The sequence below is a fragment of the Elephantulus edwardii genome, unplaced genomic scaffold, assembly GCF_000299155.1.
Source record: "Elephantulus edwardii isolate Elephantulus edwardi_28Jun2011 unplaced genomic scaffold, EleEdw1.0 scaffold00094, whole genome shotgun sequence".
Taxonomy (NCBI): Eukaryota; Metazoa; Chordata; class Mammalia; order Macroscelidea; family Macroscelididae; genus Elephantulus; species Elephantulus edwardii.
Genome location: NW_006399844.1, coordinates 7,208,666 through 7,271,917, shown reverse-complemented (window position 1 = coordinate 7,271,917; position 63,252 = coordinate 7,208,666). Strand labels below are relative to the sequence as shown.

General features: G+C 45.5%; 7 protein-coding genes across 8 annotated transcripts in view; 3 read left to right on the top strand and 4 right to left on the bottom strand.

Annotated features, from left to right (window-relative positions):
- Positions 1 to 5,480, bottom strand: part of SARM1 (sterile alpha and TIR motif containing 1) — a 28,849-nt gene extending 23,369 nt beyond the window's left edge. The window contains exon 1 of the mRNA XM_006890951.1: positions 5,011 to 5,480. Coding sequence (XP_006891013.1) covers positions 5,011 to 5,480 — 470 coding nt within the window. The remainder of the gene's footprint in view (positions 1 to 5,010) is intronic.
- A 10,696-nt stretch (positions 5,481 to 16,176) lies between these two features.
- VTN (vitronectin) lies at positions 16,177 to 18,822 on the top strand. Its single transcript, XM_006891073.1, has 8 exons — positions 16,177 to 16,240; positions 16,334 to 16,453; positions 16,525 to 16,857; positions 16,937 to 17,076; positions 17,335 to 17,491; positions 17,629 to 17,781; positions 18,198 to 18,536; positions 18,710 to 18,822. Exons 1-8 carry the CDS (start codon positions 16,177 to 16,179, stop codon positions 18,820 to 18,822), a joined length of 1,419 nt encoding a protein of 472 aa, XP_006891135.1.
- A 6,091-nt stretch (positions 18,823 to 24,913) lies between these two features.
- TMEM199 (transmembrane protein 199) lies at positions 24,914 to 29,143 on the bottom strand. Its single transcript, XM_006890952.1, has 6 exons — positions 28,933 to 29,143; positions 27,281 to 27,354; positions 26,938 to 27,027; positions 26,484 to 26,526; positions 25,425 to 25,537; positions 24,914 to 25,123 (listed from the first exon to the last, which is right to left on the bottom strand). Exons 1-6 carry the CDS (start codon positions 29,141 to 29,143, stop codon positions 25,028 to 25,030), a joined length of 627 nt encoding a protein of 208 aa, XP_006891014.1. The 3' UTR covers positions 24,914 to 25,027.
- A 76-nt stretch (positions 29,144 to 29,219) lies between these two features.
- POLDIP2 (polymerase (DNA-directed), delta interacting protein 2) lies at positions 29,220 to 40,055 on the top strand. 2 transcript variants are annotated; one of them, XM_006890949.1, is made up of 11 exons: positions 29,220 to 29,513; positions 30,734 to 30,815; positions 31,532 to 31,629; positions 32,291 to 32,387; positions 32,543 to 32,618; positions 32,855 to 32,962; positions 33,399 to 33,535; positions 38,651 to 38,677; positions 38,903 to 39,028; positions 39,439 to 39,518; positions 39,941 to 40,055. In XM_006890949.1, exons 1-11 carry the CDS (start codon positions 29,353 to 29,355, stop codon positions 40,053 to 40,055), a joined length of 1,107 nt encoding a protein of 368 aa, XP_006891011.1. In that variant the 5' UTR covers positions 29,220 to 29,352. The 2 variants fall into 2 exon arrangements, with proteins under 2 accessions (XP_006891011.1, XP_006891012.1); XM_006890950.1 differs by having other exon boundaries at positions 29,344 to 29,513; positions 31,586 to 31,629.
- A 5,750-nt stretch (positions 40,056 to 45,805) lies between these two features.
- On the bottom strand, positions 45,806 to 50,683 carry TNFAIP1 (tumor necrosis factor, alpha-induced protein 1 (endothelial)). Its single transcript, XM_006890948.1, has 6 exons — positions 50,371 to 50,683; positions 49,202 to 49,371; positions 48,804 to 48,893; positions 48,671 to 48,723; positions 47,721 to 47,916; positions 45,806 to 46,042 (listed from the first exon to the last, which is right to left on the bottom strand). Exons 1-6 carry the CDS (start codon positions 50,573 to 50,575, stop codon positions 45,806 to 45,808), a joined length of 951 nt encoding a protein of 316 aa, XP_006891010.1. The 5' UTR covers positions 50,576 to 50,683.
- Positions 50,684 to 54,712: 4,029 nt separating this feature from the next.
- IFT20 (intraflagellar transport 20 homolog (Chlamydomonas)) lies at positions 54,713 to 59,148 on the top strand. The gene is made up of 5 exons (XM_006890947.1): positions 54,713 to 54,743; positions 56,331 to 56,459; positions 57,688 to 57,773; positions 58,437 to 58,540; positions 59,067 to 59,148. The coding sequence occupies exons 2-5, from the start codon at positions 56,333 to 56,335 to the stop codon at positions 59,146 to 59,148; spliced, it is 399 nt and encodes a 132-aa protein (XP_006891009.1). The 5' UTR covers positions 54,713 to 54,743; positions 56,331 to 56,332.
- Positions 59,149 to 60,795: 1,647 nt separating this feature from the next.
- The window catches only part of TMEM97 (transmembrane protein 97), a 16,331-nt gene continuing 13,874 nt past the window's right edge, over positions 60,796 to 63,252 (bottom strand). Inside the window, exons 2-3 of the mRNA XM_006890946.1 lie at positions 62,205 to 62,349; positions 60,796 to 61,055 (exon numbers count right to left, since the gene is read on the bottom strand). Of these exons, the coding sequence (XP_006891008.1) occupies positions 60,796 to 61,055; positions 62,205 to 62,349 (405 nt within the window). The remainder of the gene's footprint in view (positions 61,056 to 62,204; positions 62,350 to 63,252) is intronic.

Genomic DNA, 63,252 nt, shown 5'->3' with positions numbered 1-63,252 from the left:
CTCTCCTCTCCTCTCCTCTCCTCTCCTCTCCTCCCCGCCCCTTCTCTCCTTCTCTCTATCTCTCTTCAGAACTGACCCATAGCTGACCCTCCAGCAGGTTTTCAGAGACTGTAAATCACACAGGAAATTGCCTGTCTTTCTCTCAAGGAGTGGCTGGTGGAGTTGAACCAGCTGCTTTTGGGCTGGTAGCACAACTCCTTAGCCATCAAATCAGCAGAGCCTCCTAAGAGCTAGGAAATGAGATTCTTTTATTTATATCCCAAAGAGATTTTCATACAGATTCACAAGGGGGTTAGATACACATTTTCACCTTTTTCACCTATGATAGGGAGACAACCTGAGAGATTGGACAGGTGACATAGTCGGGTGCTCACCCTGAGAATTACAGCACAGCTATAAGTAACCGAATCGACGATAATGCAACCACATGAAGGACCTTAAAAACAACCCTGGGTGGGGAAAAAAGTGAGAAACATAATGTGCTGTCTAATACAGTGCCATTTATCCAAAATAGAAGCCCACACAAAACAAAGATTTTGAAAAAACACAGATTTAAAAGGAGCACATTAATACACTAGAATGGTTGCCTATTGGGCTAGTCAATAAAGATGGTGAAGGTATAAGTTAGAAAGAGAAGGGGAGATGTCACCCCAGGCATCTCAAACTCATTGTCATCGAGTTGGGCATGACTCATAACTGAGTCTCTTGGGTTTCCAAGGTTGTAAATCACACAAGGGGAGACTGCTCATCTTTCTCCCACAGAGCAGCTAATAGACTTGAACTGCCAGAGAGATGAGACCTTTGGGCTAGCTCCCAAACTCCCCACAGATTACATCACCAGAACTCCAGGCATAGAGGCATGCAAAAGCCTAGAGGTGTCTGAGAGCTGGTGATCTTGGGAAGTGCCCTCACTTTAGTGCAGCTGAGGTGGAGGGCTCACAAGGAGAGTGGGGAAAGGGAGGTCAGCTTTGGAGGCCTTCTGAGTCATTTCAAGGCATTACTCAATCTTGATGGCAAATGGGCTATAATGGAAAGGTTTTGGGAAGATGAGTGGTTTTTTGGACACACACTATGACTATTGGAGGAGGAGGGGAGGACAGGCATTCAAAGCATGGAGCTTAGATGCCAACAGAGCCAAACTCTAAGCGCAGTGAAGATTTACTGCCTTCCTGACCTCCACAAATGACGCCCTTCACAGAAGCTACCCCCCGGATTTGGAAGCCCAGGCTGGTTATAGAGTCCTCACCCAGTTGGCACTTCAGTGGCCACAGTGTGTGTGGCTTTGGGTCTACTACAGGATCCAGTTTATCACAGAACATTCCACAAGAGCAAGGCTGATTTACTGACATGATCACTAACCTGCTCTGTAGCCCATCTCCAAAGGAACAAATGTGTACTAATTATCCACTCATCCAGCCAGAAGAGCTTACAACTTGTCTGGAGTCGCATAGCTGGCAGGTGGCACAAGTGTGATTCAAACCCAGGTCTCTCAAGCCCAAGACCTTTCCTCTGTATCTGATTATTCTAAAACAATATGGCTACACAAATACCTAGAATACCAGAACCTGGACGTGCTTAATAAACCAGTTAATCCAACACCCTCATTTTCAGAAACCTTAAAAGTAAAGCCTATTGAAAGGAAGGACTTGCTCAGGAATATCAGGACTTTCTCCTGAGTGTCTTGCTTTTCTCCCCTAAGCCCCTCTTTTCTCTATATACCTGGTATCTCTAGAGATGAACCCTGCCCTTGCTCTGAGCACTATTACTCAGCTTTCAATTCTAAAGCCTGACAGGCTACGGGCCTGCTGAAAGTTTGTGGAATATATATATAGTATTTAAATCAATTGCTGTAAGTTAATTCCAACTCATAATGACTCCATGTGTGTTTGTAATCTTTTAGGAACAAATCACCAGGTCTTCCTTCTGAAGCATTTCTAGGTAGGTTTTGTTTGGTTGTTTTTTGGTTTTGGGTGTTTTTTTTATTTTTATTGCTTTGTGTGTGTACCATCAAATCGCATCTGACTGGTACAGGAGGAGATTACCCCTCCTTCTCCAGCAGAGCATCTGGTAGATTTGAACCACATACTTCTGGGATTGCAGTGCAGCTTCTCTTGCCACTAGGCCACCAGAACTCCTATCTAGGTAGTTGTTTGTTTGTTTGTTTGTCTGTTTGTTTGTTTTCTGTCTAGGTAGTTTTGAACTTCTAACTTTTTGGTTAGTAACTGCACACTTAATCATTTGTGCTACCCAAGGATTTCTTAAAGATGTATATGCATGTATCAAATACCAAGCCACAACCAACCCCACTGCCATCAAGTCAGTGCTAACTCACAGTGACCTTACGGGACCTTACAGGAGTAGCACTGCCCCTAAGGGTTTCCTAGGCTGTAAACCTTTACAGCTGCACATAACCTTATCTTTCTCCTATGGAGCTGCTGCTGGGTTCCAACAGCCAGTCTTTTGCTTAGAAGCCCCAAACATAACCTACAGCACCACCAGGTTCCTTATATCACATATATACAAATGCTTGTATGTGCAGAGAAAGATAGGGCGGGGGGAAATCACAACATAGTTAGCTCGCCTTCTGTGAAAGGGAAAAATAATTTTCCACAGTATTATCTTTTTGTACTTATGGACAATAGTTTCCTGGTATTTTTAAGCTTGCCTCCCTTATTCACTCTCATCAAATTAAAACCATATAACTTCTCTGAGGATCTGTTCATTAGAGTCCCCTCATAGGATGGACTACTAATTTGTATAGCTAGTAGTCATGCAGAGCCTTAATTGGGAATTCTGGGGCTAAACTCTGAATACCTATTGGGTTTCTCCTCGCATTTGGGAGTCAGGATAGCTGTGATCTAGGCTCCTGGGCTAGAAATGCAGCAGCACCCGTAGAAGAAGAAAAATGGCAAAATGTGGGGGGAAATTAAGGAGTCTATTCCTTAAGATAAGGGAAAAGGTTTCATAAGTTGTCAGTGTGTCCACACACACTCCTTCCCACCTACAACTCCTTTTCCAGCTCCTTTGAGACAGAGGTACAAAGACAATGACTTTCCTTGGAAGTAGTTTGATCCCAGGTAGCGTGTGCTCTGTCCTTGGTCCTGAAGTCATGCAACACTAGCACCTTATTTCTTGAGACAAAGACCTACTGCCATTGAGCCAACACTGGATTAGGTTAGGACTGTTACTTTCTACTTTGAAAAATGTCAGTTCTGTGTGCATCTTGTAACGTTTCTTTCCTCTAGCGGACTGCGCCCACCCCAGAACACAGCCTGGGCCTTGAACTACATCCACTCCACTCTATCTGCTCATTGCTGTCAAACCAGAACCAACTCATAGCTGACCCATAAGTGAATTTTCAGAAGCTATAAATTGTGTGAGAGAAGATTTATCCATCTTTTTCCCACAGAAAAACTGGCAGATTTGAACAGAGCAACCCCCTATACCAACCAGGTCATAAAAACTCCCTCTAAATTCATGGCACAGAATGTTAATGATTCCCGGCTATCTTGACCTCCCAATCTAAACTGTTTTATTAATTCATTTTTTTATTCATTCACTTTTAACTTGCATTATTTCTACCAATCACAAGGACATTTTTTCATTTTGAAGATGGCAAGGAATAGTGTCCCTACTCCACGCTAGCCTCATCATGCAGAAAGAAGTCTTCTGACCCAAAGTGTGAAGAACTCATTGTGGGGATGGTATGTCACAGCCTGGTCTACCCTGACATCAAAGGGAGGGACAATGAGCCCTCTGGGGACTCCGGGGGAGACACACTGCTGCTGACCAAAAAAGCTGGAGGTGGGAGTCCACCAAGGGTGCCTCTGAAGAAAGGCCTGGTGATCTACTGAAAAAACATCCATTGAAAGCCCCATGGAATCAGCAACACACAATAAGGTGTGCTTAGACATTGTAATAAGTTATTAATATCTTTGAATAACTGTCTGGAAAAAAATCTTTAAAACCCAAAACTCCATAAAAACCAAAACTTTTAAAAAGCAGTTCAAAGGGAGCTCTAGTGGCCTAGGGGCAAGAAGATGCACTGCAATCCTAGAGGTGTGCCGTCTGAATCCACCAGAAGCTCTGCTGGAGAAGGAGGGACAATGTCCTCCTGTACCAGTCAGATCCGATTTGATGGTACACACATAATAATAATAATAATAATAATAATAATAATAATAATAATGTAATTCAGTATATATTTCATTCTTTACAAAAGTTTCTATAATGCCTGCTTTGCATATTATGTGCTGACACTCATGGGGTTGCAACGAGTTGGGATCAACTCAGTGGAAATTCTTTACTCTAGTTGGTGAAAGGGGAGAAAAATGCGCTGTTTGTTGAGCCTGGTCGTCCCTCGGTTTCCTCTTCCCCCATCCTTTCATCCCAGCAGAAAACCTTCTGTTTCCTATCAGCAGCCAAAGAATGAGATCATGTCTGGTCTGTTACGTGTTCTAAAATGAAGGAGGAAGCAGGAGAGGGACTGGGGCGATATGACCAAAGTATTAAGTCTGTGTTCATTTCAGCCTGGGAAGAGGGCAGAGAGGAGTCTACTCTCCTATTGGAGCATCGTGTTTCCTTCTCTTCCCAGCAGAGTTGCTCCTGGGGGGCGGGGGGCGGTGGAGAAAGGCACATAAGGGCACCCAGGTCCGTGGGGAGGAGGGAAGGTGGGTTGAGAGGGGCTTGGGCACTGAAATGTCTTCTCTCACAATAGTACTTGGATGGTTAAGGAGCTTCCTCCTCCATTCCTCAGTTCCCAGTTTACTAGCCCGTGGACTGAACCCTAGCCGCACTATTCACTCTGGGATACTGAGCAAAAGAAATCATTAAACTTTTTCGAGTCTAAGTTTTCTCATTTATAAAATGGGCACGCTGATCTATAAGGGATAGAGCTGTAGTAAGATCAAGCACGGTGAAAATGCAGTGCGAGGGGAACGGAAGACCCCAGCACCCCGCCTCCTTTGCTGTTCCCACACCCCAGGAGCCGCCCTCGCCCAGCGCCCTCACCGGTTCTCAGCCACCAGGATCTGCTCCAGCAGACGCGCGGCCTGCACGCGCGTTTCCAGCTCTGGCGCCTGCAGCAGCCTCAGTAGCAGGTCTAGGCCACCATCCAGGCGGATGGCGTCGCACAGACCCTGGGCCACCTCGCGACCCACGGCTGGCATCAGCCAGGCCTCCTCCACCAGCTGGAAGACCTCGGCCAGGCCCGCACCCTTGGCCCGCACGCTGCCAGCCTGCTTCAGCGCGGACAGCGCCTGCTGCAACTCGGGCAGCGCACACTCCAGAGCGCTCTGCACCTCGGCGCCCACTCCGGGCGATACCTCGCGGGGCCCGCGGCCGCCTGCAGCCCACCATGGTCCCGTGCCGCCGCCCCCGTCTGGCCCCGGCACCACCAGCCGCTCGGCTCCGGGTCGTGGACCAGACATGGCGAAGAAGCGGCACAGCTTGTAGGCGGAGAAAAGCAACGTCAGGACCATGGGCTTGGGGCTGCCGGGGGCATGCCCGGCCTGGAGGGGGCGGGGGTCGGACAGGGCGACCAGGACTTCGAGAGACGGGAGATCAGAAAGCCATCTATGAAGAAGATGCGGGGAGCGAAGGATGGAGAGAAGGGTACCAGGCAAGGGCGCTGGCCAGAAGTTTGGGGGAGGGGTGAGCGCGGGCTGGGAAGAGAGGCTTGGAGAAGGAGATGCAGACCCAGATGCAGGAGGTGGGTGGGAAGAAGAGGGAGCAAAGAGCGAAGGACGGCGCAGACGCTGGAGCGCAGAGGAAGCTGCGGCTGAAACAAAGCGCCTTTCGGCTCTGGCTCCACTCGGGTGAGACTTGCTCAGCTGCAGCCCCGCCCCCGAGAAGCAGAGCCGAAGCCCCACCTCTCGCAGGGGCTCCTCCTCCTGAGTCTCCAGGCTACAGCCCACTGGCCAGGTCTCCACCCTCTGCTGAAAACACAACGCCCAGGCTGGATGTGAGGAGGGGCTGAGAGGGAACGAACTACGGCTTCTCCTCTACATGGAAAGATGGGACAATTCCATTGAGTTTGCCTCTTCCCTAGTTGTTAGCTGCCCTGGTGTCCTCCCGGACTCAGGACCACTCTACCTGTTACAGAACAGAGGAGGAGCAAGCAGTTTGCAATCAACTGCTAGCTACTCAGATCAATCCAGAGGCTCCGCTGAAGGCCCAGCAACTGCTCAGGTAAGGATTATAGTCAAGAAATTCCTGTGGAGCAAATCTATAATGCATGCATTAGAATACTTGCATCCAATTCCCAGCTAACCTTCCAGGCTATTTGTTGTTAGGTGTCATTGAGTTGACTGCAAATCACTGCCGCCCTATGAACTACAGATCTGAACCTTTTCCTATCTTATTGTCCTCATCATTTTTACCACACTTGAACCCATTGTTAGTCACTGCGTCAACCCATCTTATTGAAGATCTTCCTTTCCTTCATTGATCTTCTACTCTTCCAAGCATGTTGTCCTTTTCCGAGGACTGGTCCCTCCTAGAGACATGACCAAAGTATGTGAGACAAAATTTCACCATCTTCCCCTCTATTAGCACCCTGCTTGCACTCTCCAAGGCATATTTGTTCATTCTCTTCGCAGTCCATGGGATATTCAGTACCATTCCAGCATCATAACTCAAAAGCATCAGTTCTGGGGAGCTCTGGTGGCCTAGTGGCAAGAAGCTGCACTGCAATCCCAGAGGCGCATGGTTCGAATCCACCAGATGCTCTGCTGGGAAAGGAGGGACAATCTCCTCCTGGAGGGACAATCTCCTCCTGTACCAGTCAGATCTGATTTGACGGTACACAGACACACAAAATAATAAAATAAAAAAAATTTTTAAAAAGCATCAGTTCTTCTGTCATCTTTATTCACTGTCCACCTTAGTCTTTAAACTGACATCCTTGCTCTTCAGCACTTTAGAGAGATCTCTGACTGCAGACTTTCCCAATGCAACACATCTACAGTGGATTATGGGGCTGTCAATCTCAGGGAAGAAAACTGCTCATCTTTCTCTGGTGGAGTCACTGAGGGATCCAAACTGGTAGAGGACAGCCTTTGGATCAGCAAAGCAACTCCTTGTGGAGAAGAGTGTCCTCCTTCCCTTAGCAGTGGTTACAAAAAACCAAGCCTTGAGAGGAATCTGATTCATGGAAATCCCATGTGCTCCTTCGGGCCTCTAAGACTGGGATAGTTTATTTATTTTTTTTCCTATAATTATATTTTATTAATTTTCATAAACATTTACAGAGATTTTGGGCTTCCACTCATTCATTGTTGCACTATTCTCTCTACCCTCCTCCCAGTTTGTTCTTGTCCAAATGCCACAGTGCTTGTCAAAGCCAGTTCTGATTAATCTTCTTTGTCAGTGTATCCTTTGCCATTCCCTATCACTCCTCCCTGAGAGAGACTTCACCCTGATTCATAAGGAAAAGGGGATGGCGTATTCTCTTAGCTACTTCCTGCTGAAAAGGGACGCTGTGGGTTTCAGGGTGAAGATCTTCTCTCACTACTCTAAAGGGCCCCTTTGGCAGTAGGAAACACATAGACTATTATGGAGATTGATTTTGGAATTTAGATGCACTCTTATTGATTGTGCTTGGCCATACATGTTCATATCCTTGAAGATGTATCATGGGGGTGTTGCAACCTAGAAGACACAAATTTGACTAACAAGTTATAAGACTGTGATAGTTTAGAAATAGATTGCCAGGCCTTTTCAATTAATTATTGTTGTCAGGCACTGCCAAGTTGAATACGAATCACAGCACTTCTATGAACATCTGATGTGAACCCTGTTTCTGATATACTTAAGCCTATTGCTGCAGTCACTATGTCAATCCATCTCACTGAGGGTCTTCTTCTCTTTCACTGACCCTCCACTTTTCCAAACATGATGTCCCACTTCAAGGTATATCCTCTCCTAGCAACATATCCAAAATCTGTGAGACAAAATGTCACCATCTTTGCCTTCTAAGAGCACTCTGGCAGAACTTTTTAAAAAAAAAAATTTTTTTAACTTCTTTTAAAATTTTATTATTTTTGTGTGAGTGTACCATCAAATCAGATCTGACTGGTACAGGAGGAGATTTTTCCTCCTTCCCCGGCAGAGCATCTGGTGGATTTGAACTGTGGGCCTCTGGGATTGTAGCTCCCCTTAAAAATTTTTTTATTATTAATTTTAATAAAAATTTACAGAGACTTTGGATTTCCATTCATTCATTGTTGTACTTTTCTCTGTGCCCATCCCTCCCCTCCAGTACACTTTTCTTTGAAAAGAAAAAGACAAATTCTTTCATTGTTATGCAATCCCTCCCCCCAGGTCCATTCCACTATGCAGCCTTTGTTCTGGACTCCTGTCAGGACAATAATACCTAATCATATATCCCTTTTAAACAGTTTTCTCCCTCATCTGTTTCAAGTATACATTATTTATCCCATCTTTCTCAGTCTCCCCAGACCCCGATGTCAGTCCTGTTTTACAACAGTGACACTATGCAGTGTTTGTCCCTGTGTGACTGAGATATTTCACTCAGCATAATGTCTTCCAGGGTCACCCATTTTGAATAATATTTCATGAGTTCCTTGTTTTTCAATGCAGTGTAGGATCCCATTGTGTGAATATACCACAGCTTCTCTATCCATCCATTTGTAGATAGGCACTTAGGTTGTTTCTAACTCCTTGCTATTGTGAACAAAGCCCCGATAAACATGGGTGTGAATATATCTGTTTGGGTGACAGTTATGGTCTCTTTGGGGTATATTCCCAGTGGTGGAATTGCTAGGTCAAATGGTATCTCTATTTACAACTTTTTGAGAACGTGCCACACTGCCTTCCACAATGATTGCACCATTTTAAACTTCCACCAACAATGAATAAGGGTTCCAGTTTCTCCACATTTGTTGCTTGCTATTCTGTTAAATTTTGCTATTCTTACTGGGGTGAGATGATATTTCATAATTGTTTTGATTTGCATCTCTCTTAGAACTAGGTATTTTGAACATTTCTTCATGTGTTTTTTTGCCATCTGAATGTCTTCTTTGGTGACATGTCTGTTCATATCCTGTGCCCATATTGCAATTGGATTGTTTACCTTTATATTGTGTGGCAGAACTTTCTCCAAGACACATCTGTTGTCCTTTTGGCAATCCATGAAGTATTTAATATTCTTCTCCAACACCACAGCTCAAAGTCATCGATTTTTCTTCTGTCATTCTTATTTATTATCCAGTTCTCAGATGCATAGCAAGTGATGGAAAAGACCATTAACTGAATCAGGCGAACTTTAGTCTTCAAACTGACATTATTGTTTCTCAATAATTTGGAGAGGTCCCTGACTGCAGACTTGCCCAATGCATTGTCTCCTGACTGCTAGTAACAAGAATGTTGATTGTAGATCCTTGCATGATCAAGTAATTGATAATTTTAACCTTTTCACCATCTATCATGATGTTGCCTATTGGTCCCTATTGGTAAAAATTTTTGTTTTCTTTATATTGAGATGTAATCCATTTTGAAGTCTTGGATCTTCTGCAGCAAGCACTTCAAGTCCTTCTTACTTTGATCAAGCAAGCAATATTGTGTCACCTGCATAGCAAAGTTTACTGATGAATCTTCTTCAAATTATTTGCTCAGCATACAGATTGGATAGGTATGGCAAAAGGGCACAAGACTGACACACACCTTTCTTAATTTTAATCCCTGTAGTGTTCTGTGGTTTGAATGGACTTCTTGGTCTAAGTATGCTGTTGTTTTCAGAGACTATAAATTGCAGGGGAGGAGATTGCCCATCCTTTTAAAAAATACAAATGGTAACTTTACACATGGACTACACCTGATGTACTGCACAGAAATTAAATTGACGACATCTGTGAAAGGAATCATTCAAGAAGGCTCCAATCAGCAGTCAAAATAAGGCCAGGTGCTGACTATGGAATAAACCATCAATTACTCATATGTACGTTCCAGTTGAGACTGAAGAAAATAAAAACATGTGCAAGAGAAACGAAATGTGATTTTAAGTCTATCCAGCATTAATTTTTTTAATTTAAATAGCATTCAGTTTATTATAAATATTTAGTATTGACTTCCCATATTTCCTCCCTTTTGTTTTTATCATAATTATTTTATCATCTAGATGAATCCAGCGTGAATTTAAAAATCATCCCAACAATATGCACATCAGGAGGCTCTGGCATCTGTCTTTATGAAGGAGGCTAGTAAAGTGCTGGTCACAATGTCATCATTATGGAGATGTACTGTACGTTTCTTCTTAACAGCTACTTCCCATGAAGATTGTAGAGCAGTCACTCTTTTTGCTTCTGCACATTGATGGCACCTGGCAGCTCTTGCAGATCATTTAAAAGAGAAATTTCTAGAAAAGGAAGGGTTAACAAGAGAGAACACTGTGGGCTGCTTGTATTAGCTGAATTCTGTAGCTACTTATGGAAGACATGCCTGGACCTTACAATAAACAACTTGTGGCCGGATGCCTTAATCTGCACTATCTTATGGGGGAAATGCTTTTTGTTTTTTATTTGGCATAATCAGGCAAAGAGGATAAGAAAGCAGGAAAGTGTTCAAGCACGGCAAATTTAGCAATTAAAAAAAAGATTTTACCTATCTATTCACTACTTATTGTTGTTGTTGTTGTATGCTGACCCATACCCTGACCTTCCAGTTGGTTTTCAGAGGCTGTAAATCACATGGGAGGAGACTGGACATTTAATTTTTCACAAAGCAGCTGGTGGATTTGAACCTTTAGGATTGCAGGGTAGCTTCTTACCAGTAGGCCACCAGAGCTCCCTCACTTGATTATGAAAACTTTTTGAAGTTGTCTTTGAAAGAATCTATGCACAGGACTTTTTTTTTTAAAAAAAAGATATGGGAATCATGGGCGAAACATGGGAGGTGTGGAGCATGATGGGAGACTGAGGAATGCAAGAGGCGCTCGGATACCCAAAAATCTGGACCATGGGAAGAACTCCCATGAAGGAGATGGGTTTGAATATTTCAGGACCACAAGTTGCCATGCATCCAAAAAACAATGGGATGGGGAGCAGAGTCCAGGAGGAGAGCATAACAGATGGAAGTGTGAGGAATTCTTAGATCATTCAGGCCATATCCACAGTAGTCCGTGTCACGAAAGGTCCAACAATGTCTCTACACTGCCATTTCTGCCTGGGGAACAGCACTCGATCATGTTACCACCAAGAAACTGTCAAGGGGACAAAATTCTGGAAGAAAATTTCAGGTATAATAACTACAAAAGAACTATGATGAGTTTTAAGGAGAGACTAGAGAACACTGTGGAAAGATGCGCACACATTAATGGGAACAGACCTCGACAGAATTGGGGCTTTGGAGAGCTGCTTAGCACCGCCAAGCAAGACCTAGGCCTAGAGGAGCAGTCTCCTAGTTCCTCAAACAGTTTGGAAAATTCTTTGGTCAAAGACTATATCCACTACAATGGAGACTTTCATTCCAAAAGCATTAATGGATGTGTGCCTAGCCCTTCAGACGCTAAAAGCATTAGTAGTGAAGATGACCTAAGGAATCCAGACTCCCCATCTTCAAATGAGTTGATACATTATAGGCCAAGGATGTTCAACGTTGGCGACTTGGTCTGGGGCCAAATCAAAGGACTGACTTCCTGGCCTGGAAAATTAGTAAGAGAAGACGACGTCCACAATTCGTGTCAACAAAGCCCCGAGGATGGGAAGGTATACTAGCCTTTATCCATTGGGAAATACTAACCTTTGTGCAGATATCAGTTAGTGTTTTATGTTATCACCACTTTACATTCTTTGGATTTGTAATTAGAATTCTTCATGGCTCATTGAAGTCTCACAAACTTCTGAGCATAGAATTAAGAGAAAGAGAGAATGGTTGTAGTCCCCAAAATGCCACAGGGTGAGTTGTGAAGCATTTTAGATTATGAGTGAGGGTGACCCTAAACCATGAACCAGTTTCCAGAATTTTGTCAATTTTCCCTTTCTCCTCCCAAACTGAGAAGGAAGGAAAATGACAAACAACTGCGGAAAATTCTGGGAGCTCCTGGAGGTCCAAGACCATGGCAGAGTGAGCCTCCCCACAGCCTACCAGGTGATGAGAAGGGTAGCCCTTGCTGCCAAGGGGCAACTCCTCCATTTGTTTCCATTTGATCTGTGGAGCTGGTGGCGTGAAACCTGGGGCCACTCACAGCTGTTTCTGGCAACATCAGGTATGCCTGAGTTCAGAATGGTGGTTCCTTTCAGGAAAGGGTCTGGGCCCTTAAAACATGTGGAAGTGTTTAACCTCATAGTCTGGTTCTACTTAACACAATTTGATTGTATAAATTAAACTCCTCCATGAAACTACCATTCTACTCAGAAGAAATTAGCAGGACTCTTCTGGGCTTTCCCTCCCTACACACATGGTAGACTTGGCTCACTAGACAAGAAATATGTAGGGTATTTTAAAATATATTGAAAAAATCTCTATCTGATCAGAAAGAAATAATTATGCATGTTACCTGTATATGATAACAAACAATTTATTTGTCCTTAATATTAAAAATTATTTATACAAGCATGCATACACATACATGCATATGTATGTATGTGTATGTGTGTGTGTGTGTATATATATTCTCTTAAAGAGCATATTGTATAAAACCATTTTAACCCTTCTCAAAATTCTACAAGCACTTAGATTTAATGGCAGGAAACCAAAAGCATTTTTGCTAGTACAATAAAGGGATTGTCTTTCTCCAAATGAGTAGGAGGTCCTTAAACCCATTGCTTATAATGGCTAATATATACTTGTCGGAATACGCTCTGGGCATAATGTTTCTATGTTTGATAAGAAAATTAATTCCATACTCTTATTCACGAAACATTTTATTGTCTATACTCTCTGAGACCAGACAAGCTTCCTTTAGGTTGATAAGCCCAAATATTACTGACAGCTTATAAAAAAAATAATTAGAAACAGCAAAAATGGACTTTTATGGTATAAACAGAACTGCTACAAATACAAGATGTGTATATTGAAAAAAAAAAAGATATGGGAAAAACAAGGTACTAACCTAAGGAAGGCTTTTTATAACTATAAGGTTGTCTATGAGTTGTTGTTGTTAAGTGCCATTGAGTCGAGCATGATTCATAGCGACTCTCTGAACACAAGACCTCAAGCCTTCCTATAACTATCATTGTTTCTCCAAGTTCATAGAGTTTCCATAGGCATATTTAGGAAGTGAATGCCACCATGCCACTCCTACTTCCGAGTGTGTCTTAAACTGGGAGATCCACCAAACACTGTCCACCTTGGGCAACTGTTATGGCATTTGACACCCCAATGGCACAAGGTTCAGCATCACAGCAAGTCCAGATTACCTCAATACAGCAGACTGACTTAAGAGTGATGTACAGCTTTGAAGAATGTTCCTCCAAAAGATAACAACATTAGTCTCACTTAGCAATGGCTAAGTGCCATCAAGTTGAATACGACTCATAAAGCGACCCTATGAACAGAAGGCCTGAACCCTGCTCTATAACTAACGTCATTTTTCTATGTTCATAGAGTTTCCAGAGGCATATGGTTTAGGAAGTGGATGCCACTTCTGCTTAGGAAATTTCCCCCCTCCCCCAGCAAGAGGTGTGAGATAAGGTTGGAATTATTATTATGTCAATGAAAATGAGTCCTTGTATTAAGAGATTCATTGTTTTAAAAGGGAGCTCTGTTAGCTCTGGAGGGAGCCACAGTATAATAGCAAAGAAAACAAGAGACTCATTATCAGCCTGGAAGCCCTTATCATCTGAGCCTAGGACAATTTTGAAGAAGATCTTCTTATGAAATTTAGTTTCTTTAACGGCTGAGGTTTCCCTCTGCATGCTGCTGCAATCTACAACTTGGAAAGGTGGACACTGATCATTACAGGAGAGAAAGACCCTTAACAAGATGAATTGGGACAGTGACTGTAACAATGGGCTCGAGTATACTGGAAATGGTGAAGATGGCACAAAATTGGGCCAGGTTCAGAGCCGTCGTTCATAGGGTCAGTACGAGTTACAGTCTACTGAGCGGCACATAACGACAACACACATCCCCACTCCCTTAACCTAGCCTACAAATATCTCCTCAGAACCTTTCCTTACTGAGAGAAATTTGGGAAGCACATGGCCTCTAAGAGAACAAACAGCTTCGCCCTGGAGAGGGTGAAATCAGGCTGCTCCTTGGAGGCAAGGATTCTGAGGCTCTGTTGGGCATACTTTCTGCATGTTGCAAAGGAGGGAACAGTCCTTGGAGAAGGACATTATGCTTGGGAGGGTGGAGAGACAGCACAAGAGAGGAAGACCCTCGATGAGCTGGATTGATTCAGTGACTGGGGTAATGGAGTAGGTGTGTCAGAGACAACAAGGTTGGCACAGGATAGAGCAGGTTTCAGAGCTGTTGTACATAGGGTTGATACGAGTCACAGACGACTTGATGGCACATGACAATAACATGCCCTCTATCACCGATATGCTAACATATGTAATAAAGCTTTTGCTTTTTCCACTCCAACCCCTGTCCCCAGATTGTTCTTCTGACAGAACCGCATTTCTCTGTTAACAGTATTGTTAACTCAAAAGGCATCACCTCTAGTGGTTCAAATCCACCAGCTCCTCCATGAGATAAAGATGGACAACTTCTCATGTGATTTACAGCATTAAAAAATCCACTGGAGGATCAGTTATAGGTTGCTCCTGACTTTCCAGCAATGAGTTTGAGGGTTTTTTTACAGCTCTTGCCTCTGGAAACTATACGAACTTTGATAAATGCCGATAGTTGTAGAGGGGCTTCAGGCCTTTTGTTCATAGGGTTGCTATGAGTTGTGCTCTACTCGAAGGCAATCAACAACAACAACAAAGGAGACTAATGCTTTTAAAACTCTAAGGTCTTGGGCAGATGTTGAAGAAACTTCCTGAAAAGGAAAGATGGTATGTTTTTTAATTCTCAGAGAAAGGCAGAATGCAGGTAAATGGCAGTGCATTTCAGCTAATCATATGTACTGTTTCAAGTTCTGAAGCAGAATCTAGCCTGTATTCGGAGAGTTCATGTTCCCGCTTTACAGTTAAAGCAACTGAGGCCTCATAAAGAAGAGATTACCTAAAAAAATCAGACTCCCCTCTGATTACAGAACAGAGAAAGCCAGTTGGAAACTGAAAATTACAGAAAATATTCAGGAGGAAATATCACTTCCTCCAGGTTGTTGGAGGCTCCCGGGAAGTCTGTGGACCCTCAAAGTTATGTACAAAATTACATTCTATACTAGAAAGAATTGTGGGTATAGGGACTTGACTTCTCGTGTGAATCTGAAAGTGTGCTGATTAGCCTACTCCCACTCTTTACTTATGTGGAGACTGAAGAAAAGGACATGAAATGGCCAGTCCCAGATCTGTAAAGTTGTGGACGTCTCAGGAATCAAACCCAGTTCATAGAGTTATTGTCCACCTAGTATCATGTGCTGGGAAGACCAGCTTGGAAAAATCAATACATCTAGGAGAAGTGGCAAGAAATGAAACTTTGTTGTTTTGCGATTAAAAAATAAAAAATCTCTAGTGTTTACCATCCCTCCTCCCAACCTATCTTCATGGCCCTAAATATACAAACCAGCCACTGGGTGAGTCACCCCGGCAGGGATGCAGCTGATCAAACAAATCAAGGATCAATAACCATTTATAGAGAATGAGTATAGGGCTAACCCAGGTACTGGACATTTTGTCTGCTCTAGTTCATGTGATCTTCTCATGATGCAAGTATTATTAGTTTCATTTTTACTAGAAAGAATAGCTAGGTTTTAGGGAGGTAAAGCAGTTTGATCAAGGTCATGCCGCCAGTGAGTGACAGAGTGGGTTTTCCCGATTCCCTGGGCGCTCATCCTCCTGCGATAACCCTCAGCTGTGCAAGGCTCTCAGCTCTCAGCTCTCCCAGATCCAGGGTTCCAGGAACATGACCCTCTGCAGCAGCCTGGGGGTCATAGTACTGGGGGCTGGGTAAGAGGTTGAGCAAACAGCAGTAGAGAGGGCAGTTATTCTAGTCAGCCACTCCCTCCGGACCTCCTCCTCTTCTCCCTCCCTTTCTCAGCATCAGAGCAGAGACCTGAGGGAGCTCAGAGCACAGCCCCCTAGGCCCGTCGCTGGAGGCCCTGCCATGGCATCTCCCAGACCTCTTCTGATGTTGGCTCTGCTGGCATGGGCAGTTCTGGCTGACCAAGGTACGGGAGGATGTTAGTAGCTTTCTGGACCAAGGATGGGTGGGCAAGGGTGATTCCCGCTTGGCCTTGCCAACAGACAAGCCTCTCCCACAGAGTCGTGCAAGGGTCGCTGCACTGAGGGCTTCAATGCTGATCGGAAGTGTCAGTGCGATGAGCTCTGCTCTTACTACCAGAGTTGCTGTATGGACTATGTGGCCGAGTGCAGGCCCCAAGGTGCGTCCAGAGCCAGGGTGGGAGGCCTGGAGCCCCATGGCTGGAGCTCACACCACACTCTCCCACAACAGTGACTCGAGGGGATGTTTTCACCATGCCCGAGGACGAATATGGAATCCTCGACTATCCTGAGGAGACCAGAGAGAACACTAGCACCCATATACAGCCAGAGGACCCCACCCAGGGCCCTTCCCTGAACAGAAACGAGGAGCTGAATCCTGTTCGGACCCCTGAGGAAAAAGACCCCAAGCCTGAGAGGGTAACCCTAGGGCCTGAGGTGATAACTCAAGGGGTGGATACAAGTGACTCAAGGTTCACACAGACTCCAGCAGAGGACTTGTGTGGTGGTGCCCCTTTTGATGCCTTCACCGACCTCAAGAATGGTTCCCTCTTTGCCTTCCGAGGTGATTATGGGGGCAAATATTGAGGGTGGGGAGCTGCCCCAGGAGTGTCCCCTCTCTCACAGAGCTTCCTCAACTCCAGGGTTGTACTGCTATGAGCTGGATCACACGGCAGTGAAGCCTGGGTACCCCAAGCTCATCCGAGATGTCTGGGGCATCGAGGGTCCCATTGATGCTGCCTTCACTCGCATCAACTGTCAGGGGAAGACCTATCTCTTCAAGGTGCCAAACCCAGGGGTCCAGGGTCAATGTGGAAGGCTTCTGAAAAGGACTGTGCCCAGGACCAGGGAGGGCAGGAAGGCCAGCTGGGCTCAGGTCCTGTGGGTATCTGGGTGGGGTTTTGGAAGGACAGCTCAGTTTGAGGCTCCTGGTCCTGAACAGCAAGTCTGGAGATGGGAATAGCTTCCCTGAGGTGGGGGCTCTGTCCTGGGCCTGGCCAGCTGCCTTTTCATCCCTCTCCACCTTCTCTACCCTATGTAGGGCAGTCAGTACTGGCGCTTTGAGGATGGTGTCCTGGACCCCGATTATCCTCGCAACATCTCTGACGGCTTCAGTGGCATCCCAGACAACTTGGACGCAGCTGTGGCCCTCCCTGCCCATAGCTACAATGGCCGGGAGCGGGTCTACTTCTTCAAGGGTACTCGGGAGTGGGTGGGCATGATCAGGCAGTGGAGCAGTCTTAGTTTCCCTCCCCAGGTTCAGGTCACAGGTCATGCCCAGCTCCACGCTAGATGGTCCAGCCCAGCTCCTGATGCCAGCTGCTCTGTCCTGCAGGGAAGCAATACTGGCAGTATGAGTTCCACAACCAGCCCACCCGGGAGGAATGTGAATACAGCTCCATGTCCACTGTGTTTGAACACTTTGCCTTAATGCAGCGAAGCAGCTGGGAGAACATCTTTGAATTTCTCTTCTGGGGCGGACTGTCTGGTATGGAGGCAGGGCAAGCTTTGTAGTTCCTAAAGAAGATGGGGATCCCCTGGGTGGGAAAGGGCTGAGCTGAAGCGGGGCATGGTCTCAGAGCTATCGATCAGCTGATCAGCTGTTTGTTCAGTCTAGACTTTGCTTCTGTTGACCTTTGGGGGTGGTGGTGTGTGTGGCTTGGCTCAACCTGAACCCCATGCCATGACCTTTGCCTAGCACAGTTGCAAGGGCCTGTGGCTGAGGCGACTAGGCCGGCTGAGGGTGAGGGTGGGAGGGAGGGAAGAGGAAAGAGCACTGGACCTGGACTCCGAGGCCTGGGGGTGGGCTGTGTAGCAGCTGCACACATGATGGTCTTTAAGGGCCCTGCTGGGAGGGGCTGGGCTGGGCCTCCTGGGCCGCTACGAATCCCTTTCCCGCCGCAGGTGGTGCCAGTGAGCCCATGCTCATCAGCCAGGGCTGGCCCGGTGTCCCCGGGCAGGTGGACGCCGCCATGGCTGGCCATATCTACATCTCTGGCTCCGCCCCTGCCTCCTCCTGGACCCCAAAGCGCAAGACCGCACGTCGCAACCGCAAACGCTACCGGTCTCGGTCTCGCAATGGTCGTGGCCGGAGCCAGAAGTCACGCCGGACATCCCGCGCCCTCCTCCTGTCCTTGTTCTCCAGTGAGGAGAGCGGGCTGGGGACCTACAATGACTACGACCTGGACTGGCTGGTGCCTGCCTCCTGTGAGCCCATCCAGAGCGTCTACTTCTTCTCAGGAGGTGGGAGCCCCTGCCACCCCTGCAGCTGCTCGAGCCCCGGGAAAGCCAGGCCCCGGGTGTGCTCCACAGTGGACCTTTAGTCACCACTGCAGGAGAGATGGGGAACTTCTCTCTCAGACGTGGGGTGGGCAGCCCCAGGCCTTACACACCCTCCCGTGTGTCCTCTCTTCCAGCCAAATACTACCGGGTTAACCTCCGCACGCGGCAAGTGGACACTGTGAGCCCGCCTTACCCCCGCTCCATCGCCCAGTACTGGCTGGGCTGCCCAGTTCGCGGCCGCCGGTAGGGGCCTTGGGCCACGCAGCCAGCCCGAACACCCCTTCCCCCCCCAAGCTCAGCTCCCTCTGCCCACCTCATTAAAGGTCGTTTGGTCTGGACTTTAAGACTGTTGTCCTGACTGGGGTGGACAGGTTTGAAGGGAGGGAAGCTGGGTAGGGGCAAAGAAGGTGCTGTGTGTCCAGCGCATCTTGGCTCAGGCCAGCTCATGAGCCCGAAAAGGTGGGCTGGGGAGACCCCTGAGAGCCAGCCCTCTTCCTGTGCTATGCAGCCCCCACCAACTCCACCAGGAGAGCATAACTTCAACCCCTCTGATGACCACCAGGGGTTCAAGATTCCCTGTGCCAGCTCTTTCATTCTTTGAGGTCTCTATCTTGTATGCTGGGCAAGAGACAGTGAGGTTAGAGGGGAAACTCATTGCCATGGAGCCAGAACTGACTCATAGCTAACTCTCTGTTGGGTTTTCAGAGGCTGTAAATCTCAAGGGAGGAGCCTGACCCTCTTACTCCCCTGAAGCAGCTGGATTCAAACTGCAGGTCTTTGGGTTAGGAAAGCAACTCTTTACCCACTAGGCCACCAGAGCTCCCTTAGAGGGTAAGAGGGCATAAAATGAAATCCAGATGTCCCTGTTCTTTTAGAAAGATGGCCCAGGGGAGTCCAAGAAGAGAATGGTGTACAATACCTTTGCCAGAAACTCTAAAGGCACCTGTGGAAAGACTCCAGCTGATCCTTTTTTTAAAAAAAATTTACTATTTTGTGTGTGTGTACTGCCAAATCGGATCCAACTGGTACAGGAGATTGCCCCTCCTTTTCCAGCAGAGCATCTGGTGAATTTGAACTATGTGCCTCTGGGATTGCTGTGCAGCTTCTTTGCCACTAGGCCACCAGAGCTCCTTTCCAGCTGATCTTTTAAGGGGCCAGGGAGAAAGGGTTGGATGCAAAGTGTGATCTCATGGTGGCATCTGTCCCCAGCCCTCCTGGGGCTGGGTGACTCAGGCTTTCTGCTTTTCCCCCATCACTTCCCATCCCAGCCAGCCACATTACCTCAATCTTTTTGTCATAGGCTAAGACAGCTCACCCAAGAAGGCGGCCAGAACCGAGGAACTCAAGGGGATGTGGGGGAGCGGGAGAGACTGCTTTTGTTTTGCAGGAATCTTGGGAAGATTTTCATGAAGTAATTTTGGGTAAAGAGATTTTCAGAACTTGAAGCTGTAAGAGGAAGGATGGTATCGCCTTCTTTTGTGAAGCCCAGAGGGATGGAGGCTGAAAAGCTTTTATCCTTCTCACACCCCCATACTGACCTGCCCTCTTGTACTGTAAGACCCTCTCTCCAGAGGCAGTCCTGGCCCATCCAGAGCAGGCTAAAACCTAAACAGGTGCAGCCAAAGTATGGCCTGATGGCTCTCCTCCATTGACCAATAAAAGGATGCCACCACAGGTAATTGATCTGACAAGAGACGGGACAGCCAGGGTGAGGACGAGGGGAAAGATGTGTTGGGGATGTTGGAGAGGGGTGGGGAGGAGGTGCTTCAGGGTCTGTGAAGGGCTCAGAGTTAGAAATGGGGAGGTGGGAGCAGAAAGCCCCATGCAAGTGACTTTGTGGCCTGACTGCCAGTGGCCTTAGGTCTTGCCTGAGGCCTAGGTCCCCACTGGAGGAAGTGCACCACTTTTGGCAGAGGGCAGCTGCTGGAGCTGGAGTGGGTGTTTACAGCACTGCCCTATCTTGACATCAGATCAGAACCTGGCCCTGGTCACCTGCCTCTCTGGGACCAAGATCCAGGGGAACTGTGACCTCCTCAAACAAGGGGCATCCCTGCACAGTTGGTTTCTGGGCATCAACCATGGTCACTTCTTTCTGGCCATCTCAGCCTTCAGGTTCTACTTTCTCTGTTCCTTGGGGGGGAGGGGGAGGGGAGGGAAATAGAACCCAAGGAATCAGAACAGACTCCTTTTTCTTCCTTAGCAGGTATGGTTCCAGAATCGTTGGGCCAAGAGAATGAAGAAGATGCTACAAGGGCTAAACAGAAGGCCTGAATCCTGTCCAGAGCTTGTGCTCTCTCCAACACCCTCCAGCAGCCCAGGGAGCATCACATACTGGGCCAGCCTTGGCCCTCCAACAGTACACAGCAGTGTGTCCATGTTCCTGCCCAGCTCCTCCTGGCTTGAATCCTAGGCAGGGCTGGGATGGAGCTAACATTGCAGTCCCTTGGGGAATGGCTGGGCCTTCAGGGGCTCACCTTTCTTTAGAACCACCTACTCCCTAGACCTCATTAAGCACTCTGTCTGATCTCATCTGTTATCATTAACCTGAACCACTCCTATCTAGGCTCAGTATTTACAAAACCCTCTAGAGGCACCTTCAACACTCTGGGCCTGTCCTTCCCAGTACAGAGCACAGAAATGTATACTTCAACCCTCCTTTTGTAAGTGGAGAATACCTGACAGACTTTGGGAGTGTATAGTATAGGTGCAGCAGTAATGGGTTTTGGTATTATGGTCATCGGTAATACTAAACTCCAAATATACCCCCAACTCTGTATCTTAATCTGGATTTTTATGTGGAAAAAGAAAAGGGGACCTATCATTTGCTTTTGAAATTATCTCCAGCCTGTAATTCCTAAACAGGGCCAGCCCCCACTGTTCTTGGCTGGAAAGCTATTACCCAGCCTTCTATTGGATTTAGAGGGAAAATGAATTGGTGGATTTAGGGCCCTGGCCAAAACATCTGCTCCCAGGGGCCTCCACTGCAGATACTTGGGAAGTCTTCTAAAACTCCATGAGCCTGAAAAATGAGAATGACACATCTCCTCTCCATTTGGGGAACAAGCTAAGAGAATGTAAAATGTCTCAGAGTTATATGGTACATTGCTAATGTAAATCCTGTTTCCATCCCATTCGCCAGGCCATGAGAAACCAAGCAAGCCCCAAACTTGTTCCTGAACCTCTGCCAAGCACTCCCCGCTCCCCCCACCCCCCGAGAAACCCTCCACCTAGGGTGCAGTTGAGAAAGCAGGACACTGAGAGAAGACAGAGCTCCCTTTTTGGTGATGGAAGACAGGCCATTCAATCTCCTTTCTTTTTAAAGAATTTTAGTACACGTGCTGAGATGGAAGGGTGGAACATTTATTTGTTTCCAAGCCCTGACTTTCCTCCGATGGAATTCCAGCTTTTCGCCCTCTAGCATGGAGTCATCGGCTCAAGCCCATCGGCTTAGCCACACTGACCTGGAAGGGAAGCCCTGCAGGAACTGCTCCTGCAGATTTTTGCATTCTTTTTCATCCTCTTCTGAATTTTCCTCAATCACTTTTTTGTTTAAACTCTCTTCCTTGTGAGGAGTCAGTCTGGCCCCCTTCTTGCAACCATGAGGCAGTGCCCAGTGGGGCCTGTACCACTGCCAGTACTGTGTGCTGTCAATGTACACACAACAGTTCCTCACTGGGGTCACAGTCTGGACTTTCACTGTTGTACACTGTAAACAACATCAGTAAGCTGTTTTTGTTTGGTTTTTTTTTGCAGAGCCCCAGGAGTTCTCTGTTTAGGTGTCTATTGTCCCAGAGATGATGACTGCTCACCACTGGCTGGAAAAAGCACAATTCTCATTTCTGACTTGACTTTTGCAGACAAAAAACATATACTACAGTGAATGGTTTCTTCCACCACACTAAGACTGGATCTTTTAGTTCTCTACTCCTAGAAGCTTGCTGGATGCTTAGCATGTAGAGATCTCATCAAGTGTTCACTGCCACTGATGGCCAGAGGCTTGCAGGTCACAAGTAATCTTACCTTCAACAGTATCAAAGAGGGTTGCAATCAGGTGAGTATACACCCATCCTAATAAAAGATGCAGAAGGAAGGCAGAAATAAAAGGGAAGGCAGAAGCTGGAGGAGGTAGTAGGAGGGGTCGATGGGGGACAACCACACTGTGAGATGATGCCTTGGGCTCCAAAGTGATTTGAGGTCTGTTCTACATCTAAGACTTGAAAGTCTTACAAGGGAAAGCCAGGCCACTGGGGAAAGCTGAGGGATAAATGAGCCACATGGCCCACACAAACCTTAATGTTTAACTCAATGTTTCACGTTATTAGAAACACTGCAAAGTTGACTATCTCCCTTTAACCCTATAGGTTAGGTTGCTTGCTTCCAACACTTTTATTCTTTTTTTCTCCTTTCTCTTACACTTCTTCAGGCTAGAAGAGTCTGTCCAAGAATGCTGCTTCTCACAGCTGATATTTCTTCAAACTATAGAAACTCTAGGATTTCTCAATAAAGTGATCTATGGTAGAATAGAAGGGCAGAGATCTTTAATGCCTCTTACATTTACCTGAGAAGCTCAAAATTACAAAATAGCAGGAAAAACCATCAAGCATTTTAGAGGAAATGTCTAGTGAGCCAATGAGTTTTAATTTAATAAGAAAAGTGCTTTGGGTAAAAAAAACAACAAAATTCACCAAACCTACCACAGGAACTTATACAGCAAACAGGCTTCAGCAGAGCTCCTAGACTAAGGCAGACTAGGAAGAAAGGCCTGGTGATCTACATCTGAAAACTAGCAATGAAAACCTTGTATTACCTGATATAATGCTGGAAGATGAGCTTCCTTGGTTGGGACACAGTCAAAATACAAAGTTGCTACACCAATGGACTCAAGTACATGAAAACCATGGAGATCGCACCAGAATGGGCAAAGTTTCAATTAGGTCACCAGGAGGTAAAGCTGACTCGATGGCTACTTACAACTGCCATTATTAGGAGTGGACTCTGAACAACTTTCAGAATTATGTAGTCTTTGTGTTACTTCTTATAAGCATCTGATAGAGAAAAAAAAGCTGGCTACAATATTTATTGGGTACATTACTAAAGTTGATAGTCTTTTAGATGCCTTATACAGATTCTCTTCACACCAACACAAACTCTTAGAAATGTAACCTTAACAAAGCTTCATGAAAACGAAAGAATTCCTGGTTCCATTTATCAAGGACCACAAATAAACTGTCTGTTCTCTCAGCTTTGTCTTCTGTAAAAGGGGCCCGAATCATTTTCTTTTCCAGCCTTTATTATTACTGTGAAGATTAAAGGCAACCATGTAAAACAGTCAACTGTAAACATGTCATTTTTTGTATTCTCCAAAACGTTTGAGAACCCACCTTCAGTATTCATAAGCCTGCATTAGGTTTAGGAAAACAATTATACAGATTCATATTCACAAACACATACAAATAATTAAATCTGAAAACAGTGCGTATTTATAAAGAATTGCCCTCTTCGGGGAGCTCTGGTGGCCTAGTGGCAAGGAGCTGCAACTACAATCCCAGAGACTCACGGTTCGAATCCACCAGATGCTCTGCCGGGGAAGGAGGGGCAATCTCCTCCTGTACCAGTCAGATCTGATTTGATGATACACACACACAAAAATAATAATAATTAAAAAAAAAAGAATTGCCCTCTTCATTAAAATAATCCTGAGTATATAGAATTTTCTCAAACACAAATAAAGGAATACTGCAATTAAAAGGAGATGTAAAATTTTATCATTTGAATTATTTTCCATTTTGGAGGCAGAGCAAAAGGTAATGGGAAGGAGGGTTGGTTGAGTTGTAGGGATTTGCAGAAGGCTGTAGAAAATCACAAAAAGGCAAGCTGAAGGAAGAGAAGATCAAAACTGTAATTCTGAAAAATTAGCTAGGTGTATCTTTTCCAGTTTCACCGTCCCATACCAGCCCTTCCTTCTCTTGTTCATGTCCTTAATCTGTTCCTCTTTCAGCATGTCCTAGAGAGAGGGGATCTTTAATTCTCTAAGTTCCATGTCTGCATCATGAATACATGCACAATGGATGGCAACTGACTCGTGTGCTTGGGCAGGTTCAAGGCAGTATGGTCTGCTTCTGGGAAAGCCTGAATTCCATTCACTCCCAATGGGGAAAACCAGTCCAAAAAGCTCATAAGGGACTGGAAAAGGCAGGTGGAGCACCATTTAGGAGACAGTACTGACAGGTCAGTCTTTGAGTTTAAAGATGGGTTGTCCAAGTTACCTCCATTTTTCCCTCTGCAAATTCAAGGATGACAGGGCTTTGCACAGGAATAGCAGGTGACCTGGCTCCCTGACTTACTGGAATGCAGAACCAAGAGCCTGATGGGCTGGCTCAGAGTCAGCGACAGGCAGCTGGGGAGCCCAGAGCCCCTCAAATCTTGTCCAGACTTTGAAGATGAAGCACCAGTTATAGCTCTCCCAACTCGCCTTCCATCGCCCGTACCATGACATACAGCTCAGCCAGACCCACGACAGAGGCGACGATCAACGCAGCCAGCACCCGCTGGGGAAGGGGAGGACCAAGCTTAGGGGCACACAGGCTACTTCTCAGCACTGCAGCCCCCAGCACCTTTATCACGGATGAAGAACACCCAACCCAGTCTATTAATGCTTAGTAGGGGCGGGGGGTGTCTGTGTGTCTGGTTTCTCTTGGGGTAATCACCTACCCTCATGACCACTGGTAAGCTCAAATACTACCCTCTTTATTGCGTATTTATTCAATTTCTGATCCACGCAAGGCACCCCCAACTTTCCCATTAACAATATGTTCTGAATTACATTGCCCCTGCCCAGTGCCTACTCACCGAGGCCATTTCTGTGAAGATATACTGGCTTCCAAGGTAAGTGCACACAAAGGCAGCTACCACCGTGACAATGAAGTTGAAGATGGTGATGACCAGAGCCTTCATTGACCTCACTTTGAGGAGAAGCCCAGAGAGGAGATATTTAGGTCAACAGTCCCCAGAATGCCCTCTTAGCTCATGGTCATCTCTTTAACCTTGGAGACTGGTTCAGATTATGCATCCCCATCAACAAATGAATGGGTAGAAAAACTATGGTACATTTACAAAATGGAATACTATGCAGCAGTGGAAAAAAAATGAACTCATAAAACATTACATAATATGGGTGACCCTGGAGAACATTATAATGAGTGAACTATCTCAGTCACAAAAGGACAAATACTGTATACTACCACTGCTACAAAACAGAACTGATGTGAGGGGCTGGGGGTAGAACAGAAAGCGTGAATACATAATGAACACTGCATTGAAATAGATGAGGAAAAGAACTATTTAAAAGGAACATATGACTAGGCATTATATATGTATGACAATAATCCGGAATAAGAGGTACACTGAAAAGTGGACTGAGAAGGAAAATGTGCAACAATGAGTATTTTTTTAAAAAAAGATTATGTGTCAAATACACTAGGCCATGACTCTCAGTGGTGCTGCATATAGTACAGAACCATCAGTTTTGTGAGCTGATGTGGAACACCCCACCAGCTAAAAGGGGTGTTTCCTTAGGGGTGTGGCCTACAGCCAAAATATAAGAATGGTCTGGCAAAAGGCCACATGTGCACACTTCTGCCTTGCCTTGTTATCCTCTGACCTTCTTACTGGGAGATGAGCCAACAGTTTGTTGTTCGACCTAAAGATTATGGTTCTGTCAGTCTCAGCTACTAGAGTTGTTTCCTTAAAGTAGTTCCCTCTGTATTCATATGAATGTGTGTGTTTTTGCTCTAGACATCCCAACTTAAGGCAAACAGCTAAAGTTTAAGCCCAGAGCACTGGAGAGAGAAGGGACGCCAGGATTCACCGAAGGAGACGTTTTAGTAGCCTGATTCTCTGGTACCTCACCTTGCTTTCCCAGGTCACTGAGAGACCCACCATGCCTTGAATCCTGAAAAAGAGGAAAAGTCAATGATTTCACAATCATAGCTCATAAAGCCATCTGTCACTGTAGCTCAGTCCTCTCTATTCCCCTATACATTCACTGTGATGTTTCTGTGAAGTCCTTTTTCCCTCAAACCAGTTTTTCTCTTTTCTGGTCCACAGATCTACTTCAGTAAAGGGCACAGATACAAAGCATGGCAGAGAACAGTAAAGAGGGCTGTCAGAAGAAAGGCTTTTCTCCACATTTAGAACTATTAAGAATCAGTCACCATTTGAGCTCAGAGTTCCAGGTAATGAGTTAGGAATATACCGCTTGGTGAACAAGTAGCACGGAGCGCTTATGATCTCTGAACAGTATAAATGTCCTGTTCCATGTTTTTTCCTTTGTCACCTTTTCGTGGTGTAGGGTTGCTCTTACCTGGCAGGTGACATTACGGGTGATTCTGTTATATTCCTCATTGGCCAGCTGTATCTTAATCTTCTCCAATCGGGCAACTAACTCTGGGTTCTGAGGCAGAAATGTCAAAGGAAAAGAGTTAAGCTTGTGAGAAAATAATTTGTTCCAAGAAGCAAAGTTATTAGTTCAAAGAGTAATAGGGTTAAGGGTAGCGGGAGATTCACTAGTAACTCTTACCTTCCCTTTCTGGTTCCCAAGGGTTTAAAAGGCAATGTTCAGAGCTTAAAAGTTGATTTGTAAATTCATGAATCACTTAAGCTACAATTGGCCAGTACCCAGTCTCAGGAACATACCCTTTACTTACCCTTGGAGGCTTAACCACCTCTGGGAGATAGATTTCACTGCCTTCCAGGAGCTCATGAAGATACAGCTTAGAGTCTAGGAATAAAAGGTTTTCATAACACAGTAAGCCATAAAGCTGAGGTAAAAGGATTCAGATCAGAAAAATAAATCATGTCGAGAAAGGCAGAGGGTCAGTGAGAGAAGAAGACATTCAGCAAGATGGAGGTGGAGACCAAGATGACTATGCAGGACAGAGGATTGTTCATGGTGTTGTTATTATCTACTCATCAGCTGGATCATAACAACATAGTCTAGTTCTCTCTTTTTACCAAAACCAAATGTGACCCCTTATTACTTCAATCCTTCTACAGCATCATTCTCACTTGAAATACCCTGCCAATGTCATAACTAGCATGTAAGCCACCTACATGTTTCTTGAATAAAGTTACTTACGGGATCATAAATATCTTCTCTCAATAGTTTAGGTCATAGTGATACTTGGACATTAGACTAGTTTAAAGGACTTTGGTAGTATAGTGCTTTAGGGGTTGTACTGCAAACCCAAAGATCTGTGGTTTGAACCCACCAGCTGCTCCAAGGGACAAAGTTGGGCAGTCTTCACCTGCAAAGATATACAGCTTTGGAAACCCCATCAATGGTCTCTGTGAGATGGAATCTACCTGATACAGCAGTGAAGGTTTCTTTTTGGCTTTATACTACCGAGGGTGCTCTGGTGGCCTAACAGGTAAGGAGCTGTACCACAACTAAAAGGCAGGTAGTTCGAATCTATCAGATACTCCGGGGGAGAAAGATGGGCAATCTCCAATTTACAGCTTCTGAAATTCAGCTGGAAGGTCTGCTAACAGTCAGTTCCAACTCTATAGCATTGAGTGGGAGATTGTCAGTATCAGTAATTCAGTTTACCCTTTGTTTTCAGCTAGGCAAAGTTAACTTTGGCAAAAGATTTTAAGTACCAATTTGTTGTATTTCCTCCCTTTACAGATAAGGAAACTGAGGCCCAGAGAGGGAAATTACTATTTCAAGGGACGTTAGTGAAACAGTTAGGACTAGAATTCAGATGCTATTCCCAGTACAACTCTTTCTGCATGGCTTTATCCTATTTAAACGAAATAAAACAGTAACAGCAGATTGAGACTTGACACTCTTGTTTTTGAGATGGAAAAAAAAAAATAAATCCACATTCCCAAGCAGGGTAGGCTCACTATGCTATACTGTTGTCATAGGTAACGTTCCAGTGGGTTTTCAGAGGCTGTAAATTGCACAGGAGACTGTCCCTCTATGGCCAGCAGAGAAGCTGGTGGATCGGAACTGCGTGCCTTTTGGTTGGCAGTGCAATTTCTTATCACTAGACCACAATCACTACACTACAGTGTTCCTAACACAGTGTGAAAGGAAGACCCTGGGCTTCCTCAAGCGTCAAGTGGCCCTAAAGGGTGTCTGTTAATGGAGACTCTGAAGGACAAAAACTGCACAAATTTTGTAACCTTCTAAGAATTCCCAGGCAAGTTGTGAAGGGTGGCCCTAAAGTTTATAAGGTGACGCTATAGGAGAGATGATTGCTATAGTGGCGAAAGGAACTGATGCAAAGCGATCTCGCCAGGGAGATGACTTTGGCGGTACGAAGGCGACCCCGGACTGAAGGCTGGGGCTCACCCCTTTCTCTCAAGTGCTGGTGCAGCTCCCGGATCAGGCCGAAGGAAAGCAAGCGTCGGGGGCCACCGGGGCTATCACCGCTCCCGTGCTTCTCCCCCAGCGCGGCCTCAAGTTCGGCCCGCAGCTTCCGGGGCAGCTTCTCAGGCTCCAGCTCTCCTCCGGGGCCTAAAGCGCGAACCAAGCGCTCACCAGGAACCAAGGAAGAGGCCATAGCTGTGATACTCTGCGGACGGCTGACCGTGAGGCGGGACTTCCGTCCGCGGGGCGCCGGAAGAACCACAGAGCTCGCGGGACTGGGCGTGGCTGGGTCGAGGGCCGGGGGTGGGGCTCGGCGCGAGGCAGTGTGGGGCGGGGGCGGAACGCCGCCCGGCGGCGGGTCGGGACCTGTGTCATCAAGCCGAGCGGGCGCTCGGGCGGGACATGGCGGGCTGTGTTGCCCGGCGGGCCCTGGCCGTAGGCAGCCGCTGGTGGTCCCGATCGCTGACCGGGGCTCGGGGACCCAGGCCGCTTTGTGCGGCCGCTGGAGCTGGGGTCTTCTCGCCAGCGGCAACCACGATGACACGGAGGCACCTCTCGTCCCGGTGAGGGACTGAGCAAAGGGACCTGGCCCGGAGCCCAGGGAGCAGTGTTCCTGGCCCGCCGGGAGGCCGGGAGGCCGTGAGGCCGGGCCTGTTACCAGGCTGGCCGAGGGTGATTGGAGTTCGAGCCGGGCGAGGGTTTCGAGCTGGCGCTCACCTGCTTCGCCCAGCACCTTTGCTTAGAGCGGAGAACGGAGCGTGGCCGAGTCCTGGACTGTGCAGGATTGGATTGTGTGATGATGGGAAAACAAGTAACTTTCCCAGTGAGAATTCTACCTTCTAAGTTGGGAGGGTATCCCCGAGCATTGCTGGCAGTGGCCAGCCTTTTAATTCAGTCCCAGGGCTTTTGACACAAATCCTCAGCCCATAAAATGCTCGAGATGGAAAGCAGTATCTTAGATCTGGGCTCTGCGTGACTTTCAGCTTTCGTGTGAGACATCGAGGAGATGGGTTCTCACTCTGTGTGATTTGGAGGAAATGTGAACATTTGGGTCCTTGAGGATGGTATAAACTGGTCAGATTACTACCAGAGGATCATGAGGGAGGAAGGTTAAAGTTCCATCTCCAAAATAGTAAGAATCCTACTCTGAGGATCTGGAGAAGAGCTGCCCTCTCCAGAGAGGTCACTGAAAGCTGAAAGTTTAGTGACGGAGATTAAAATCATTGGCAAAGGATGGTAACTCTCTAATTTAAAAACTTATGTGAAAATGGATATAAATCTAAGAAACATTGCTTTGAGTGGCTACAGGAGTTTATAGCAGGAAATCGAGACATGATTGAATCTTCCAGAGCAGGGTGACGACTGCAATTTAGGGGGCAAGAAGGACATGGGATAATGACACAACAAAGATTTATCAAGCACCTCTAATATGCTAAACTGAGGAGAGCACTGGCAAATCAGGCAGAGGCATTGCCCTCCAGGAATTTAGAACTGTCTCTAATGGAGATACAGCATAGACACAACTGAAATACAAGGTACGAGGGGCGGGAGAGTAGGGCAGAGAGTGAATTTAAGAGTGATGGAGGAATGCAACGCAGAGCTCCAGGAGGCCCATAAAGAAGCTTTGTGGTGTGATTTGGCAGGATGCTTTCTGCTTCAACAGGCCTCTCTGCCCTGGCCCTTTCCTGCTCTTATTACTTTAGTCTTTCAGTGTTCTGTATCTTTCCATGAAGCTGTTCCTATTTCAACTACTCAGTTGCTTACTCTTTCCCTTCCTGATCAGAAACCGACCAGAAGGCAAAGTTTTGGAGACAGTTGGTGTGTTTGAGGTGCCAAAACAGAATGGAAAATATGAGACAGGACAGGTGAGTGCTGGCTTTCGTGTCCATGGTGTACTCTGTGTCCAGTAGGGGTTGCGTTTGGTCACAGGCCTATATGTTAAAGTTTTCTGTCTTGTCTTTGCTTCTAGATCAGAAACACTGATTTTTCCAAATGGGTTTTTGTTTCCTTGGATGGGTTCTCTTTCCCAGTTAGTATGTCCTGAGATGGTTTGGGCAATGGTGAGAGGAGAAGCCAGTTGACCCAAAGTCCTCTTGCATGGTAGATCATCATAAGCCAGTGGTGGGAGCTTTCAGAAAGGCAAACCTTTGCCTGTTATCACTGAGCTGCCTGTAGTGTGGTAAACTCTGAGTCTGAGGCTCTCTTTATGCTTCAGCTTTGTGTAGGTTAGCTGAGTGAGTTGCAGGAACTCATTATAATGGAGCTGGCACAGTTCACTGAGGTTGCATCAGAAAGCCAGGATGGCCCCTGTCTTCGTGGGGTTTGCAGTGCTGAGTGGAAGGGTGTTAGGTTAGGAAAGGTTTCCTACAGATATTGATATCTAACAGTAGAAGCCAGCTAGGTGAAGCATGTGTAAGAATGTTCTAGGCAAAGAGTGAAGACTGGAAATCTTGATTGATCACAGAGTTTGAGATACGGTTAAGAATTTGAACTAGAGTTGTCTCCAACCATGCTGCCTTGCCCTCCTGACTGTGGATAAACTTGACTCAGCAGATTCACCGAGCCTTCCCTTTCCTTCCAGCTTTTCCTTCATAGTGTATTTGGCTACCGAGGTGTCGTCCTGTTTCCCTGGCAGGCCAGACTGTATGACCGGGATGTGGCTTCAGCAGCTCCAGAAAAGTAAGTTTCTCTTTCTCTGTTCTTTGTACATCCCTCAGGAGGAGGCCCGAGTCAGGGCCTGAAGGGATGACAAGCGTGCGTAATTGGGGCCCCAGTGGTGCAGAGGTAAAGATGACAGCATCCTCCTGGGCTTTGGGACCAGCCTCAGAGTACTTTTCTGGCACTCCACTACCCAGGGAGATAAAAGTGCTGACTGCCAGGAACAGTCTTAAGACAAAGGGTCTCTTCAGGCCTCCTTTGGATGCTCTGTATGCTACTCTCCGTTTTCTATATTATAAACACTCTAGGGAGCATGTGGTTGACCAGCCTTCTTGATGTCATCACAGAATATTTTCTTTACCTTCATATCATCACTATACATTGACAAGAGAGAGAACAAAAAAAAGGCTTGTTCTATTAAACTATAAGAAATTTAATTTTCTCGGCATGGCCTTGTTCTTCCAAGAGGGATCAAGAGTCAGACAAATGATGATTTTGCCCTGAGTCCTACAGACTCCATTGTTTGCCCCTGATGAGGGAGTGGTTGGGCCAGAGTGTTGCTGGGAAGGTCTGTAAACAGTGGTAAAGCACATCCAAGTAGACATCATTTTGCTTAGGTAAGAAGGTGCCAGAGAGTGGCTGCCTTTTCTCTCAGCGTGGATCTTGGGCTTTTCCCCTACAGAGCGGAGAACCCTGCTGGTCATGGCTCCAAGGAGGTTAAAGGCAAAACCCACACTTACTATCAGGTGCTGATAGATGCCCGAGACTGTCCACACATAGTAAGTAAACAAGATGACCAGGCCTGATTGTCTTTCCAGGGGAAAGATCTGAACCTTGGTAGAGTTGATGGAAGGAGAAAGGGTCAGACAGCCTAGAGCAGCCTTTGGTGCTTTCAAATGGCTTCAAAAAGTCTCTGACTGACTGCTTGTTTCAGTCTCAGAGATCTCAGACAGAAGCTGTGACCTTTCTGGCTAACCATGATGACAGCCGGGCCCTCTATGCTATCCCAGGTGAGTGAGGAGCATCTGACCGGGGTCTGTTGATGAAATGTCTAGTGAGTGTCTTAGAGGAAGGAAGCTGATGCATTTCTAATATCCTTTCATCTACTGGAAGGGGTCATAGATGCTGAGAAGAATCTTGCCAGGATTGTCTTATCTTAGGACGAGATGGGGAATATTGTTTCTTCTAAGCCTCATTTTTCTCCTCAACTGAGAATCTCACTGGTCTTTTAACATCTCTGTGCCAGGCCTGGACTATGTTAGTCATGAAGACATCCTGCCCTATACTTCCACCGATCAGGTTCCCATCCAACACGAGCTCTTTGAAAGGTTTCTTCTGTACGATCAGACAAAAGGTAAACAAAAGAGAAGTTGGAATGAGAGGGCCCATTCTTCAACGAGACTATCATAGAAATCGTTCTATTTCCACAGCCATATTTAAGCCTCCCATTCGACCTGTCAGGTAGCTGACTCCTGATGTAGAAACAAAAGTTAAGGGCTAATGCAAAATGACTTGGGTTTTCTCCTGAGTGCAGAGCAAGGTCTAAAAATCAGTGCTGCTCTTGTTCTACTTCCCTTTCCACAACCGTACTCCCTCTGCAGAGCTAATAGTTGGTGGTCAGCTCTGTGCCTTCTGGTCTGTGTTTTTTGCTTCATGTCTGGGTATCCTGTGGGCCTGGTCTCCCTCTGGGAAGGGTTTTCTAGGAGGGGCAGTTGGAGGGTGTGTCACATGAAGATCCTGAGTGCAACACCCTGGCCTCTCGCCTGGACTGACCAGTTTTCTTTTCCCAGCACCCCCTTTTGTGGCTCGGGAGACATTACGGGCCTGGCAGGAGAAGAATCATCCCTGGCTTGAGCTTTCTGATGTCCACCGGGAAACAACGGAGAATATCCGGGTCACCGTCATCCCCTTCTATATGGGCATGCGGGTACGTGCCCAGCCTGGCTTCTTCCCTCGTGGTTGGGTCCCCTGGTTCTGGGTGGGATCCGCAGTGTGGCTGCTGGGTGCATTCTAACTAAACCACATTTCTGTAGGTCTGTTCCCAAAAGCACTATGTGTGTTAGGAGGGAGTTGAGCAGCAGCTTCCAGGCTTGTCTCAAACCAAGACCCAGACAGGAAACCCACAGGCACTGATATCTTTCACTGCTCCCTGAAATGACTCCCCAAGCTGACTCTTCCTTTCTTTCATTCTGGCTCACAGGGAGCCAGGTTTATGAAGACTGTACGTAGACTTTTTAAAAAAATACTGTAATAGGTATTTATTTAAAGTAATACATATGGCAGCCCAAATAGTTCTTAAATTATAAATTTCATGTTTAACTGTCATAAAAATATTTTGAGGACAGCTGCATCCACAGATTTCAATTACATGATTATTTCCTCGCCCACTCTTTTTATTTTCAAAATCCTCTTAGATATAGTTCAAGGTAGAATTCATCCTCCTTGTATTTTGTCCACTGTTCTGTAGGCAAAATCTGTTGCCTCCTGCTCAGGTCCGGGGCTCTTTTTATGTGAAACATCCTGTCATTGTAAAGGTGCTCAGGAAGCCTTCATATGGCTTCTTTTACATCTTCATCCTCATGTATTGTACAGTCTTATAATAATCCAAGTTCACTGAATCCTGCATCATTGTAATAACATTTTTGAGTGCCATCCAGTCACTGCCCTGACACAGCAATGATAGACCAACCTACCACACATATGCTTTTTAAAATCAGTGTAGGCTAGTCTTCAAATTGTGCCAGACATTTACCTTTTCTTGCTTGGTTGTAAGCTATACCCTGTTGTTGGTGCCCTAGAGTTGGCTTAGGCCCCTAGTGTCCCAGCACACAGCAGAGGGAAGCTCTGCTGATCCTGTGCCGTCCTCACAGTCTCTGCTGTGCTTAGACCCACTGTCAGTCCATTTCATTGAGGGCCTTCCTTTAACTATCCTTCCACTTTATTAAGCATGATGTCCCTTTCCGGGGACTGGCCCTTTCTGATAACATGCACAAAGTATGTGAGACAAAGTCTCACTGTCCTTCCTTCTGGCTACAGTTTTTCCAAGATCTATTTAATTATTCTTTTGGCAATCCATAGTGTATTCTTCACCAGTACCACAATTCAAAGCCGTAATTCTCTAGTCTTCCTTATTCATTGCCCAACTTCCATGTGCAAATGAGGTGATTCAAAATCCTATGAGTTGGGTCAGGCATACCTTAGTCCTCAAATTGACAACTTTGCTCTTTAGCACTATAAAGAGGTCCTTTCTAGAACATTTGTTTGGTGAAATATGTTGTTTGATTTCTATGGATACTGATTATGGATTCAAGAAAATTGGAATCCATTTATCATCTTCATTTGTCATGATGTTTACTGGTTCAGTTGTGAAGATTTTTGTTTTCTATATTTGAGGTGTAATCCATACTCAAGACTAAAACTTTATCAATAAGTGCCTCAAAGCTTAGTTTTCTGTAAATAAGATTGTGTCATCTGGATATTGCAGGTTGTTCATACTTGTTTTAAATATAATCCAGTTTCTCAGGTTATTTGCTCAACCTGTCCATTGAATAGGTTTGGTGAAGGGATACAACCCTGATGTATACATCTCCTGAATTAACTCTGCAAGTATCCCTTTATTTTACTAAAATAACTTCTTTTTTCACCTTTGTACCTGTTCTGAAGCTCTGCCTGATGTACTTTGGGCATGCTGTAAGGAGGGACCAGTCCTTGGAGAGGGACATCATACTTGGGAGGGTGGAGGGGCAGTGCAAGAGGGAAAGGTCCTCAATGAGATGGATTGACTCAGTGGCTGGGGCAATGAAGGTAGGTGTGTCAGAGATGGTAAGGTTGGCTCAGGATAGAGCAGGGTTCAGAGCAATTATACATAGTGTAGCTATGAGTAGCAGGTGACTTGACAGCACATAACAACAACAAATGTTCTGTATGAACTCAATTAAGTATTTGGAAATTCTCATTCTTTGCTAAATTATCCATAATCTCTTATAATCTGCACAGTTGAATGCCTTTGCATTGTCATTTAAACACAGGTAAACATTTCTGGTATCTTCTATTTTCAGCCAAGATACATCTAGTATCAACAGTGATATCTCTTATTCCACATCATCTTAATCGAACTTGAGTTTCTGGAAGTTCTCTGTCAATGTACTGCTCCATCTATTTTTTAATTTGAAGATCTTACTTGTATGCCGTATTATTATTCGATTGATGTCTACAGTTTGTTGGACCACCTTTCTTTGGTTGACCAGGTAGATATCTTCTACATTTTTTGACATAAATGAGAGAATACTTCTAGTGCTGCATCCATTTGCTGAAATATGAGTTGGTATTCTGTGAATTCCTGGACTTTGTTTTTGCCAGTTCTTGTGCAGCCTGGACTTCTTCCTTTGGTACCTGGACTTCTTCCTTTGGTACCATTGGTCCTTTGCCATCATCTACCTCCTGAAATGATTTAGTGTCATCTAATTCTTTTTGGTATAATGACTGTGTATTTCTTCTATCTTCTTTTTCCTGGGTCATTCAATATTTTGCCCATGGAATCCTTCAGTATTGCAATGCAAGACTTGAATTTTCTCTTTAGGCATTTCAGCTAGAGAAATCAAGCATTTCTTACTTTTTGGTTTCCTGTTCACAGCTTCAGTTTGCTCAGCTCCACGGTCAACACTCTTGGCACCAGTAGCCAGGAAATCAAAAAACGTATTGCGATGGGAAAGTCTGCGGTTAGGGACCTCTCTAAAGTACTCAAGAGCAATGGTGTCTCTCTGGAGACTAAGGTGTGCCTGATACAGGCCATGGTTTTTGTAATCACTTGTTACGCATCAGAGAGTTGGACAATGACTAGGGAGGATAGAAGGAGAATTGACGCCTTTGAGCTGTGGTGCTGGAGAAGAGTACTGAATGTACCAGGGACTGCCAAGAAAACAAACAGATTTATCCTAGAGAGGGTTAAACCAGGCTGCTCCTTGGAGACAAGGATTCTGGGGCTTTGCCTGACATACTTTGGACATGTTGTAAGGAGAGACAGGTCTTTGGAGAGGGACATCATGCTGGGCAAAGTGGAGGGACAGCGCAGGAGGGGAAGACCCTCTATGAGGTGAATTGATTCAGTGACTGGGGTAATCGGGATGGGTGTGTCAGAGGCAATGAGATTGGCACAGGATAGAGCAGGGTTTAGGGCTGTTGTACATAGGGTCGCTATGAGTCGCAAACGACTCGACGGCGCATAACAACAACAAAATTTCATTATAATACTTTCCTTCTTGAGCTGTCCTTTGTTAATTTTCTGGTATGTTCTTTTCATCATTTCTTCCATTCACTTTAGCTTTTCTACCTTCTAGAACAAGTTGCAGGGTCTCTTCTGACATCCATTTTCATCTTCTCCTTTATATCTTTTAAATGACCTTTTGCCCTTCATCTTGTATGTTGTCTTTGATGTCATTTCACAACTCCTTTGGTCTTCAGTCATTAGTGTTCACTGCATCAAATCTATTCTCTAAATCCAGGTGGAACATACTCAAGGTTGCATTTTGGGTTTTCATGTACTTGTTTGAATTTTTTTCAGATTCAACATGAACTTGATGATTTATTCTGTAGACAGTCCCTGCCTTTGTTCTGATGACGTTGAGCTTTTCCACTGTCCTTTTCCACAGATGTAATGGACTTGTTTTCTGTGTATTCCATCTAGTGAGATTCATGCGTACATTTACCATTTATGTTTTTCAAAAAGGTGTTTATTATGAATAAGTTGTTGGTCATACAAAATTCTATTATGGAATCTCTGGCCTCATTTTTTTTACTAAGGCCATTATTTTCCAATCACCAATTCTTGAGAGCTTGTTTGGAGGTTCTAGCAGGGGAGCGCAGCTACTCGTATACCCTTGACCGAAGGACGGTCTTCCTTCTATCGGGGATGGTCGTCCTCTTCGACCGAGCGCGCAGCTTCGGGAGGGATGCACATGGATCGGTGAGGGAGGAAGGGGACACCCGCCTAGCCAGCCGAATCAACCCTGGTGATCAGTGGGGTGACAGATGCCGCAGCCAGATCGCCCTCACATCCCCAATCACCAATTCTTGTTTAACATTTTTGAATTCTGATCATCAGTTCCAGTAATGCACCTTGATTACATGTTTGATCAATTTCAGACTGTGTTAAGTTGGTAGGAATCCTGTTTCTTCATTTTTAGTTTAGTGTTTGGTGCATTCATTTGAATTTAGCAGTGCTTCTTCCTGTGTGTATGGATATTATTCTATGACTGACAGCATTGTACTTCCGGATTCTGAAATGTTCAGCGTGACACCATTACTCTTTGTCATTGCGTGCATAGAACACCATTTGATTTTCAGATTTGAAATGGCCAGCAGTAGTTCATGTCAGCTAATGCCTAAGAAGGGAGCTTTGGTGGCCTAGAGGCAAGAAGATGCACTGCAATTATGAAGGCATGTGGTTCAAGGCCTCCAGCTGCTTTGTGGGAGAAAGATGGGCAATCTCCTCCCATGTGATTAACTGCCTCTGAAAACCTGCTGGAGGATCAGCTATGGGTCAGTTGTGACCCTATGGTACAGAACAACGCCTAAGATAGCAATCTTTATACATTCCATTTCATTTTTTACTTACTTAGAATCATACTTTGTATACTTTGTATGCCCTAGGGATATAAATAGGAATAAGACATCATTCCTGTCATCTTGGAATTTGTGAACAGGAGAAGACTTAAAACATTGAAAGTATACTAATAAGGGAGACCTGTGTGGGGTGAAGAGGTGGCGGCTAGCAGCCTGGGTGGAGGGCTGGGAGTTGGGGGCCTGGCAGGATGATGAAAAGTTAAGTGCACTAAATTATCTTATGTTGCATCCAGTTAGTTCTCTTGGCAAACTTGACAGGATGAGGAAGGCCTGGTATGAGTTCATGGGAGGTTGCCACAAATACTGGCAGCTTTGCTCCGTCTCTGTACCCGTTCTTCCTTGACCAAATCTCCACTGGAGAAATGTTGACTGGAACAAACTAGGTTCTACTGGGACGTAAATGCTCTGTGTTTTCCCTTAGGAAGCCCAGAATTCCCACGTCTACTGGGTGAGTGTCTCCTTCAGGACAGAAAATGGGTGTTCGGGAGTTTGTGGTGGGGCAGGGGCAGGTTGGGGAGGTGTTGGGGCGGGGTGGAGATCTCCCTGGTGGTCGGCAGAGCCCAGCAATGCTGGTGTTAATCCTTTATATCCTCTTGCTCTCCACAAAATTCTGGGTGGGCTGGTCCAAGCTCTAGTTCTTCCTTACATGTGAACTCTTCCTATGCCTTAACAGTGGCGCTACTGTATCCGCTTGGAGAACCTCGACAGTGATGTGGTCCAGCTCCGAGAACGGCACTGGAGGATATTCAGTCTGTCTGGCACCTTGGAGACAGTGCGAGGCCGTGGGGTAGTGGGCAGGGTGAGCACCACTCGACCAGTAAGGTCCAGTTTCTGGTCCTACTGAGCAGGGATTTAGAGTCAGAAATGTAGGTGCAAATTCTGCCTGTTGCTAGCTTCATTATTTGGGGCATGTTGTTTAGCCAAAGACTTGTTTTCTGAGAATTAGTAAAGGATTGCAGAGTACTTATGGGCACTTAGGCCACTCGGCAGTATCACTTTCCTCGGAGTGTAAGAGTAGGTGCTGTAGCACTTTTGCCCAGTGTCACCTTTCCCAGATTCAAAGGCCTGTGGTCACTGGGCAGTGCTGTGGGAGGAAGTACCAGGAGTGCCCTAGGGTTGAGTTTAATTGGCAGTGGCCACGTGGCCTTCCGGGTTTGGGGACTGTGACCCTGGTACTTGACCCAACCTACTTTTCCGGAATTCTGGCAGGAACCAGTGTTATCGAAGGAGCAGCCTGCGTTCCAGTACAGCAGCCATGTCTCTCTGCAGGCATCCAGTGGGCACATGTGGTAAGTGAGCATGTGCTGAGCTGGGCAGCTCAGTGGCACAAACAGCTGCAGGTGAGAAAAGCTAGTATGGACCCCTTTTTTTCTCCCATGACTGCCTGTTTTCCATTTTTTAGTTGTGGACCAGTGGCATAGGCCAAGGGAAGCTAAAGGACTTGTCGGCAGTTTTCTACATAGTTGGATTCCCTCTATGGAGATTCATTCCTTAGTCTGGGCCAGACCAGGTTAGGTGTTTGTCTTCTTATAGGACTGTGAGGAGCTGTTAAACTTTAGGTTTTCTTGGTCCCTGGACCAGCGTTAGCCTGTTATGAGCCGGGCCTCCTCATCTGGCCTGTGGTTTAAGCTGAAGATATGTGGATTTCCAGGTTCCCTGTGAAGGATTCGACCTGACTGCTGGTAATCTCCTACTCATCTCTTACCTGCAGGGGCACATTCCGCTTCGAGAGACCTGATGGCTCCCACTTTGATGTGAGGATCCCACCCTTCTCCCTGGAAAGCAATAAAGATGAGAAGACACCACCCTCAGGCCTTCACTGGTAAACCAGCTGAAGCCAGGAGTGTCCAGGCTCAGTAAGCCCCTCTGAAGAGTGCTTATCCCACAGTCATTGCAGAACTCAGCTCTCCCCATCATGGGCCACCATGGGTCTCTTGATCATTTGCGCCATTTTTTTCTGGGGAGATACTGCTGTCTCCAGAAGATTCAAATAGGACTCCTCCATGGCTGGCCTCTCTGTAAGCCCCACCTACACTGTGTTCCAGTAAATATTTCTACTTGGAAGTTTTTGTTTGCTGCTGCAGGCCTAGAGGAACTTCTGGGCCTGTCACGTGTTATCTGAATGTGAGGTTTGGTCAATAAACAAGTGCACACCTGGCCACCCTTGCAATTGTTCCCAGGATTGCAGGCTCCCCTTCAGCCCGCTGCCTGACTCTCAGGGTTGCTGTGCATTACTCGGTGGGTTGGAGGCTGGGCTATTTTCCTTCTCTTTACCCTCTGCCAAGTACACAGGCACGGACCATCAGGATTTGGAGGATGGCCTGGTATTTAGCTCTGATCAATCATTGGCATCACTGCTGGCTTCCCCAGGCCTGCAGAAGTGAGGCTGGTTGGGTTTTCAGGAGCACCAAGCTTCTCAGCTGTGAGCACAAGTCTGCCAGACATCCAGCCACAGAGGGTTCAGCTGAGGTGCAGTCTTCAGTATAGATGGTCCACTAAGCTAAGCTACTGAGCAGCATTCTTTCCAATCTCCGAGATGTAGGCTGGGCTGCATCTCCCCATCCCCCAACTTACAAAGTTGTAACAAGAAAACAGGAATCTGTAGCACAGGATTGAGGGTATCCTGCTCCTCCACTAATGTGGCTATTTAACAGAGGTAATTTTATTCTTGAATTAGTATTAAACCTCAGGTCCAGCTCTTATTAGTATTGTCCTTAACTTTCCACCAGAGGGAGCCTGGGTTTCAGGGCAATCGAGTACAAATTGGTCTTCAGAGCTTAGCTAGAACACAAATTGAGGTGGTATATGAAAGTACAAGAAGGAAGTCTTTAGCAATGACCTGGCCACGTGTTGTACCACTGCAGTGTAACACAATTTTATTAGAAATTAGTGTTTGCTCCATGACCTAAGCTGAGCCACAAATTACTTCAGTTATTTAAGAAAGCAGAATCTCATGCCAGGATCTACACCATCGTCTGACAGACCCTGGTCAGAGACCAAATTCAACAAAACCCAAATGCTGGTGTTATCGACAGCAGCCTTCTGGTTTTCCCAGCAATGTCACCTTCATCTACATTTTCACTTAACTCTTCTAGTCTCTTAGAAGTTGGAGTTCACCAAACTGTTAAAGCCACAAAGTCTCATTTAGTAAACTAAGATCACATGAATGAATTCAATGTATTATTTCTAGGACCCAGGAGCTAAGTTTCAGTGAGAGAAAGTGAGTCCTCAGAGTTCCAAACCTCCCCAGAAATGGCAGAGGAGCTGAATGTCAAAGCAATACGCATAGACTAGAGGGCTGAGGAGGTCAAAGGCCAAGCCTTCATATACCTCAGCAGAGAGAGCTGGGAATTTGAACATTAGAGGACTTTAGGAGGTCAGCAGAGGAAAGAGGGCAGTGGCCTTAGGCAGAAACATTCCAGTCTCTGTGGGAAAGCCACAAAGCCTGAATTGGCTATGGAGATGGATTTGTCTTGTTATTCTAATAGGGGTGTCTACACATTCAAGACTGTTACTCTGATTAAAATGTCACATTTCCCTTGGCAAGTTACATCATTTCAAGTCTTTGTGTCTGTCTACTCTGGGCCTGGCATTTGCCCATAAGATCCAGGGAATCAAGTGTAAGCAACTTTAGTAAAAATAGTTAAGAGGGATGAGCATGATTACCTATGTTACTTCCCAGGAAGAAGTATATGCCCGAGTGTCTGGGCTACTTGAACAGCTCCCTGTCCGCAGGTATTCCTTTGGAACATGCTTCTCTTATGGTCCTCTGTCACACGCCTCCCAGTGGACACTATCAGTTCTTTTACTGCAAAAAGATTTGAAATGAATACAAATCCATGTGTCATAACTAATACTCAAGGAGCTCTGGTGGCCTAGTGGCAAGAAGTTTCACTAATCCCGAAGGGTTTACAATCCACCAGGTTTAAATCCACCAGATGCTCCTGTGCCATCTGGATCTGACTTGACGGTACACAACAACAAAAAACAAGTCACACTCAAGAGGACTGAGAAAATTTGGAAGACACAAAAGAAACAGCAGCATAAGCAGCTGAATCGCATGATGGTATCCACTGGAATTTGTAGGATGGACTTTGATGGAAAGGCCACACAAAGATCCAAGCATTTCCAAGAAGGCTGTGAAGGAAAGACTCCGAAAACAAATACACAGGAGAAAAAGATCACCTTAAGAACCAGTGCAGAAAGACGACGCATAGGTTACAGAACCACATTGTAGTGTTCATCAAAGTGCTTTCCTAGCCGCTGAGTTTGACTTGGCCACCTGGATAGGTGGGATCATGCAAATAGGGTGTGTTAATCTATCTGCAAGGGGATTGGCTAGCTTTGCTATTAAAGTGAGTGGATTCAGGAGCAGAAATTTGGGAATCTCACCACCAACAAAGCAGCAGCAGAGAATGCAATACACATCCTTGGAGATTTCTGTGGCAGCCAGACTAGGCCAACAGGCACATGAGGAGCATCTACAGCAGAGAACCAGAGACTCCATTTGAGACAGAACTGACCCTGAGACTGCTGCCCCATGAAACCAGTGAGGGACTGTCACCAAGTGTGCTGGAGGTCTGGGTGTGGTGGGAGATACAACAGTTAGCAGGACTAATAATAGAACTTTAACATTGGTCTGAAGCCACAAGTCTCCAGGGCAGACTTCAGAAACTGTTGTGACTGAAGACCCAAGTTATCGTCTGCCAATCTGAACTGTAAACCTGTTAACTTCCCTAATAAACCCTACAGTCATGAGTACAGTTGTGTGTCTGCATAGCTACTGCAACCTAGGACAGTAAGATTGCTGTTGAAATTAAGAGAAAGTGGTGCCAGAGCATGTCTGACCCTATGGGAATTAAGTTTTGTACTGTGGACGTTATTGTTGGGGGCAATTCCCCCTTGTGTAGTTAACAGAGGTCACATATGACTGTCCTCATGCTGCCCTTGCTTTTTGTAAGAACATTCTGAAAACACTTCAAGAAGCCATATTGAAATCTTATTGTAAAGAGAGATCTGAAATTAGTACCAATCCATGTGTCAAAACTAGTACTCACAAGACTTAATAAATAAGCAATGGAAGCAGCTTACTTAGGAATTCAGTCAGCAGTTGCAGACTTTTGTATCAGCAGTCAGATAAACATCTGAAACAAGCTGAGGAACAGGAGTGGATGTTTCCACAGCAGCAGATACATCTGAAAACTGCAGGAACAATTCATCAAGAACAAGAATGAATATAGCTGTTTTTACTGAAACACCAAGTGAACTGAGAGAAGAACTGGGTATGCTGCAAAAGAACATGGAAGTTCTACAAAAAGAGAAGGCAGTTCCTTGCAAGTCAGTTCAGACTCTTTCTGTGTAGTTGAGTCTTCAAAGTGTGTGGAGTTTATTATTCAAAAAAGCTTTCCTAGCCACTGACCTTGACTTTGCCATATGAATGAGGGGGAATATGCGAATAGGGCATGTTAACCTATCCATGAGGGGACTGGCTGGCTAGTCTCAATAATCCAGAGGAGGACTGGCTAGCTTCGTAACTAAATTGAGCAATCTATCAGAATTAAATCTTCCCTGCCAGTGAAGGTGATGACTGAAGAGAATGCAACCCATCTTTCAGGCACAGAAATTCTTGCTCCAGCTACACCTATGGCAGCAGCAGATATGGCTGAACCAGAGAACATGAATATACCTTGGGATTGCTACCCCTCAAGGACAGAACCAAAGCTAAGCCTTTGCCTAAGTGTACTGGGAACTGGGGGTTAAGGGGGTACAAAAACAAGACTGAGAACCTTGAAACACTGACCTAAAGCTGTCAGGCTCAAGGCTGAGGTGCCCATTTAATAAGCTGTCCCTGATTAAGTGACTTGACTGTAAAGCAGTAAGATTGGTGTTGAGATGAGTAGAAAGAGGTGCAGGAGAATTAGGGGAATTGGTTTTGTGGTATTGATTCTGTTGCCAGGAACAGCTCCCCTTTGTGAAGGTGGTAAAGGTATGATATGGCTGTCCCCATGTGGCCCTTGCTCTTTTTACAAAGTCAGAATGTGAATACAAAGAACATAATAGTGTTCTAACATTAGCAGTTAAATAGCATTACATTCCTTTGAACAGTCTAGTTTAAATGACTACATCTGTTCAACAGGACCTTATTTGTTAAGCCCAAGACACTCTGAGAACTACTCTAAAGTATAGCCTCAACAGGTATTTAAGTGAAAACAATTTCAAAGTTCGAAATGTGGAGTACCCAGCACTGTGGGGTAGTGATGTGGAATTTTTCTCCTTAGCACTATTAATTCACGTTTAGCAGTAAAGATGATATAACTTAATTTTAAGCCTTAGTAAATCTGTATCAGCCTCAAAATGAGGAAGGCACAAGTATGGAAGCGTACTACTATGCTCTTCCTTGTGAAACAAAGGATATACCATTTTAAAAACAAAAGCAACCAGTGACTATGTGGGCTGGGGAAGGTATGGCTCAAACTCATGCCCCTTTTATACAGGGCTGTGGGCTTGATGCTCTCAGCTAATGGGTGGCAGGAAGCCCAGCAGTGTGCCACTGTGCAGTGCCCACAGCTCTCCTGCTTCATATCCTGTTCCTCAACGAAGTGCTAGTTCCTATCACAGCTTTTCACCATTAATGAAGACCATGTGCCTTTGAACCAAGTGTATACTCAAGGACAAAGAGATCAAATAGGAGCAATCATGTTAGACTAGAGGAGCCATGTCTGTGGCTCTAAGAGGTGTGGTTAAAAACATCTTTTCCCCAGGGGGTGCTATTTGGACCACAGGCCCTAACATAAGCATCCTTCCTAGTGGCTTTTTGGCTGGCTGGTCAACCTGTAGAAGCCCAACTGCTAAGTTTTTATTGCTTCTTCTTTATCCCCTCCCTCAGACAAGTTCTGTATGTAAGAGGAGACTAGGGTCAGAACAAGGGATGCTTATCAGAGAAAATATAAATCTGAATAAAATGACAAAGTGCTTTACAGAGAGATCTCCAAGGCATCAAAAAAGAGCCACCCAAGGTACTGGTGCTCTGGAGGAGTGGAGAAAGGTGCAGTCCCTTCATTAGTAGACTTAAAACTATTCAATCCCTAGATTACTTTTAAAAACCCAAGCACCAAGATTGTGCTTCAACACCTTAAGATAAAAGGAGCCCCATCCTCTGTACAAAATCAGGCCTCCACAGCACCAGAAGCTGCCTCTCCCAGAGAATGAGCCTGTTCCCCTCAGGCCTACTTAAGGCCTCAGGGGTAGCCCTTCAGTCTGGGAAAGGCTGCTTAGCAAAGGGCCTAGAGAAGTATACTTAGCAAGAAGTACATCAGTCAGTCTCTTCACCCACCAGCAAAGGCTGCTCCCTTTCAAGTAGGCATCAGGATCAGTATTCTTGAAATGCTCAGGGAAGCAGGGCAAAGCAATGTGCTCTCCTCCTTGTCCAGACCCTCTAACCTTATAGGCAGGGACTAAGATGCCTCTGAATGCTGGAGCAAAGACCCAACCAGTGCCAGCATGGGGTGGCCAATAGTGTGGGATTCCATAAGAAGAGAAACAGGCCCTCTTGTGCCCTGACTTCCCAAGGATCTTGTCAGTCCCGGTGAGCAGACTGGTGGCCGAGTTGCCGGTCATCATAGGTGCTGTAGCGCTTGACATGGATGCGACGGACTCGATCTCGCAGTTCATTGTTTTCCTCATCTTCACTGGGGGACACCTGGCTGCGGCTGCGGCTTGTAGCCTCCAACAGGGAGTTGTCAGGGACGCGAGGGGTCTCGTAGAGTAGGACATTGAGTGTTTCCTCATAGATTCGGGCCTCTGGGAATTCAACCTAGGGAGAAGGGGACAAAAGGACTGAGTGAGTTTCATCTGTGAAAGGGTATATGAATTAAATGAACTCTCAAACCCTATGCCACCTCTACAGGTCTCCTAAGGTCTCAGTGGATGGGTGAATGGCTGGCTGTCTTCCGGGAGGGCAGGGCTCTCTCAAGGATCTAAGGAGAAGTACTTTATGCACATGAGGATATTAACACCTTTCTACTCTCAACCAAGGACCTATAGACTAGTGTGCACAGAGCCTGGGGATTTGTGGGCTTTGTGCTCTGGTGCCACCACTTCCTAGCTGTGGACTTCAGGCTTTACCATTCTGTGCTTCAGTTTTCACATATAATACTGATGGCTTACTATCTATCTCATAGAGTTGTGCAAACTTTACATAAAAGATATAGACTTCTTAGCAGAGAACCTAAAACATAATTTTACAAACTGGACAAATAACAAAAATACAGCTGCCTTTGGTAGCAATTTTGCTGCTTAAATGATCCAATGGGTCCAGTCCCCCATGACCAGTCTGGAGGAAAGAGCTAGCCACAAAGTGATCTGAAGTCTGGTCTAACTTCCTTATCACCTTTAGTTTCTGTTTTCTTATCTGCTAACTCATTGCCGCACACTTTTAAATTGACGACTGTGCTTGGAAACACATATTTTTTTCTTTGATGTATTACCCGTCATTTGCGGCAACATGTCAAGTGAGGAGAATGGTTCTAGTCTGGCCTATCTCATAAGTGTATGAGGGAGAAAAACAGTTCATGAATGAGAAAGCCTTCTGAAAGGGGATAAAGGTTGCTGCCACTTAAACAGTTCCTAGCCCGCCCAGAACCCTAGCTGCATTGACACCATGTGCACAGGAAATCACCTGTTCATCTAAGTTGTTCTTCCCTGGCCTGCAGCACATCACTGAGGTGAAGACACTTGAGTAGTATGAGGCTAAGAAAGGGCTACAAGAACTCGGCTACTCTAAGCCCTTCACATTCACAGAACTCTTCCCTAAGGAGTTGCTGTTCTACCCAACCACTCTACTGACTCCTTAACACACAAGGATGGAAGCTGTGGCTTTTTAGGGAAGGTAGCTCTGCTTGTAGCCAAAGAGTGAGGGGTTAACTAGAGGTCACAGAACTACCACCTATATACTAGGCACCGGTGCTATTGCAGGGCATGTCAACTGGACAGGAACATCTAACCAGTGGGCACTGGAGTAGAGAAATGAAGAGCATTCTAACTTTAAAGTCCAAGTTATTTCCACTACACTTCTGCCTCTCCAAAGAGTTATTTTATTTTCATACTCATTCTCATGTTTGCAAATATGAACACTGAGGCCCACATGGTTTAAGTGGCTTATCCAAAGTCAGAAAGTTGATACATGGTGGAGCCAGAATTCAAACCTGAATTGGGCCGATTCTGAAGACCTGGTCGTTCCTACACCAGACAGCTTCCTGCTGGTTAGAAGGCCCTGCTTCCAAGCTGACAGGTACACAATTCCTATTCCGTTCTCCAAACTCCTTGTTGTGCCTTTGGTTCTTACCTGTTATCATCACTGTTCATTTGAGTTAAAAAAAAAAAGATGGCAACATGCACAAACTTTTTATTTCTTTTGGTGAAAAGCTCAGTTGAGTTGTCCTCCCCCAGCTAGCTGGTGTGTGTCCCTGTCCACGCAGACAGAACCCCCATACCTTGGTCTGCTTCTTCTCCGTTGCATACACGATTGAGGTGCAGCACACCTCTGCCAGCTTCCGGCCCTGCCCATAAAAGGACCAGCAGCATATCTCGTCACCAATGACATCCTTGAGGAAGAGCACACGGCCATTGAAGCGCAGGGAGAGCTTGTCAAACAGCTCGATGTTTTTCAGCAGGTGGTCGTCAGAGTTGCTGAAAAATCCAGGAGGCCCACAGGCCTGGTAGTGAGGTTCTAGCACCAGGGAGGGTGCTAAGGCAAGAGAGGCCACCCCATCCTGAACTTCCCCACCTCTGCCCAAATGGTGAAAGGCCAGGATGCGAGGACACAGGATGAGAAAGGGTCACTCACTGGGCACCTTGAGAGTCTGGGAGCCTCTCAGGACACAGGATCTCAACTGTCCCAAGTTAAAGCAGAGAGAATGAAAGAAAGGTCTCCCTTTCATTAGGCCCTGTTGCTCTCAGTGACACTGGCTATTTGTCCACAGGAAGTCCTAGGGTGTAGAGGAAGTTTGGGATTCTGACCCTGCAGCCACACAGGTGTATCTGGCTGTGGTGTGTTGAGAGGACACTTGAGAGTCAGGAAAATCAGCCCAGCTGTGAAGCAGAAAGGCTGGCTTAGGAGGATTCCAAGCCAACTGGCTTTCCAACATCCCTCCCCACCTTCTGAGATAATGCTTGTGAAACATGTGGCAGACTGTCCAAAATAAGCTAAAGGAGGACTTCTTAAGGATTATCTATGGCCCTGCACCACCTTCCCCTCCAAGACCCAGAGCACATTACCATGGCAGGAGTGCAGGCTTCCTCCTTTCAGCTGCTCCTGGATTTCCACCCTGACTGCTCGGCCTTTCCACCTACTGCCATGCCACCTGGCGTAGGCATACTTGTTGCTTCTCCGTGTCCCTACTTCCGCCACCAACCCCAACCAGCAAAGAAACTCTCACCCTACCTGGTGTAGGAATATTTGTTGTTGCTTCTGTTGTACAGCAGCTTCACCACGGGCTGTGAGGAGGGACAGAATGAGAGCTGGCCCAGGGCTCTGGAGGCCCCTGCCCACAGTTCTGAAAAAGAAGTGTTAGTACCTTGGTGGAGGATTCGATGAGCCTCTCCTCCTCCTTCAAAGATGTGATGATGGGGATGTTGCACACAGGCTGGTAAGAGTCCTTCTTGTCCTGAGGGGCACAGGGGCAGAGAACACTTCTATGGGATGTTCTGTTTACCAGGTAGTTAGGTTCCCAAGGGATCATCAGGGCTCTCTGCTGTGGCCACTCTTGCTCAGTGAGGAGAATCTTGAGCCACCAACATCCAGATTTCATTTTCAGAAAACACCAAATCCAAGTATCAGAGCATATAAACTAGATCTAGTCTCCCTGCCTCAGAAAGAGAGTTGTATTTAAAAAGGCTTCTGACTGGATCCTGATGCCTGGAGGAAGGGCTCAACTCCTAACTTCACCAACCCAAGCCCATCTCTGCCCTGTACCTGCAAGGCACTCTGGCACATGTTCACCAGCCCCTGGATGAGGTAATATTTCGCTTCAGCCATCAGTTCTTTGATCTCTTGCCGGTTTTGAGGCAGGGTGATGGTGTCATCTCGGAGGTAATTCAAAATAGTGCCAAAGTGTTTTCCACAGCGGTCTATGAGGATCCAGCCTAGGGATTGAGACCGTAAGAATTACTGTTGGCTTCTAGGTGCTTAGAGACAGGCAGGAAGCAAAAGGCCACTGGTTAGACCTGGTCCAGGTGGTAAAAAGGAGCTACAGGAGCATAAGGCCACGGCACAGAGGTGATAGAAAGAGGAGAACATCCAGTTCTTCACCCTTCTACTCTGGAAGCAAGAAGTGACACCGACTGTTGGAGCCATCAGCGCTTCAGGCTCTGCTAAAGCTCCACAGGGGTCCAAGCTCAAGAGCACTCAGGCCTCACTGGCAACAAAGATACTAGGCTCTGCTTCCCTACAGCCTAGGCACTATGGTAAATACTCTTATGAGACTCCAGTTCTTTAAAAATATACTGTAAGCATGAATCTTCTTCCTGGGGCAAAACCATATAAACATGTAGCAATTGACGCATAATTTAAAAGAATTCAGCAGCTCTATAGAGAACTACCCAGGAGCCAAAGGGAGATCTAGTAGCTTTTCAGAGGAAGTGAAGTGCACAGAAGACTGCCAATCCTTCTCCCACACAGCAGCTGGAGGTCTCAAACCACGTGCCTTTGGGATTGTAGCACACTTTCTTGCCACTAGGCTATAAGAGATCAAAACCAAAAAGAACAAACCCATAGCATCCAATGCAGAATTTCAAAGGATTCAGAAGCTCCGCAGAGAACTTCCCAGGTGTCAGAGAGAGATCTGGTGACTTACTGGTTAAGGAGCTGTGCTGCCAACTCAAAGGTATGTGGTTCAAATCTACTAGATATTCTGCAGGAGAAGGATGGTCCATCTCCTTCCCTTCCAGTGACCAAATGCTTCTGGAAACCCACTGGAAGGTCAGCTGTGAGTCAATTCTAACTCAGTGGTAGATAACAGCAAAGAAATTTAGGTAAAAAAGTCCTACACCAGATGAGCTGAGATGCTCAGGTTTAAGTCTTGTCCTGAAGTCACTCACTCAGACCTTTTCTCACCACTTGCTCAGCAAACCTTAGTGCCTCACCTTCCTTGTCTGTCAGCACCTCCATGCGCCCACTGAACATGGCTTTGAGCATTGTGTCGTGCCGGGTTAGTGCGCGGACAGTGGTGTAGTAAAGGGAGCCTCCCACGTTGAGCTGGACGTACTTGTTGCCCAGGCCTCCGCCCTTGAAGCCACTGAGCTTGGGCTTAGCGCCTGAAGATGGGCACAAACAGGTATCCCCCGACATCTCCCGCTGCAGGTAGATTACCACACGGCAGGAGGTAGGCTTGGAAGGCTCCGCCGTGGTGGAAGGAGTCACAGACGAGTGGCCAGTGGAGGCCAGAGCCTCATACTCTCAGTGCTGTGGGCACGAAATGAGAGAAAAGATCAAGTCAGCAGAGTCCTCAAACCAAGAGAGGGGAACAGTAGAAAACTGACTAGCCAGGAGTCCCTTCCTGTTAAGTCCAAGCAGTCCCTGGGTAAGGTCAATTACCTAGGAAGTCATAAGACTTTCCTGTTCTTTATTGTCCTAGTGACCATGTCAGAGTCTCTCTGAGCCTGGCTCTGGTCACTCCATCAGGTTGGGCATGTCTCCATGAGACTCAACTGAACTCTGGGTGGCAGGAATGACATACAAGTCCCTGCAACTGGTCAGAGAGGGACTGGAACAGAGTCCTTATCCTGTGGAATCTCCCGGACTCCCAGCTATGTATGGTTTGACTGGGTATCCAGCCTGCCTAGGAGTTTCTCAGTGGCCAGAAGGACAGGATACATTTCCTTTCTACCAGATTTCAGAATAAGAAGTAGTCAGAACTAGTGCTTGATATAAGTGCCACCTGGAATGTGGTTCTAGGAAACTGAAAGTGAGTGCTGGATGGAAAGAAAGGAGTTAAGGAGGTAGGTGAGAGCCAGCACATTGCACTGGCTTCTTGGAGGAGAGGGGGTTCTGACTTCTTTAGTGACCCCAAGTTCCTGAAATTGAAGGCGTTTTTCAAGCACAATCAACTAGAGAATAGCTATTTTTTCTTTTTGACACAAGAGAGGACCCTACCCCCTCCTTTCCTGAGAAGATAAAAGCCAGAAAAGACCAGATTGAAATAAAGCTAAAACCAATTCAATCACTTGAAAAATCTAAGAGTGGTTAACAAGGAGGGAGGAGTAAGAAAAGGAGGGCAAAGCAGGGTCACCTCTCAAGATTTAGATATAACTATACCCTCGGTGAGATCGATAGGTTGATTCAGGAACTGGAGCAATGAGGATAGGTGTGTCTGAGACATAAGGTTGGCACAGGACAGAGCAAGATTCAGTGCTGTTGTACATAGGGTTGCTGAGTCACAAGCATCTTGACAGTACCTAACAACAACAAAGAATCCACAAAATACATTCACTCAAGAATAGCTAACATTCACTGCACATTTACAATATGCGAGCGATTATCCTAAGCATTTATTATCTATTAAAGCAATTCTGGGTGAATTTTGAGGAGGGCTTGGGTAGGGGGAAAATAAATGCAACAATGAATTTTTATTTTATTTTTTTAAAAAAGCAATTCTGACTCAGCAGAGACACGGGGCAGTGTAGGGCTTCCAAAGCTGCAATTGTTACAGAAGCAGAAAAGCACAACTCTCTTGTGTGGAAAAACTGGTAGGTTCCAAGTGCTGATCTCTGTGTTAGCTGCTAAGAGATCTACCCATCACACTACCAACGTCTCTTAATATGGATTAAAAATCCAAAACACCCTAACGCACTGCTGTGGGGTTGATTCTGACTCATGGGAATCTGCTATTGGATTTCTGAGTGTGTAAGTCTTTGTAGGAAAAGACTGCCCACCTTTCTCTCCTGGAGCAGGTGGTGAATTCAAACTGCTGACCCTTTTGGTTAACAGCCTAACCCCTAACATAGTATATACCACCAGAGCTCTTTAACATTATTAAAAAACCTCAAATCTCTGTTGTAGAGTTGGAACTGACTCACAATGGGTCCTCCTGTGGGTTTTAGAAAATTGTAAATCACATAGATTCCCCATCTTTCTTCTAAATAGCCTGAGAAGCATCACCTTTGGGTTAGTCACACATATCCTAATATATATTAGCTCATTTAATTTAGGGGGAAAAACCCACACTAAAACAACCCTATTATGTTATTATGCAGTAGGCATTGAAGAATGAAGCTATCGTGCCATTTCCTTCAAGGAGCTCAAAGAAGCATCATAAGGTTAGCAAGAACACAAAGACTGTTTTGTGCCCCCATTATATATGCCAGGATTGAGAATACAAAAGATAAAAAGTTATGTTCTCATGGCATTATACGTTTCCTTATGTGAGGAAACATACAAAGGAAATTGTAATGATTAATGCAAGAAGGATAAAAACCAACAAAGAAGGAATGATAAAAATGAAAACCACTAGTTTTGATAATGAGCTAGGGAATGATTCTTTGGGAAGGTGACATTTACGCTCAGTTCTAAAAGAGCATTCCAGATGGATGGAAGAGTAAATGCAAGAGTTCAGCAAGAAAGAAGTAAAAGCAGGTAAACAGGTACAAAAAGAAGGCTGATTTATAGAAAGAAGGGGCTCACTGGTTTGATGTAAGATAAGGAAATGCAGGACTCAGTAGATTTGACACAAATGGCAATGAGAACCCAGTGGGTAGTTTTAGGAGGGGAGTGGTATGATGTATTATATTTTTAAAAGATCATTCTGGCTGCAATGTAGAGAAAAGAATATTAGAATGCAAAGTAGGAAGACCAGAAGCAGCAATAGTGTAGGCAAGAGATGAGAACACCTACAGTACCGTAGTCAGAAAAGTGCAATCATCTCATTTAATCATCATGACCTGCAAAAGCTTACAGTTACTTATATGTCCTGGTTTTGGTTTGCTGCTCTGAGTTCTCTCCAAAAACTGTTTAGTGCGATGGCATGCTTATTTTTGCTTGTTAGATTTGAACTGTTCCAAGAAAGATTTAATTAGATCCCTGGGAAGAATGTGCAAAGAAGGGCCAGAGCAGGTGCTGTGTCAAGAACCAAATTCCTCTGTAGGCTGATATGGGAGACTCAATTTGCTTCAGGGATGGGAATGGAGGAGCTGGGTGAGCTCTCACCAGTTCAATCAGGAACTTTTAAAGAGATCCTCTTGCCTTCCCAGCCCACCTCAAAGGAATAAACCGATCCCTTCACATACTTTCGGTCAAGCCCCAATTTTCCCAGGCTCATGGGAAGTACACAAACAAGTTCTGCCAAAGGAGTCAAAGGCTAGGCTAGCCAACAAAGGAAGACAAAAGTCTTTGTCCAGAATTAATTTCCTACAAAAGTAATCGCTTTGGGGCCCAGAATTGACGTCAGCTCAGATTTAGCCTAAACCAACGGGTTCCAGGAATATCGTGGCAGGTAACGCCCAGAAAGTAATCCCAGAGAGAATGAAGTTTCCACGGGGAGCCCTGATGCTCCCTTCCTTCCGGACTTTGTGTGCAGATATTTGGGGACGCCCGGGGCTACAGGCGTATCCGGGTCTTTAGCGGAAAACCGAAAAGAAGTCATGCAGAATTAAGGAAACTCATGTAAAATAAAGGGTGAATCAGGCGGGAGAACAAGGGGTGCTGAGAAATAAACAGAAATCCAGCACGCGGGGGATGGTGGGAAAGCCGTTCTCGGCTGTCGCTAGCAGCTCTAGTAAACCTATTAAATGACTCTTAAGTGACTCTTAACCTTTACACAAAGGGTCCTGGGGAAATCTAGCGATACCCAAACTTTCAGAGCCAGCCACAGCCCTTACTCCTCACTACCGAAAAGCCGCGACAGGTCCGGACACCCCAGCCCCAGAGGAGGCTCTGAGCTCTCCATCTCGTCTCCACTGTCCCACCCCAATACCGAGTGGGGCCCTCTTCGCTCCAGCCGAGCTCTCACCGTCCCCGGGGGCGCCTCTCCCTTCCCACAGCTTGGTTTAGGGCCGACTCTTGCCGCCCCTGGACGGAAGCCGCCAGCCCTCCTGCAGTCCCCCAGAGTGAGCTCATATCCTCCTCCCGTCGACTCCACCCCGGCAGCAACACTACCCACTCGACGAGGGAGCTGAAACTACAAAGCCCGCCTCGCCCAATATCCTAGTGCCGGCGGAAGGCGGAGCCTTCTCGATTATTCCGCCGTAGAGTCACAACTACTTCCGGCAGTTTTGCCGGCTCATAGGCCTCTGGGTCTTGGAGGCGGTCACCCTGACTCTTCCGCCTCTGTTTCCCATCAGGCTCTGCTGGAGGGGAGACAATAAGTGCTTCCGGGGTTAGCCAGTGACGTCACTGGTAAACAGGCCTTGTAGCCGTGGCACTGGCGGAAAGAAGCAGGAAGTTTAAGTACCGCTGTCAAGAGGGCGAAACTGCCGCAGATCTCAACCTGGACCGCAGCGCGCCGCCGTTACCGGGCCTGCAGGTAGGTCCAGGGATGCAGCCTCCAGAGTCGGTGGCCTAGGGGCGGGATGTAACTGCCTGGCCCTGTCCCGAGGCGTTTCCAGGCCAGAAGTTTACGTGGAAATTCCACCTGGCACTTTGGAAGTTGCTTTTACACCCAGTTTAGATCTGGCACTTTATAGCCCATGCGCTCCGTGATATTTTGAGGGAATTGGCTAGAGGTAAATTAAAAGAGTTTTCGTAGTTAAGACAGAGCCAGTCCCTTCATCCGAGTCAGCCCTCCTCGCTTTTCCTGGGTTGGCTCCGGGAGGGCGGGGCGCGGGGAGGAGAGGAGTGTCCCCACTGTCCTGCTCTGTGCTCCCAGATGCTAAGACACGCATGTGTGGTAGGAGTTGGGAGAGGATCAGATTGTTGTCTGTGAACTCTCTCTACACTCCTCCTCTGGTCTTTGCCATCTCGTTAACTATTGTCTTCATCCATTCATTTGGCTCAAGAGAGATACCAGCTGGTGATCATGCTTGACTCTTACTCATATCCCAATCCCCACATTCATTTAGTCACTCCATTACCAAGCCCTGGGGATGCAAAGTACATCTCTGTTCAGAGGACTTTTCTTTACAGTTCCAGGCCTTTGTTCTTATAATAGGCTTCTATCAGTTTCTGCAGTTAGTCATTACACAAACGTTTATACTGAGTGCCAGTTATATGCAGGCCCCATGCTAGGTATGGGGGTACAGTGTTGAACATGGTGGTGTAGGCACCCTGACTATCTTGTTCTTTTTAGTCCATTCTTTTTTTCTGATCTAGAGTGATACCGTGACACCTTTGGAAGCCTGAATGTAATGAACTGGCTTGTTTATACTGGGTCTAGAAAGTCTTCTGCCTTTTATTTTACCTATGTTACTTTTTTATGTAGTTCATGCACGCGCGCGCGCGCGCGCACACACACACACACACATATGAATTTATATATATGAGTTTATATATGAATTTATATATATATATGAATTTATTTATTTATTTCTCTATTTATTTATTTATTTAAAGATGCCTTTTCAGGTTCTTTTGGAGTACATAACCAGAAATAGCATACTCATGGCTCATGACTTGGGTCAAACATTATTCCCTAATCTCTTCAGTTAACTCCTTTGCCCTTCCTCTGTTGTGTAATGATATTTCTACAAAAGCAATGAACTCAGTATGCTTTTTCCAGTTTACAGGTCTGTCTTCCTCCAGCTAAAACTTCTCCTTCTGGAGGATCGTTGGCATTCATCTTTGTACTCCCAGCATATAGCAGTGTTGGCATATTGTAGGCACTCAAGAAATGTATATTGAGTCAAGTTGTGACAAGCAACTGGACTTTATTCTTTCTTGACCCTTGCTCCTGTGACACACCTCTTTTGCCACTGTCACCCTTTCAAGAGTAGGACTTTTCATCTCTAGGGGAGCCAGAAGGAAACAAGGTGAAGCTAGAGAGGTTGAGAGACTTCTGAACATTTGTGATTTTTGCCTAGGATTTTGTTTAGGGGCAAAACAGTGCTGGACTGGGGGCAGGTACTTCCTTGAGTAGCTGCTAAGTGAATAGGGATTGGGGTTGTTTTCTTCACAGCTATGGCCAAGGACATCCTGGGTGAGGCAGGACTACACTTTGATGAGCTGAACAAGCTGCGGGTGCTGGACCCAGAGGTTACCCAGCAGACCATAGAGCTTAAAGAAGAATGCAAGGACTTTGTGGACAGTGAGTGTCACTTGTGTTGAGTTGTTCCAACCGTATCCCACTGCCACCTTTGCCTAGCTCTCAATTGAGCTGCCCAGTTCCCATGAGCAATCACCCATCACCTGCCCTCTTCTTTTCCCTACACAGAACACCGAACACTGGGATGATTGTATGGAGGATGTGCCTTTTAGATAAGCTGGTTTTGATTTTTTTTTTAACACCCAGGACCCAGTTTGTGATTTTTTTTTTTTTTTTTAAATCTTAGAAACTTAATGGGACTGAACCACAACTTGAGGGTAGGGGTGAGGTTAATATTTCATTTCTTGGGAGAAATCTTGTGTCTTATATCAGGTTTTCCATTATTTGAGTTAAAGGTGATAACTAAATCTCTAAAAACAACTTAACACTAAGTGAAGTAATCTTTTTTGTGTGTGTGTGTGAGTGTACCGTCAAATCAGATCTGACTGGTACAGGAGGAGATTGTCCCTCCTTTGGATTCGAACCGTGAGCCACTGGGATTGTAGTTGCAGCTCCTTGCCACTAGGCCACCAGAGCTCCCCTGAAGTAATCTTTTAGCCAGAGATCTGGAAGCTGGCTGTCCCACCAGCTGAGCAAGGCCAGTGTCAGTGACTGTAGAACCAGCTGTAGCCAGAGCCAGGGATTTCAGAAGCACCTTGGAGCTCCCTAGTCTGTGGGCAGAGCTTGTCTATTGAATGATAACTTGGGTCCTGTTGCCAGTCCTGTGATTACTGTGCATGTTGTCTCACCTCTCTGGGCCTTTGTTTACCTTTCTGTAAGATGAGGTTCCGGTATACTAAGGACGTAGAGAAAGGTTTAAATGCTTAGAAAGGCCTTTATTAGCTCTGGTTACAAGTGGAAAAAGGTCCCATTGCACCATTAATCTGTAGCGTGTACTACAGTCAAGAGACAGCACTTCTTGGGTCCTGAGCCAGTCCTTCCGCTGACATGGTTTTGTGCTTCCCATCACCCTAAGGACACAGGATTGGGACCCACCAGGGCCTAGTGTCATAGTCTAACAGGGACCAGCCCAGGCAGGAGGTGGATTAAGGCTCTCAGCCACTAGTCTCTAGCCAGGCAAAGAGACTTTAGGCTAGAAGTGGAGAGCTATTTTGATGCAAATTAGAAGAGGCAGTTAAACCCTGCCCATTTGTACCTCAGGGGGAGCAATGAGGAGAAAGTGAAGATGCTGAGAAAATAAGACAGTTTATTTTTGTTCTTTTCCTAAAAGAAATCGGCCAGTTTCAAAAAATTGTTGGTGGTTTAATTGGGCTTGTTGACCAACTTGCAAAAGAAGCAGAAAATGAGAAGATGAAGGTAAGATCATCATGTCTTCTGTCTACACCTTGACCTTCACTCGGTTGCTCATCCTTCTGTCCTCTTGGTTTGTTTTGTTTGAAGTTACTGAATTAAAACAAGATTGAAACTATTTCTGGCTCAACCAACTATCAAACTCTTCTGTGGCAACATAATTTTTGCATCAATACTGATAGTTTTACCCTTATTTTATGAAGACATTAAGCTTTATAGAATGTAGACAAGTGGTTTGACATAGTGACTGCAGCAGTGGGCTCAAATGTATCAGGGATGATGAGACAGAGCAGTATTCAGGTCTATTGAATCATATGCATCTGGACAACCCCTAACAATAACAATGTTGGTGGATGGACACAAGGTGAAATAGCATAGTAAACAGGCTAGTGAGCACCTGTGTGTCAGGTGTGGCGAATCCTCTTGGACCCTACCCTACAGAGCTGTACTTCAGTGCTCCTAGGATTTCAGTTTCTCCATCAGGAACCTTGAGGGTAGTAGGTTAATCTTCCTTCATACCCATCCAGAGTCTCTGGGGCATGACTTTCTTTTCTCCTTTGGACACCAACATTATCGGCTCCCAGAGAGCCCTTAGTGTGTTGAGGACTTAATACTGTTGTCAGCTCCAAGGATGCCATAACTTTCTTTGGCGATACACTGTTTTTCAAGGCCATCGGTGCCCGGAACTTGCTCAAATCTATAGCAAAGCAGAGAGAAGCCCAGCAACAGCAACTTCAAGCCCTAATAGCAGAAAAGAAAATGCAGCTAGAAAGGTAAGTGTTGATGTTAAAGCAAGTTCCTCTTCAGTCAAATCGTCTTTCTTCTGGGATGATCACCTTTCATTCTTATTTTTCATCACTGTTCTCCTAGAAGTGTCTTACTTGTCCCTTTCTAATTTAATTGGTTTGAAAGTAAAATAAAATTATATTTGATGGGAAGGACATAGAAAACTTATTACTATTAAAGGAACAGCCTCTATTTCTTTAAGAGCATGGACTGGAAGGCTGGACTGTAGATTTAAGGTTCAGGCTGTGAGGCTCTGTAGAGTTGGCTGGTTCTCTGAGCAGAGACTTTACTTTCAGGGCTGGAGACCTCTCACAGGGGGTCAGGCCAGGCTTTACCCTTTTCTCCCCTGTGCATTTTTCTTCTTGCCTTCCACTAGCTTCTTCAGTCTGGACTCACACCATTTCTTGGACTCATTTAAATCACCTCTTTTTTTCTCTTAAAAAAAAAAATTAAGCCCATGGGTTTTTCTCCTTCATCCATTTTTTAGGGCTTCTTAACAATTTTGTTTTTCAGGTATCGAGTTGAATACGAAGCCTTGTGTAAAGTAGAAGCAGAACAAAATGAATTTATCGACCAATTTATTTTTCAGAAATGAACTGAAATATTTCATTTTTATATCAAGAGAGCAAAACAAAAAAAAAACCCAAATCAACCTCTATCATTCCAGTGACATGGTGTGTAAGGAATAAAGAATGCATCTCTGGAGGTATTAATACAAATATGGGGCAACCTCTTTTCAATAGTGTCAGGGCATATCTGCTGGCAAACTCTGGTGCACTGGCTGCCAACCGGCATGGAGGCCCAAGTTCTCACCTCTGATCCTTAGTCTGAACTGAGCAGTCTGTAAATTTTGGTCCTTTTTTATGTGTGTAAATCCACAAAAACTTTGGGAGAAAAAGCAATAAATTGTTTCCAAATGGCTTGATTGGTCTCTTTCTGGTGTGCCAGAAGTAAAGCGCCTTGTAAGAGGACCCTGTGTGATACCCCCAGCCCACAAAACAAGTCAAGCAGTAGTCAGCAGCTACTTTTATTTGGATAAAATAAGTCAGATGTCAGTACCAACATCCAGACCATATGGCCTTGGAGAGAAAAAAAGGGCAAAAACAGAGAGAGTTGATTTGGATCCGTTTCTGTCATTTTCCACATGATGGTCATAGGTTTTTAGAATTTTGAGTACAAATGTACAGAAAGCTAATGGAACACCAAGCACCACAAACATACAGCAGCCCTGTACACACACAGTAGACATGTTGTGTCCAGCTTCCCCTCCACTTCAGAACAAGATATGATTCACATATCCTGCTAGTGACAGGATGCTGTCAAGTTGATCCCTAGCACATCCCCATAGACTTTTCCCCTAGGCTCTTCCAGGTCTTCCCTTCAACCCCCTACAGGGCCAATGGTGGGTTCAAACCACTGACTTTTCATTTAGCAGCTAAGTGCATAACCATCAGCTGTACTAGAAGGGAGGATGCTAACCCTTAGGAAATATGCTTTCAGGTCAGTTTTAATGATAAAGATCTCAGAAGGAAGGTACTGATAGGTTAGGTGGGCTCTAAAAATGGAAGACAGAATTGGAAAGATGATGAACAGGATGACTTTAAAAAATCTCCATTTTCAGGATGCTTTGCGTAAGACAGAAACCAAACACCTAGTTTTTAACTCATTTCTAACAAAATCAAGTATAGAATTTTTTCCCCTTAAGGTGAGAGAGGAATAGTTCGGGAATGAAGAAGCTTAATTAAGAAGGCATCATTTCAGACTTCAAAATAGCCTGGAACATTCCACTAACCATTGTGCTGAATGATAGGAGGGTCAGCATAAAAGAGGAAGACCCTCAACAAGATGGATTGACAGTAACAATGGCTTTGAGTGTGTTGGAGTTAGTGAAGACGGCACATAACAAAAGAGAATCAGGAGTCAGGATGATGATGTTCAAATGACTCCTGCCTGTCTCTGGTCTGGTCCTACTCTTAACATAATCCTGAAATGAATGGAAGACAGGGGGCACATAGTGAGGTATTTGGCACTACTTCCCTACAACCTACCTGCCTTGCGCTGGCAGTCAGGTGCCTTGGAAGTGGAGGTTGTATTTGGTTGCTGTCAGCATCAAGCTCGTGGGCACTGCTGCTGGTATGTTTCAAATGCTGCTGAAGTCGGGTTCTGAGCAGTTTCCCCATTCTGGGTCTAACGGGAATATGCCCTGTGGGCATGCCTTCCCCTAGGCCAGTGCTACTCTCCCTCATTTTTTCTTTCTTTTCTCCTCATACTTGTAGGCGGGGCTCCGTAACATGAGAAGGAGAAGCATGAGAGGGATGAGAAAGTAAGGGAAATAGAAAGATACAAGGGTCAGTCGTTCTTGCAAAGTCTTGGGTCCTTGTCCTTTGAAACCATTGGCTTTGGAGAAATCATCGAATAGCAGCGTGGAAAGAATGGGAATTAAAGTGGTCATCGTGTGGACAGCGTAGATGATTGCAGGTGTGCGGATCCATTTGCAGCCTCCTAGTCAGGAGAAAAGAAAAAAAGATAAGTTCTAGGTCTTTCAAAGGGCCAGAAGCTAGTCTCCATGTTTCTGCCTGTCTGCTCCCTTTAGCTCATTCTCCTTCCTTAAAGTGGAAACTCACAGTAAATGGAAAAGCGAGTCTGTGTTACTGCCCAGTGCACAAATTTCTACCTGTAGGAAACAGCTCAGATACTGGCTCACTAATTGCCAAAACCAAAAATAACTGAGAAAAAGTTTAGGGTAGTCAAACAGCCATTACCAGATAAAATGGTTGGTTCTGCAATTGGGGGAGAGGGTGGAGATGAGGATTGTGAAGCATCGGTTTGATAAATAATTGCTTATAGGTAAGGTTATCACCAAGAGATGGATTCAGTGACTCAACTCCAATGGAAAGCATCTGTAGCTGTACAGATTTAATTACCAAGTGCGTAGGCACAGCTATCTGCTGTATAAAGGCATTGATTAAATGGAAAGAAGCTATACTCTATAGGTATGAAGTCAATGCTACTATTTACAAGTTAATATAGTACTACCCAATGAAGGAGACTATGCCAACTATAAAAAAAATTTAGGCTGATGCCAGTTGAGCTCACAAAAGCTCACTTTTTAAATAAAAGCATACTTGAGACAATTTATTTTTTTTTTCATCCAGAGGAGAAAACAGCAACAATAAAAAGGAAACCACCTTTTGAATGGTCTTAGGTTTGAATTATTTTTTTAAATTAGTTTTCATTCAATCACTCATATACATACTATTTTTTAATTGTATGAGGGATGTTTGGAAGACTGAGGTGGCTATATTAGATGAGCTGATCAGTGTGGGCTGTGCCCCAGAGCCTCTCTGGCCAGGTCCTTCTCTCTGGTCACTCTTGCCCTACTTCCTTTTAGTTACTTCTTCCTTGTCCTCAATCACACTTTTCTTTACACCTCACATCACATCACTACACCCCTTCTCCGCCATACCAAAAACCGAGCCACAAGATATCTCTGTATGAGATCCCTTTTGGTTATTCTAAAAGACTCTAGAGCCACCTTTCCCAGGGGGATGGCCCTCACACAAACTATAGGTACCACCCCCTCCTGGAGATGCTTTCCTGGAAGATTTTAAGAACTTGAGCAAAAATGTGATTTTCCTAAGATTTACTAACCTCTGAAGAAGGCATACGTTGCCACAGGAAAGAAGGGCAGCTGCAGCAAAAGCTCGCAATACACGAAGGACTTAAACCACGTCGGGGGATACTGTAGCATGATGTCCTTGAACTCCTTTACATACCACTGCAGCAGGTTTTGCAACTGGAAAAAAGAGATAGCCACAACTCATGGATCTTGGCTGGAGAAGGTCAGCACCTCCAACTCATCTGAAGACACTCACAAGCCCCCCTGGCAGAGCCTACTGGCTTTGTGAGAAAGCTCTAATTCAAATGTTACCCTCTCTGGGAGATTTCCCTCAGCTCTTCCAGCCCCCTGGTGCAAGCCAGCATTAGTAACGCAATGATAATACATTTCCAGGTGTGTTTTCCATTGTCAAGAACAACTGTATCTAGCACTTAGTGGCTCAGGATGCTTCCAGAATGACATTTGTGCAAACATCCTTTATAAAGAAGTGACAGATGTGAAAGCCATTGTAACATTTGGCCTTTCATATGAGTAACTGTACACAAGATGTAAGGTCCATATCCCCTCAAATGCAAAAAGTGGATTTCATTTCTTGCCCTTTGGTGAGGGAGAGATATAACTAACTTTGGCAAAGATGTGATTTTGCACATAAAATTCTAGCATCTTGCTTGAGTAAGTTACACATCTTTTTAATTATTTTAAAAGTTGTCCAGTCCAGTTCATGACATCTTCATGTGTATCAAAACACAACTGTGTTCTCCTCCTGTACCAGTCAGATCTGATTTGACGGTACATGTAAAAATAATACAATAAAAATTTAAAAAAAAAACACACCACAACTGTGAGGGGAGCTCTGGTGGCCTAGTGGTAAGGAGCTGCAACTACAATCCCAGAGGTGCACGGTTCGAATCCACTAGGATTCTCTGCCGGGAAAGGAGGGACAGTCTCCTCCTGTACCAGTCAGATCTGATTTGACGGTACACACACACAAAAATAATAAAATAAAAATTAAAAAAAACACAAAAACCACACAACTGTGCTCCACAGAATTTTCAATGGCTGAATTTTTTGGAAATAGAT

Bases quoted from the DNA above. Each gene is read 5' to 3' on its own strand.
- TNFAIP1 (XM_006890948.1), bottom strand. From the start codon at position 50,575: ATGTCGGGGGATACCTGTTTGTGCCCATCTTCAGGCGCTAAGCCCAAG. The intron at 47,917-48,670 runs GTAGGGTGAGAG...TGGATTTTTCAG, and splicing joins AACAAATATTCCTACACCAG to CAACTCTGACGACCACCTGC. The intron at 46,043-47,720 runs GTATGGGGGTTC...CCTTCTCCCTAG, and splicing joins CGGAGAAGAAGCAGACCAAG to GTTGAATTCCCAGAGGCCCG.
- VTN (XM_006891073.1), top strand. From the start codon at position 16,177: ATGGCATCTCCCAGACCTCTTCTGATGTTGGCTCTGCTGGCATGGGCA. The intron at 17,492-17,628 runs GTACTCGGGAGT...TCTGTCCTGCAG, and splicing joins GCGGGTCTACTTCTTCAAGG to GGAAGCAATACTGGCAGTAT. The intron at 17,782-18,197 runs GTATGGAGGCAG...TTCCCGCCGCAG, and splicing joins CTTCTGGGGCGGACTGTCTG to GTGGTGCCAGTGAGCCCATG.
- POLDIP2 (XM_006890949.1), top strand. From the start codon at position 29,353: ATGGCGGGCTGTGTTGCCCGGCGGGCCCTGGCCGTAGGCAGCCGCTGG. The intron at 31,630-32,290 runs GTAAGTTTCTCT...TTTCCCCTACAG, and splicing joins GCTTCAGCAGCTCCAGAAAA to AGCGGAGAACCCTGCTGGTC. The intron at 32,963-33,398 runs GTAAACAAAAGA...TTCTTTTCCCAG, and splicing joins TCTGTACGATCAGACAAAAG to CACCCCCTTTTGTGGCTCGG.
- IFT20 (XM_006890947.1), top strand. From the start codon at position 56,333: ATGGCCAAGGACATCCTGGGTGAGGCAGGACTACACTTTGATGAGCTG. The intron at 56,460-57,687 runs GTGAGTGTCACT...TTTTCCTAAAAG, and splicing joins ATGCAAGGACTTTGTGGACA to AAATCGGCCAGTTTCAAAAA. The intron at 58,541-59,066 runs GTAAGTGTTGAT...TTTGTTTTTCAG, and splicing joins AAGAAAATGCAGCTAGAAAG to GTATCGAGTTGAATACGAAG.
- TMEM199 (XM_006890952.1), bottom strand. From the start codon at position 29,143: ATGGCCTCTTCCTTGGTTCCTGGTGAGCGCTTGGTTCGCGCTTTAGGC. The intron at 27,355-28,932 runs GTGAGCCCCAGC...TTTTATTCCTAG, and splicing joins CCAGCACTTGAGAGAAAGGG to ACTCTAAGCTGTATCTTCAT. The intron at 26,527-26,937 runs GTAAGAGCAACC...CCTCTTTTTCAG, and splicing joins CCCGTAATGTCACCTGCCAG to GATTCAAGGCATGGTGGGTC.